Here is a 55,517-nt window from a genome sequence, read left to right on the forward strand (position 1 = left end):
TAAGATTATTGTTGACAATTCTAGGTCTTTTCTGGTTCCAGATAAACATTTGTAGAATTTGTTCTATTCTCCTACAAAATGTGTTTGAATTCTTGATGGGGATAGCATTAAATTTGTATATGGCCTTGGGTAGTATATTCACTTTAATAATGATAATTCTTCCAACCCATAAACATGGAATTATCTTTCCACTTCTTTGTGCCTTTTTTCAATTTCCTTGATTAGTGACTCATACTTTTTAGTATACAAGCCTTTCACTTCTTTGGTTAGGTTTATTCCTAGACATTTTATTGTTTGTTGTTGTTGTAGTAAAAAGAACTGATTTCTCAATTTTTCTTCTTCTAACGTAGTGTTTGCATAGAAGAATGCCACTGAATTTGAATGTTAATTTTGCAGCCTGACACCTTACTGTATTGCTTGATGATTTCCTAAAGCTTCTTGCTGGATTTCCTAGGCTTATCTATGTATACTATCATGTCATCTGCAAATAGGGAGAGTTTGATGTCTTCTCTTCCAATCTGTATGCCTTTAATTCCTTGCTCCTGCTTGAATGCTAGGGCAAAAACTTCCAACACTATGTTGAATAGTAATGGTGATAGTAGGCAGCCCTGTCTAATACCTGATATGTGTGGAAATGCTTACAGTTTTTCACCATTGACTATGATTTTGGCTGTGGGATTCTGAGGGATCAGAGCTCCAGGACACATTGGTGGGGTTATCTGTCCAGGGAAGTCTGGTGGCATCATGCTAGCATCTGCATCCTGGTGGCTGAAAAGAGAGTTAACATATAAAGACAAACATGTTGTTGACTGATTATGAACCTAAAGGCTTGAGTGGTACAGATGAAGAGTTGGGGTTGGTCTCCATTCTGTGGATATCTAATGGGCATATTTTAGTTATATTCATTTTTCTAGCTTTATTTTTTATTTATGAAAGGAGACATTAACAGAACTGTAGGATAATAGAGGTACAACTGCGCACAATTCCCACCACCCGATCTCCATAACCCATCTCCTCCCCTGATAGCTTTCCTATTCTCTATCCCTCTGGGAGTATGGACCCAGGGTCATTGTGGGTTGCAGAAGGTGGAAGGTCTGGCTTCTGTAATTGCTTCCCTGCTGACCATGGGTGCTGACTGGTCGATCCATACTCCCAGTCTGCCTCTCTCTTTCCCTAGTAGGGTTGGTCTCTGGGGAAGTGGGATTCAGGTCACATTGGTGGAGACTTCAGTCCAGGGAAGTCTGGTCGGCATCATTCTGGCATCTGGAACCTGGTAACTAAAAAGAGAGTTAACATACAAAGCCGAACAAATTGTTGAACAATCATGGACTTAAAGGCTGGAATAGTGCAGATGAGGTGTTGGGGGGGTACTCACTGCAGACTCTTGTGTACTTCTGCTTTCAGGTGTATATTTTTCCCTGGTTTATGGACACATGTGAACATGTGCTTTATCTCAGGGGATCTGGTCTATATCTAGGATTGGGGACTTTATTGGGGAGTGGACCACCTGGAATGGAATTAGAGAATACTATGAAAGGAAAGGTCTTACCTGAGTGATGAAGCTGAAGGGTTGTTGTCCCACACCTGAAGTCTCTGGACACAGTCTGAAGTGAAGCATGCTGGGGTGGCCTGATAGTGACAAAGAGTCATTGTTAAAGTATGCTAGTCTCTTGCCCTTATTGAGCTTTTGCAGTCCTTGCTTTGATAAGGATATCTTGGCAGTAAGTATAATAGGAAATAGGGAACGAACTTCCCTATTCTTTATCCCTCTGAGAGTATGGACTCAGGATCATTATGAGGTACAGAGTGTGGAAGGTCTGGCTTCTGTAATTGCTTCCCCACTGAACATTGGCATTGGCTGGTCAATCCATATTCCCAGCCTGTCTCTCTCTTTCCCTAGTGGGGCAGAGATCTGAGATAGGTGTGGCTCCAGGTAGAGTCGTCTGTCCAGGGAAGTCGGTTGGCATCATGGTATCATCTGGAACCTGGTGGCTGAAAAAGAGTTAATATAGAAAGCTGAACATATTCTTGACTAATCATGAACCTAAAGGCAAGGATATTGCAGATGAAGATTTGGGGTCTCTATTTTGGAAAAAGCAGGTCTATTTTAGGTTTATCCAAGGGGTTCATTTTTGCCTGAACCTAACAGGTAATATGCAGGTGGACACAGGTTATTGTCTGGGGAAATGGTGTAATAGTTGGAAAAGGGACTAGAAAGCTGGATCTGGGAGAAGAGTAGGGAGATCGTTATTAAATGGACGGTAAGCTTGAGGCTTTAGTCACTGAGCACCCAACAAGCCAGCCTTCCAGTAGCATTGCTTCCAGGGAGCCTTTGAGTCATCTATGTCCTGGAATGTAGACCAGGTATAAATCTCCTCTCTCCCTATTTTCCAGAAAACTCAAAATGTCAATTCAACTATAGCAAACATCAAAACTTCGAAGAGAAATCCAAACTGTGTTCTTTCCTTCCCCAGGTGAGTGCCTTGCCCCATAGGTTCCATGGACCTATCAACTCTGGCCTCCCAAACTCTCTGCCAACCACATACCACTCTGACAGCCCTGTACTGAATCTGGTGACAGAACTAGAAAAGACACATTCAAACTGAAACCAAAACCCAGAGGCATCCCCTCCTCCCCCCCCCCCCCCCCCCGGAGTACTTTTGAGACCTCAGTTTAGAAGAGGCAGGTCACAGTCAGACTCAGGCTAAAAAAGAAAAGAGTCTTCAGTCTGTGACTTCTGCATAACAAAGTCCAGGCACTCACTCATGGAAGAGAAGTAGGTTTATTTCAGTATTATCATGCTGGCTGGGGTGCTGCTCAGAACTGAGAATTCTCCTAGTATCTTATTCAGATCCAGTGAGCAGGCAAACATTTTGGTCCATTCCTAGAATTGAATTTGAATTAAAAGGAAATAATGAAACACTGGAAAAAATTGAACAACCTAAACTGAGGAAATCCGTGTTAAGAATGAAGTCAGACAAAGATGATGTGCAAGGTAAGCCAAAGATTTTAGCTGTCTTCTCTTTTCTGCTAAGCAGCAGGGCATTGTTGCTGAGCAACTCCTGTGCCGAAAATCAGTACCATTAGAGTTATAAGAAATGTGTTCTTCTAAGAAACTGGTCTTCTAGAATTTTTTTTTTAATTTTATAATTATTTATTTTCCCTTTTGTTGCCTGTTTTTTATTGTTGTTGTAGTTGTTATTGTCATTGATGTCCTTCTTGGATAGGACAGAGAAATGGAGAAAGGAGGGGAAGACAGAGAGGGGGAGAGAAAGGCAGACACCTGCAGACCTACTTCACTGCTTGTGAAGGGACTCCTCTGCAAGTGGGGAGCCAGGGGCTTGAACCAGGATACTTATACCCGTCCTTGTGTTTTGTGCAATCTGCATTTAACCGGCTGCGCTATTGCCCGACTCCCAAGAAATATGCTCTTCTAAGAAACAGCTCTTCTAGGGAGTCAGGCGGTAGCACAGCGGGTTAAGCGCAGGTGGCTAAGCACAAGGACTAGTGTAAGGATCCCGGTTCGAGCCCCCGGCTCCCCACCTGCAGGGGAATTGCTTCACAAACGGTGAAACTGGACTGCAGGTGTCTATCTTTCTCTCCCCTTCTTGGTCTTCCCCTCCTCTCTCCATTTCTCTCTGTCCTGTCCAACAACAATGGGATCAACAACAACTACAACAATAAAAACAAAAAAAGAAGAGCTCTTCTAGAATTTTCTATCACACCTTAACTAAAATCCATGAGATTCTCAACTAAGACTCTTTGCTGTCTCTCTACTACTTAAAAGACTCAAGTTCATATGGCTACAGGGGGAGTGGAGTGGCCTAGGTAGGTAACAGAAATACATCAAGTGAGCTGCATGTAACATGTTCCATATATATATTCTGAGTATGAGTTTTACAACTGTCTTATATGGCTTAATAGAAAATAGTAGGATTCTCATGTCTGTAGCTGATGTGACTTTGGTTGAAACATATGTAGAAATAACAAAGGTTTTATTTATTTTTTCTAAGTTACTAGAGATAGCTAGAAGTTGCCAGACAATGTTTTGAGGACTGTTCCTTTCATAAAGAGATACTATTTGTTATCTTAAGTTGTTATTTATGCAATCTTTTCCTTTCATTTTCTTCCTTTCTCTCTCTCTCTCTGTATCTGTCTCTGTGTCTCTCTACCAGGGATTGAACCTGTGATTTCAGAGCATCAGACACAAAAAAGTCTTTGGCATAACCACTATGCGATCTCCCTGGCCCATTATGCATTATATTAAGCACTTAGCACAGTTGGTGTAGAGTAAGAATGTGTTATATGTTCCTATTGTAATTTTCTCTCTTCATTGTATCTATGACCATTAAAGCCTCAAAGGAAACGACTGAAAGGAAACTTAACTCTATCTCTTATTCCGCAGACAACTTTCTACCTAGACCTCCAGGTCAAAAACCCATTCCAGCAACTGGAAATATTGTTCCCATAATATTGCCTATCTCAGTGGAGCCTAATAAGACTGTCTTTACAAAAACAGGGACCAAAAGGTAACATGCTGGTCTTTTGTGGAGTGTGGGGATTACACTGTACTAAGTGTAGTTTGAGTCTTATCTTGATTCAGGGATATTAGATGTTTCCATCCATGCCTTCACATGGTGTCCCTGCATTTGTGCTCCATGGTGAGGACTGCAGGGATGTCCAGGGCTCACAGTCTATCAGAGGGAAGCTAGGTGTGCATGGTTGTCAGCAGTGCCAAACACACTGGAGACCTCACTTACCTTGTTTAACTTTGCTTTAGAATGTTAATTCCACAGGCAGAAGGTGTGTGTGTGTGTGTGTGTGTGTGTGTGTGTGTGTGTGTGTGTGTGTGTGCGTGTTCACTGTACCTCCCATGCCTGAGAAAGTGCAGTCAGTAATGCTCAAAAGTCAAGTGTAAACAAGCATGCTGAGATTGAAATCCAGGGTTATCAGACACATAGGTCACTAACCTATACAATGCAGAGCTCAGAAGAGAACCACTCAGCTGTCTTCCATTGGCTATATTTGCCTCTAATTTCACTCTAGATGTGAAATTGTGTTGTTGTTTTTTAATTATTTATTTATTTATTCCTTTTTTCTGACATTGTTGTTTTATTGTTGTAGTTATTGTTGTCTTTATTGTTGGATAGGTCATAGAGAGATGGAGAGAGAAGGGGAAGACAGAGAGAGGGGAGAGAAAGATAGATACTTGCAGTTCTGCTTCACTTCTTGTGAAGCGACTACCCTGCAAGTGGGGAGCCAGGAACTCAAACTGGGATTCTTAGGCCGCTCCTTTTGTTTGCGCCATGTGCACTTAACCCGCTGTGCTACTGCCCGACTCCCTGTTGTTGTTTTCTTATAGTGTGCCACATCCACCCAGTCCATCAAAGAACACCAAAACAGAACCTAAGACCTCTGAGACTACAACTTGTAGGGATCATGAGAGAGCAGGACAGGTACCAGTCTCCTCAGACAAGCAAATGATGGGGGTGGGTGCCACTGAACACAAACAGGGCTGGGAGAACAAGGGTTCTGAGTGAACATAGACCCTGCACATCAAGTGGGATTGTGGCCACTCCTGCAACCCGAGGACTCAGCCTATCAAACCCATCATGCCAATCGCTGTTAAATGTCCTTTTATCAAACACACTCCTGAGACTGGAGAAATCCAGTCATGGGGGAGGCACAGGAAGAAGTGTGAAGATAAGAAAGCAAAAGATAGGAACAGACCCTTGGTGTCATTGTAGGAACTTTGTTACGTGTGTATGCAGCGCACTAAGGCCAACAGTGCACTGTATTCTAAAGTCGAGAACAAAGAAGAACAGGACGAGCAATTTCTACATCAATACCAGATAATGAACAACAAGGACACTGCATTCAAAGACCAGGTAGTGTTATGCATTGATTGAGAGGTGGTGCAGTAGGGGCAGCAGACAAGACAAGGCCACTGCAGATGTCCTGCGCATGTCTCCCTGGCAGTGTGCCAAATCAGGCATTTCATGTGAGAATAAAGTTTGGGTCATGGCCAGGTTTCCAGGAACAGACTAAAGTCTTGTTTGGTGCACTATGTTTAGGAGCTGAAGCTAATTTTTGATCTCTTCACAGCTTATATAAATGCCCTGGGGAGGGGTTTGGAGGATTAATGCCTTTACTCTTCTCTGCTGCATGAGTGCAGGGAAGAACATAGATAGCCACCATTTTCAGCTGCCATTCTGCTTGGCTTGCTTGACCCATCAGGCCTTGGGTTTGAAAAAGAAAGGTCTTGACTGGGAAACATTTTGTCAGGGAGCAAAACAAACATAGAAAAGCCCAATCAGTTTGGACTCATTTGAAACACAGTCTTTGTAGAGAGAAAGGTTAGTAGCCACAGAAACAGAATGACATTTTCAGTGTCTGTTGGTTTTATTTATTTATTTTCTTTTTCCTTGCAAAGTTGAGACTAAAATCAGAAAAAGAAGAATGCATGAAGAATGCTGCATATAACCTTGGTGTCGCAGATGCTATAAAATCACAGAGGAATCAGAAATGCCACTTTTCTGTAAGAATTGTTTCTGCCTCTCACTTGCATATAACCCTGTCTGGGAATGTTTGAACCCACCCTCTGGAGGGCAGATTAAAGGTATTCCAGTGGGCTTTACAAGAGTGACACTTACTTTCTGAGTGGGAGCTCATAGAATCCATAGAATCTTGGGCCCCTCCCCACACCCCCAGAACTGAGGTCTCCACAGGTGTAAGACCCTCAGGTGAGCTTTAGGTGCAGAAGTTTCGAGAAACCTCATTACAGATGGTAGTGAATATGCTTCACCACCATTTTCATGTTTTTAGTCACTTTGGCTTCTTTTTTTATCTACCTAAATCATCCTTTTTTCACACCATTATCTAGTTAACCTGAGAACTCTTGGACATGATAGATAGTCCACTGTATTGCCTTTGTTCACCATGCAGGGCTTTGGGCCTAGGGTAGAGCTTAGTAGAAGAACCTATGATTGCACACCTTTGGCCCTGGGGTTAGATTGTTCACATACACACACACACACACACACACACACACACACACACACACACACACATATTCACATCACACACATATACATACATACATACACATACCATGGGGAAGAAAAAAAAGACCTGTGACCTCTGGTCAGTTCTGCTCAGAGTCACCTTGGAGCAGGTGAGTTCAACATGTAGCTGCTTCATCAGCACTTTGAAAAATGACTTTTCTTTCTTTTAGATAGATGTAGAAAGCAACCACAGCACTGAGGCTCCTTCAGTGTGGTAGCGCAGGGCTGAAACCCAGGTCTTACCAACGACAAAGCAGTCACTGTATAAGCCAGCTATTTTCCTAGCCCATCAGTTGCTTTCTTGCTCAGCTCAAAGAAATGAACTGCTCCTCTTTCATCCTAGAATCCATACATCTTTGAGAACCGACCAGAAAGTGCTGCTATTGTCACTGAAAAGAAAAATGAGTATACTAAGAACCTTCTTAAACAAATAGATGCCAATAGTAAACTGGCCAAGAAAAAACAAGAAAGCCAGGAAGTCTTGGAGCAGCTAGAACGGCTGCAACTCAAACAAGAGTGAGTTTTGGTGGACTTGCAGGGAGACTCCGGTGGGGAAGGGTTGGGCAGCACAGCTAGTGCTTCAGCACATCTCAGGCAGCCAACCAGGATCCCCATGCAGCCCGTCATCGCCACCATGCTTAGTGTCAGGACAGCCTTAGTGGCCAGGCACAGTTGTCAGTCAGCACCATGGCCTTTGGCTTTGTGGTCAGTGGTGTTAGTAGAGGAAGAAGGGGCCAGTCTGAGGCAGGGACCCTTCCCAGTGTAGGTTTATCATCAGTCTCTTGGGGGCCCTGGAGCCAAGGTCAGGAGTGTGGGGGCCCAGACTGGAAGCAGGGTTCAGGCCATCATGGAAAGCATTCAACATACTCATACCTGCCATTCTCCTGTAGCTCAGACAGGGATGAACATTTCTCTCATTTCCCATTTCTGAGGAAAGAGAGTGTTTTGTTGCACATGGCTTGAGGCTGAACATTTGAGTCAGGGAGGAGGTTAGGAGAGAAGTGAAGGAAACTGCTGTGGGAAATACTCCCCCAAATGGAGGTAATTCCTGCCTCCATAAAGCTAGACTCTCTCTCTCTCTCTCTCTCTCTCCCTTCCTCCCTCCTTCCCTCCATTCCTTCCTTATTTGCCACTATGGTTATTTGGGGCCTGGTGCCCTGACACTTCACTATTTTTGACAGTCCTTTCTCCCATCCAAGTACTAACCAGGTCTGACCCTGCTTAGATTCTGAGATCAGATGACATCGGGTGTGTTCAGGGTGGTATGGCCATAAACCTGACAGTCCTTTCTTTGATAGACTGAGAGAGAGAGAGAGAGAGAGAGAGAGAGAGAACAGGAGAGACACCTGAAGCACTGTTTCACTGTTTGTGAAGCATCTTCTTTCCAGGTGAGGACCTTGAGCTCTCAGGTCTTTACACATGGCAGCATGTGTGCTCTCCCAGATAAGACACCACCAGGCTCCAAGGCCCGTCTCAATCAGGTGTAATGGAGGTTTCCAGAAGGAAGTGCCAGCTGTTAATTCCTTGGAACTTATTCCCACTGTAACTTGTTGGGTGTGTTTTGATGATGTTGGTCTCCATTAGAATAAACTGTGGTCTCACCTCCTCCTCTTCCAATTATCAGGATTGATGAACAAAAAGCTGAACTGAAGAAACATCAATTTGAGCAGAGAGAAATGTATAAGAAAGCACTGGAATACCAGGTAAGTGGACGGGTTGCTATTTTGAGAACTGTACACTGCTTCCTAGCACTCTGAACATAGGTGTGTGGAGGGTAGAATACTGGGCCCCCACCCACCTAGCAGGTTTCCTCATGTGAGTTTGGGTGCCCTGGCTCCTTCCTATAAACAGTGGGTCTGTCAGTGTACCCCAATGCTGCAGCCTTCACACTGGCTCTCTCTGTTCCAGCTGAAACACAGGCCTTCCAGACTGCCCATCTATGAGCCCATGGGCACCTTCACCAACTTTGGGCAGAATGAGAAGACCCTGGAGGCCGAGAAGCGGCAGAGAAATATTGAATACATGAAGCAGCAGGTGGAAGCCGCTGCAGGCCACAAAAGACAGCTTATCCTCAGCCACATAAAAAATCTGCAGCAAGAAAAAGAAATGCTCCAGAAAAACCAAGAAAAGTAAGGGGCCTGGCCCTTCCTTCCCCACCATAATCCTCTCCTCCTTTCTCTCCCTCTCCTCCCCCACCCCTTGACACCGACCTTAGTAGAAACATGTGTGGACAGGTGGAGAGTCATGAATGACCCTAGCTCGCCCCAGCCTGCTTCTCATCTCTACTCCCCTGTCAACTTCTGAGGCTGTTGCATGTCACAAGCCACCTTATGGGATGAGTATATATCCAGGGATTAATGTTTTACATTCAACAGTAAATACAATAGTTTGTACATGCATAACATTTCTCAGTTTTCCACATAACAATACAAACTGCACTAGATGCTCTGTAATCATTTTTGGACATGGACTCTCCCCCCACTGCACCACAGAGTCTTTTACTTTGGTGCAATACAGCAACTGCAGTTCTGGTTCTACTTGTGTTTTCTCTTCTGATCTTGTTTTTCAACTTCTGCCTAGGAGTGAGATCATCCCATACTCATCCTGTTTCTGACTTATTTCATTTAACCTAATTTCTTCACACTCCATCCAAGATGGGCTGAAAATGGTGAAGTCACCATTTTTATCACTGAGTAGTATTCCATAGTGTATATAGACCACAACTTGCTCAGCCACTCATCTGTTGGACACCTGGGTTGCTGGTAGCTATTACAAATTGTGCTGCTATGAACATATGTGTATACAGATCTTTTTGGATGTGTATGTTGGGTTCCTTAGGATATATCCCAGGGAGAGGAATTGCAGGATCATAGGGTAGATCCAAGAGATGTGTTTTTAGATGAGTTAAAGGAAACAAACAGCTTTTGAGTGGGGATTCATTGACAGAAACAAGGTTTTGGCTGAAAGCAAGCGGTTCTGGACCCCTTAACTAGGGTTCACTCTATCTGCTCATGTTATTGACTCTTTTTCTTTTTTTTTTTTTTTTGTTGAAAAAAATTTATTTATTTTGGGTTGAGATTGGTAGAAAAGTAGAGAGAAACCTGTTGCACTTTCCTCCTGAAGTTGGGGACCTGAGGCTTGAACGTGGGTCCTTGCACACTACAATGTGTGCCTTCAGCTAGGTGCCCCACCATCTGGACTCCACCTTTACCTCTTATTCCAAAGAGTGAGAGCAAAACCAGATTTCCCACTGAATCCAAAGGAGAGAGGACTAGGCGGGAGATGGTGGCAGTGGATGGAGTCAGACTCTTGCCTTCCCTCCAGGCATTTAGCAGAAAGATGTGCAGAAGAGGATCGAAGGAACACCATCAATCAACACCTGAGAAAAGAATGGGATAAAGATGTTGTGCTGAAGCATCAGCGAGATGAAGATGCCAAGGCCTTTGACAAGTAATTGCCTTCTGGGGTTGCAAGTTGCCTTCTCTCCCCATTTCCTCTCCTCTGATCTGTGGGTCTATAGAGCTTCATGCAAATGAGTGGGGATTGCCAAGGGAACTCCATGGAGGACAGAAGTCTGGGTTTAGTGTGGGGACAGCTGTGCTGCCTGCTAAATGTCTACCAACTGTGTTTTCCTCTGCCTCTACTCAAGGGACCTTTGTTTTCCTTTTGTGGACGGTGGGGAACAGAGTGTGGGGCATTTCTCTTTGGAAATAACAAGTTTCAAGCAGTGAGTTATTTTCCAACCCAGGCTTATGGAGTGTTAAGAGCAGAGCTGAAGAATCATGGGTAAATGGGCAGTCAGTTAGGAATGGAGTCATGGGTAATGGGTGCTATACTAAGTGAGACACCCAGCAGGAAACAGGAAACAAGACCATCCTCCCAGAGGGTGCCTGTCCCCTCTCCTCAGCCCTGTCTCTCTCTACTCACCACCCAGGAGCAGAGCCTAGGGCCATGGAGGTTGACAGCTAGCCTGGGAAAGTCTGATGATCTTTTGTCTTATTTTCATCTGCCAATGGGGAAAGTTAACATGTGCCTGACTGAGAATGTGAAAAACCTGCAGAATCAGATGGAGCCTATCCCTTCAGATATTAGCAAAGCCTCAATATGCCAAACTTTTTTTTCCTGGACCTTTGGTCAGGCTTATAGTGGAGCTGGGAATTAAACTGAAACTTAAAAGGAAGTGAAAGTCACTTGCAGACCACTATGTTATCTCCCTAGCCCCAAGTATTCTAAATGACCAATTAGCGACTTGTTATCCTAGGTGACCCATGGATAACTCCTCCTCCTCCTTCCTCTCCTCCTACTCTTCTTCCTCTCTCTACTCCTCCTTCACTCTGGCTAATGATGATACAGAGGATTGAACCTGGGACCTCAGAGCCTCAGACATGCAAGTCTTTTGCACAACTGCCATGCTAGCTTTCCCACTGGGATACAATCTGTTCTAGAGAAGATGTTTTGATTTTAGTGGAAGGTGTTTCCTCCCCCTCTCCCATGTAGGGCCGTCATTTGTGGCAGTGAGTGAGAGGAGAAGGGCAGGCTGGGGGCAAGGGGAACAGGTAGTTGGGGGGGGGTCACTGTCCTTGTCTCCTTTTCACAGCTTTGAGGAAGGCCTCTCACTATTACTTGTGCTTCCTCCCCTGCAGGGCCCCAGACAAACTATTTATTTTGGATCAGTGTAATGACTACAAACACTGCAGACAGTGTCAGCGAGACCCGTCCAACAAGGGCAAGACCCACTTCTGGCCTTATAACAAACACTTGCCAGGGTATCGCATGCTCCTGTGATGCCAGAGTCCGATCGTCGCCTCTCAGTTGTCTTGGGACTCCAGCAGGATGCCATCTGGGAGCTTGCGGAGGAGATTGTGTCTGTCCTCCCACCTTTTGTGAATCCATGTGTGCCTGATCACCCCCAGCCTCCCCCTAGTCCACCTGCACCCCAGAGCATAATGTGACAGCTGTGGGGAGGAGTTATGTAGCCTCAACCTAGGGTGTAGTGCTGTCCTCCACCCACACCACCAACATCAATCTAGCCTCAACCTCACAGCACCTGCTGCCAAGGTGGCAGGGGTGAAGGCACCCAGCCTCACCTGAGCTGTGGTGCGCTGCCCTCACACCCGCCCGCCCCCACATCCCTTTCCCTCACAGCCCTGAATTCAGGACAGCTGCTGAGAGTGCTCCCAGCCTAACTCTGGACTATGCATCTGACCTCAACCTCCAGCCTGCACCAGACCACTCTCATCCCTCCCACTAAACTTCCCTATCTCCCAGTCTAAACCTCTTGCCCAACCCTCCCCATTCCTCTATTCCAGCCCATCCCCATCCCACCCCTCCCCCCTCAAATTCCACACCTCCCACTCTACTCCTCCCTGAACCTACCCCCTCCCCATTACCCCTCCCTCTCCACTCCAAACCTCTCCCATTCCATTCCCTCTCCCCCACTTTACCCCTCCCCCAACCCACCCCTCCCCACTTCACCCCCCATTCCCCTCACTCTCCCCCAGTCTACCACTCCCCAAACCCACTCCCTTCCCAACCACCTCTCTCCTCCCACTCCAACCTTCTCCATTCCACCTCACTCCACCAACCTCCTTCCCCCCACTCCACCAGTTCCCTTCAGTCCAAGCCAACCCTTCTTGTCCACCAGTGCAGCCTCCTGTCCTCTAGGCTCACCCTTGACCCCATATCACTCAATTCCAGGGCAGCTGGGGAGGGGGACCCCAGCTTTACCCCCTAGCTATGCAGTGCTGTCTTTATTCTCATGCCCTTGGCACCCAGTCCATGCTCCCCAGAGCATCTGCCAAAGAAGCTGGGGAAGAGGCACCCAGCCTCACCTCGCCTGGGGTGTATTCCTGCTTGTGCATGTACCCTCCTTGTGTGTCACCCCCGTCCTTTTCTAAAAAAGCACAACCTCCTCTTGGAATTTATGTTAAAATAATAAAGCATTTCTATGTGCCTGCTTGCTCTTAATCTTTTTTTTTTTTTTCTCATCAAGACTTAACCACTATGGGCTGACTTTTTGAGAGACAGAAGCAGCACTGAATTTCCCTCAATTCTGTGGGTGCCAGGTTTGAACCAGGGTCATGCACATGACAAAGCAGCACACTGTTTTAGTGAGCTATTTTTCCAGTCCATAGTTCTTTGTCTAATGTGGTGCCTTGTTCGAGGTGGAATCCAGGGGCCTCATGCCTGCTCATTGTGACTGAGCTACCTTCCTTGGACAACCTGTAAGTCTGTATGTTTTAGAGAGAAGACAAGATCAAACTACTGTCCCACCATCCATGGAGCCCAATCCAAGGCTTCAGCCCTCCAGGGAATTCTTTCAGACAGAGGGAGAGCAGGAAAGACCCCAGTAGGGCAGCTTCCTCCAGTGTGGTGGGGGTTGGGCTCTAGCAGGGTTGAGTGTAGGGCCAAGCAGGGTCTGTTCAGGGAAGCTTTTCTGCCAGCCTTCCACTGGCCTTTATCCAGGGTGCTCCCATGTAATGGTAGGTCTCCAACTCAGGGCCTCCTGCATCAAGGCTTTATCACAGCTCCCTCCTGGGTCCCTGCATGTAACAACTTTCTGTAGCTAATGGTAAGGAACCCAAGGCCCTGTGCTTGTGTAATTCCATTGCTCAGAGGCCTCCTGGCTTTAAATGTTCCACTGTGTCCAGAGGGGGAGAGAGACTAAAGTTACCCTAGCACCGGTCCCCTGACCATGAAGCTCCCCACCCCTTTTACCATTCATGGTACTCTCATGTGGTACAGGGGCTCGAACCCAGGGCCTTAGTATGAAGAGCTATTTTCTGCCTCTCTCCTCCAGAAAAGTTGCTTGTGAATCTGATCATGCCTCCCTAAGCCTGGACTTTTCTGAAGGAATGAATGTTCTGGAACAACCCCCAACCCCCATGAATCTTTAGCCCGAATCCAGGAGTCATGGGACAGAGCTATGCTTTGGGGACACTACACTGAGTGTCAGCACACTGGGAGATATGGAGAGACTAAGACCTGCACGAAAGGGGCCTGTTGTGGCTGATAGATGGCAGTGTGGCTCTAGGCAGAGCAGGCAGCAGGGGTTTCCTGAGTGTCTGCTTCCTGTGTCATGCAGTATCATCACTGGCACACTGGATGTCAAGGATTGAAGTCAGGATCTCATGCTTGTGACTCGTGTATTTTAGTTACTGCTCCACCACTCTGCTCTCTCACTTCTCAGCTGCATGTCCTGAACCACTCTCCTCCCGTCCAAGTGACTCCCCACATGGCACACTTCTGTCCCCACCAGCAGCTATGGGCACTGTCAGGGCTGAGCTCCAGGTGGGGCTTTTAGATTTCTCACAAGCTTAGGTTCAGAGCTGGCAACAGAAAGTCTGGAGAAATCCTTAAGCCAGATGTGGAGGGAGGTTCTAAAAAGATGGGCACTTAGGGCCTGTGGGACAAGATGTCCCTGGGCTTCTGCTCTTGAGCAGAGAGTTTAGGGATAGACAGTGACAAGGACAGCCATCAGAGGTCATCTGTATTGTGGGTGTCCCTCCCTTGTCCCTGCCCCCAGCCCTGCAGAAATGGCATCAGACCATCTGCACACTCATGGCTTCCCTAGGCCAGGTGTAGCTGTCCAGTGAGAAGGAGTCGTAGTCAGGAGTGTAGACCAGGGAGAAAACAAACACCTCCTTGTCCAAGGGTTCTGGGCAGTAAGTGGCCAGGTTGTGCTTGTAGGCATATGTGAGGACCTGTGAGATGGTCGGGGTGGGGGATGAACGGCCGTTAGTGTGCCCCTAAGGAGGGCACCAGCTAGGGGAGCAGGGACAGTTAGGAGGACTATATACTATGAAGCTCCTCAATTCTAGGAAATGAAAAAACACAAATAATAATTGGGGCCAGGTAATCACACATCTGATTGAGCACATTTGATACAATGCCCAGTGACAAGGGCTCAGGCTCCCAGTCCCCATCTGCAGGAGGGACGCTGCACAAGTGATTGAGCAGTACTGCAGGCATCTCTCTGTCTCTATCTCCCTCTTCCCTTTCAATTTCTGATTCTATCCAACAAATATTGCAAATATTAAAAATGATTGGGGAAATAAATACTTCAGGTATATTCATAGAAGCACTATTTGTATCAACCCAAGTTTCGAAGCAACCAGATGCCCAATGACAGATGAGTCGCTAAGAAAGTGGAGCACTGGTGGAACACTGATCAGCTGTGAAAAATGACAAGGTCATCTCCTTTTCCTCATTGTGGATGGAACTTGAAAGAATCATGTGAAATAAGATCAGCCCCAAAGAGAAGGATGAATACTGGATGATCTCACTCACAGGCAGATCTTAACAGTCAAGGACAGCAAGGGAAAACAAGTAAAATTGAACTGAGTTTCATGTATTGCACAAAAACAGCAAAGGACTCTGTGGAAGGTTGTGGGAAAATGGCCGTGGGGGAGCTTGAAGGGAGGATTTCTGTTGCATGATGGAACAGAAGGACCTAAGTTAAGATTGAGAGTGTTCTGCAGGTGAGAGATTGCACCCATGTGTCAACAACTGTCCTGTAAACCACTATCCAGCCAACATAACAGTAAAAAATTGGTTTAATCAACAAAAAAGATGTAAGGTATATATGTATATGTATATTAATATAAATAACAATATAATAATGTCCTCAGCATTCCTGGAATCATCAAAGATAACTTCACTGCTCCACATTTGTTTTTTCCACCAGGGGCATTTCTGGGGTTCAGTGCCTGCATGGATCCACTCTTCCCTGTGGTTATTATTTTTTAATGAGACAGAGATAGTGAGAGATAGAAGTGAGAGACAGAATTAGAGGGAGAGACAGAATTGGAGCCACCTGCAGCACTGCTCCACTGCTTATGAAGATGCCCTTGCAGATGGGGATCGTGGCTTGAACCTAGGTAACCTGTGCTCTCTACGAGGTGAGCTACCACCTGGCCACTCTGATTTACGCTTATGGCCTGGGCTCTCAGGTTCCATTTCTGGTTCCATACAGTCTTCTGTGTATACACATGTACATTAACACATATGTGCATGCATAAGATGCACATGTACACACATGTGCAGCTATGTCTTTCCATACCTGTGTGTGCACAAACATATGTGGGAGCACTGGGTGAGAGCATGGCTGACAGGAAGCAAGGAGGGGACAGCCCAGGTAGCACAGTTCCAGCTTCCTCTGCACCATTCTCCCCTCCTCTCCGCAAGCCACAGAGAAGGCCACTTGCCTCCCTGCCAGTGTCACAGGGCAGATGTCCTCATCTTGATGGCGATTCTCAGAGACACATCTCTGATGGAGCTGAGGGGCGGGTACTGTCTCCCCTGTGACAGGTGCTGCTCTGACACCTCCTGGACATTTTGCTGGGGGGGTGGGGTGGGGTGCTCTTGGGGAGGGGAGTAGGGAATGGGAAGAGAGAAAGAAGTTGAGTTTGGCCATTTCCAGAACAAAGCCAAAGTCTGAGCCTTGGCTTGGTGGGGGGTGGGGGGAGGTTGGCACTGACTAAACTCTCAGAAACACTCAGCTTCACTCACTACAACAGGGAGACACCAGCAGTTGAGTACAGGTCCCCCAAGCCCGAGGGTACGCCTTGCATGTGCCAGAGCTCAGCAGTCTCTCTCTCCCTCTCTCTCTCTCCCCTCATCAAAATAAATATTTAGTCAAATATAGCTGTTCTTATGAATGCCCAGAGTTGTCCAGAAAGAATCCATGAAGCACATCAGAGTCTTCTAAGAGTGGAAGCAGCCTAAATGTAATGATAAGCTGAGTAAGTACCAGGATATATATTCCATGGAATACTACTCTGCGTCCAAAAAAACTTGACATTGTGATCTTTGGGGCAACATGGATGGAACTGGAAGTGATTATGCAGGCTCTAGGTCCCAGAGCCTGCCTATTTCAGCCTGCCCACCTACCTGCCCTCCAGCTGCCCACCTGCCTGACCATTCACCTGTCCACTTGGATACCCACCCACTTGCCTGCCAGCCCCACAGCTCTTGGGTCATGTCCATGCCTCCTCCAGGCTCCCAGGCCCCAGGTCATCTTCCCCTGGAGGGCTCATCTGCCCGCCTGGTAAGGGCCTTCTGACCTGGATGTTGCAGTAGCACTGCTCAGCTGTGCACTCGGCCCTGCTGGTGGGGTTGCTCAGTGCGAAAATTATGGAGCGCTCATGGAAGGAGGCCATGTCCCTGAGGGAAAGCATCTGATAGATATCTTTTATCTTACTTATTTCACTAAGCATAATCAGGTGATTGACACAAACTCTCTCTTCTCAGTCCAATCCTACAATACTACGATATTTTATTTTATTTTATTCTATTTTTTGCCATCAGGGTTCTTGTTGGGACTCTGTGTCTGCACACCTCCACCAGTGGCCCCTTTCCCCTATTTCCTCCAAAGAGAAACACAGAGATAAGGGGGACATTGCAGAATAACTCCAACTTTGGGAATCTCCCCTCCTGCTGCTGCTCCCTTTGGTGACATGGGACTTGAACTCAGGCCTTTAAGTCTGGTCACGTGTGCACTCTGCCAGGAGGGCCCCTGCTGTCCCCATAGTCCCAAGACTTTTACCCAGTAGCTGCTCAACAAAAAACGTGGCCTGAGCAAAGAGCTTTGCCAGCATGGAGTCTCAATACCTCCGAGCCTGGCCGACCCTCCTACCTATGATGGTTGTGGGCTTCACTTGCTGCACCACCTCCTCCAAGGAGCCCATCTCATCATGGTCCTGGGCAAAAGTCTCTTTTTCAGGGCTCAGATGGCTCCTCCCCTGCAAAGACAGAAAGAAAGGGTGTAGCTGTGAGGAACCTGGGGAGAGTTGCTGCATTTGAGCCACAGAGAGCACTCTGTACTTCTTTCTGAGAGAGAGAAATAGAGAGAGAGAGAGAGAGAGAGAGAGAGAGAGGGACACACACACACACACACACACACACACACACACACACACAAGGGTAGCCATCACAGCATCAGAGCTTCTCCCAGTAATGACACCCTCCCATGTGGTGCTAGGGTTTGAATGTGATTCAAGTGCATGGCAAGGCATACACCCTGCCCACTGAAATATATGGCTCTCAGATGCAGGTGTCCATGGTACTTATACTTTAGTATTATTATTATTGCCAGTAGTGTTATTGCCCAGGCTCAGTGCTTACATAACTCCACTACTCTTGGTGGTCACTATTTCCTTGTTCCTTTCTTACCTTCCTCCTCCCTCCTCCTTTTCTTTTCTTTTTTCTCCCTTTCTTTCATGGAGACAGAGAGTGACAGAAAGGGAGTAAGGAGAGACATCTTCAGCCTGTTCTATAATTTGGGAAACTTTTCCTTTGAAGGTCAGGATCAGGCACTTGAAACCTTGAACTCAGGTTCTCACAAATGGGAACCTTTGTGCTCTACCAGGTGTGCCACCTCCTAGCCCCAGTTTTTACATTTTCATCTCTGACCTTTGAACAGTCTCGTGGGTCCCTCTCCCCAGTTTTCTAAGCTAGTGGAATCTGGGACTTGAGTTCAGGCTCTAAGTGACATCTGAGTGGGGTCACTCTGTGCTGCAGGGTAATTATCTTTCTCTCTCCTTTTCCCCTTTCTATTTCTCTCTATCTCTTCCTCTCTACATAAAAAAGGCAGCCAAGACTAATGAAGCAGTGTAGGCACCGAGCCCCAGTGGTAACCCTGGTGGCAAAATCAATCAATCCATCAATCCAAATAAAGAGCAGGCCCTGCCCTCATCCTCCTCCTCTCTCTCCTGCCTGCCAGACTTGCCTCCTCACAGGTGAGCACCCCATCTCCAGCTACTGTAAGATACCCCATGTCTTGCCCCCAGGCCAACCCACCTTGACAATGAGTCCCCTGGAGTCCACCATCCAGATCTTCTTGGTGGCCTCAGCCGCAGGGATGCCTTCCTGCTCCAGGGCCATGACCAGGAGGTGAGTGATGCCCAGGGCAGCCTGGGGGTGCCATACAGGACAGGCTCAGACCCAGGGAGGCAGCAGCCAGCCCTCCTCCCTCCACACCTGGGAGACGCAAGGATCCTCAAATGAGAGAGGGTGCTAAAAGCCCATAGGTCTGGATGTTCCTCCAATGCAGTGCCCGTGCACATGGCAAAGGAGCGCAGTGTCCAGATGAGGCATCGTGCCAGGCTGCCTCTAGGATTCTCCATTTCCTGGCAGCACCTACAACCCCGACTCCTCCCCGCTTCCTTGGAAGACGAACACATGGCTAGAGAGCCGGCTTCTGGTGACCCACAGAGCCGCAAGTATCCCAGCCACTGCCATGGAGGCTGTGCCTGTGACAGAGCAGAGTGGGCTCAGCTACTTGGTGGGGGTGGGGGGTGCCCCGTGTGTCCAGCTGGCTCCTAGAGAGACCGAAGAAGACCTAATTAACAGTCTGTTATGTAAAGACAGAAGCTGCTGTGTAGCCCTCCCACTCAGAAGCAAACATAGTAATGGACCAGATCAAATAATGATAATCTTGTGGATATTAAAACCAGTGAATGGGAACCAGAAGAGAAGAGGGGCTCTTTAGGGAGAGGTAGGAAATCAGGGTCAGGGGATGCTGATTTTCTTTCTCCCAATAAACCCCGCCCCCCAAACACACACACCAGCCCTTTATATTGATTTGCTGTGTGGGGACTCAAGCACAGTCTTTGGCCTACATTTTTATCCCAGTGGATCACCAGGGCCTTACACTACTGCAGACAGGGGAGAAAAGATTCGAACATGAATTTACAGCTTGGTTTGCAGAGCATTTAGATTGTCTGGGGACCTAGTAGGAGTAGGTCTCTTGGGCTGATGAAATCATACTCAACTCAAAGAAACTTCCAAAGCCAAGTCAGCGAGTCACAAATCTGAACTCACAGATCTTATGACACAAAAGATAGATATCTTTCCCCGAATGACAATAGGCCCTCGAAATCCAGCAAAGAAGTCTCTGGTCCCCTTTTTTGGATAGGTATTTCCCCAGAGCCCTCTTTAATGTTGATCTCTTGGAGTCTAAAGATGTGTTTCTGCCAACTTGATGATTTTTTGAGCGCCTGTAAATCTTCCCTAGAAGAATTCCAGGGTTTCCTCAGCCTGGGAACCTATTTCAGCACAGCCTTCTGCCTCTTGGAGGAGGGATTGTGCTCTGACCAGCAGATGGATCAAAGACCATCAGCAGAACAGCCCCAAGGCAGGGCCTTGGTGCTGGGAGTGGAATGTTCTCTCTGGTGGCTGGAATCTGAATAACCCTGACAGTATCCACTGCCAAGGTGCTCTCTGCTCTACTGACAGGCAATTTGCTCCCCCAGGTCACCAAATATAATTTTCCTAGACTTCTGAGCAGCACCTTGACCTTTGACCATTGGTACTCTCTATATCCAGCAGTGTATGTGGCTTCCTGAGCCCCCCAACCCCTTGGCTGCCTAGCTGGCTTTGGGTGTTCTCCCTGGGGTGCCTTTGGAGGAAAAAGTTACTCCCCCCACAACACACAGTTCAGCCCAGAACCTCAAAGGCTGAACAACAAGTCTTGAGCTCTACAACAGAAGGTTTGTTTTTTTCTCCAACATTGACTTTCATGGGGGTTGGGGGTGGCTCTTGGGTGACATATTAAGGACTTAGAAAGGGGGGATCAGAAGTTGGCTCACCCTGTAGAGTGTACACATTACCATATATAAGGTCCTGGGTTCAAGTCCCCCAGCCACCCTAAGGGAGCTTCTGCAGAGGGGTGGGGGCTTCTCAAGTGGTGGAACAGTACTGTGGTATCTCTCCTTCCCTTGAAGTCTTTCATTCTCCATCTCAAGGAAAAAAATGGTCATTGGGAGTAGTGGAGTCAGGCAGACACTGAACCCCAGTGATAACCCTGGTGACAAAGAGAGAGAGAGAGAGAGAGAGAGACCATAGCACCTCCAGTGTGTGGGGGCTGGGCTCAAACCTGAGTTGTGCACAGGAAAAAGGAGTGCACTATCTGAATGAGCTGTTGTTCCTGTCTCCTTCAAAGCCTCCCACCTTAACCATGTTTCTTTCAAATATGTATATGTATTTCATATATATGTAGTTTATCTTTCTTGCTAACATTTATTTATTTATTTACATTATTTATTTTATCTGATAGAGCAGAGAGAAACTGAGAGGGGGGAGGTAGAGAGAACCTCCAGCACTGCTTCACCACCTACGAAGCTTTCCCCTTGCAGGTAGCGACAGATTGAGGACTTGAACTTGGGTCCTTGCGCATGATAATAAAGCCCTTAACCAGGTGCACCACCACCCAGGCCCCAGTACTTCATATATCTGTATGTGTGTATTTCAAATATGTATATTCAAGAGGGATTTCATTATTTATCCATTTATTTTTTAAACAAAGCACTGCTCAGTTCAAACTTATGGTTCTGCTGGGATTGTACCTGTACTTCAGAGGCTCAGGAGTGAAAACCCTTTTGCAAAACCACTGCAATGTCCTTTCAGGATGCTAATTCCCAGATTCTTGGTCACCTGACAGACCCTTCAGATCAACTAGGGAATGAGGGCTGAATAGGGAGCCAATGTGGCCTCCAGTTGAACCATTTATTGTAGAAGGTGGGCTTGTTGGAAGCTAGCCATAGTGACTGGCCAGCTGTCCCTGTGGGCCCATTGTCAGCCCCGTGTCACAGTGAGGCTGAGTTGGGTCACTTAATGGAAGCCACAAGTGGCCACTGGGAGGCATAAAGGTGATGGGACCTGATGTGCCCTCCCCCATCTACCCCTATAGATACAGGGACCAGGGAGAAACCAGGGAAGACCAGGTGGGCTTCCCTCTCCCCAGCCTAGTGCAGAGTTACTGGACTCCAGCAAGGACTCTCCTATCATCACCCCCTTTTTGGTGTCTTCTGGGACATTCCTGGTCCCAGACAGACCAGCAGTAGTCCCCAGAGTCAGAGCTACGTATTTCCTCCCAAATTCTGCAGTGAGTCTACCCAAGGATGAAGGACACAGGCCCCCACCCCTACTTCCCAACCTCAACCCCCGGACTGCTTTACTTGGCCTGTTCTGACTCAGCATGCTGGCAGCTCTGCCGGGACCAGAGAGAAAGGCAGGAACATCTGGTGCAGCATGCCCAGACACTGGACTGGCAGTGAGCATGGATGCTCCCCAGAGAGTCCTGTCCCTGTGGAGTGTCCTCTATCTGCAGTCACAGGCCCTAGGGACATCTTTCTAGTCCCCACTGTTGAGGACCCCTCTCTGGATCCTCCTTGGCACTTCCAATCCAGGTCGTGCTTATCAGTGTCTACTAGAAGCCCCTCCCAACCCCTGGGGTCTTCAAGGCCACCAGAAAGGGGACACACTACTCATAGTTCGTCATTCCCTGTAAATGCAGACATGACAGACATATGGTTGAGAGAGAGAGAGAGAGGAGGGACATCTGCCATACTGCTTCAGTACTCATGAAGCTTCCTGCTGCAGGTGAGGACTGGGGGCTTGAACTTGGGTCCTTGAGCATGATAACCTGTATGATCTACTAGCCATGCCACCATAGGACCCCTATATATTAAGTGCTTTAAACATTTACTGTATCTGCCCCAGGTCTTTGTTAGCTTCTTCTGTGGAGAGAGGCTGAAACTGTAGCTCACTACCAGCTTGTACTAGCTGGTTGCATTATTTAGAATGCCCTTTACATGTTTCATTCCTTTTTTTGGTCACCAGTGTTCTTCATAGGGCTCAATGCCTAAATTATATATATATATATATATGGTATGATAGACGTCAAGAGACAGAGATAGATTAAGAGTGAGAGAGATAGAAAGAGGAGAGACACCATGGCACTGCTCCATTGCATGAAGCTTCCCTCTTGTAGGTGCTCCCATATGGTGTCCAGAGGCTCGACCCTGCGTCCTTGTACAGTCACAGATATATGCAGTCATGTAATACTCATCTCCCTGGATGCAGCTATGGTCTCCAAGGAGCAGTGGTTTAGCAAAGCCCCAGCACTCTCTCCCAGGTCACAGGGAAGCCTGAGTCATGAGGCAGTGGAGCCACAGTGGCACGCTGGCAGCAGGTGGTCCTGTGTGAGGGAGCCAGTCCCAGATACTCAGTCCCAAGGCAGAACCTACCTTGGATGTCATCACTGAACATGCAGTACTTTTCTCAGTCTTGTTTAGCAGACGGAAAGCATTGGCACTGGCCAAGTCCTCAAACTGGATGAGGCAGTGGATTCCGTATCTGAGTGGAGAAGTCAGTGAGAGTATATGCTACTATGCAAGAGGTCCTGGGTTTGAACCTCAGCCACAACATGTGGGCAAATGTGGATGGGGAGGGACTTCACAAGTAGTGGACCAGCACTGTGGTTTCACTTCTCTCTGTGTCTCTCCTCTCTATCTCTCTGTCACTCACCCTTTATCTAGAGGAAAGAAAATAAAAAGCTTCTGTGAGCTGTGGAGCTGTGCAGGCACTGAACCCCAGCAATGAGTTGAAAGGGTGAGATACTGAAAGGGATAGAGAGCTAGTGAAGGGGAGACACCTCCACAGCACTGCTCCTCTGCACAGGAAGTGTCTCCCCTGCAGGTGCTCACACACAGTGGCCTGGGATTCAAACCAGGGTCCTCTGGCCACGTAACATGTGCACTCTACCAGACAAGCCCCCTAGTGCCTTGTTGCTCCCTATTTTTTGTTTGGGGTGGGGGCATGAAACAGAAAGAAACAGCACTGGTCCACCAGGCATAAAGTGCCCCTGGTGTTGTGATGCTCTCACGTGGTGCTGGGGCTTGAACCCAGCACTTGCAGCTACTCCCAGCTTCTTGAAGAGTCCCTGAAGAGCCACTGAGACACACAGTTCATTCAGTTCCTCATCCTGTGTCAGGGTGCTCTGCCCCAAGAGAAGCCAGAGCACTGTGGGAGGTGCTGGCTTATTTAGGCCAGAGGACAACCTCTCTGGGCATTTCTGGATGACATCCCTCTGGCTCTTCTCCAAACATCTACCACATTCCTGCCCCTTTGAGCCTCAGTCTCAAAATATAGTCAGTCTCAAAATAGTATGCTGTGTCCTCCTCAGCATACTCGTCCCTTCAGATACATTTTCAGCTCCTTTTTCTGGATCTTTCTTTTTGGCTCCAAGTGTGTGTGTGTGTGTGTAGCTGGTCGATGTGATTTGGGGCAAGACAGAGCAAGAAACTCACTGGCCTTAGCTGGGCTTCCCCTGGGCAGTTCTCCACAGAGTGAGGGCACCCTCATTCCAGGGAGGAGATGTCCCCTCATTAATCTCACAGCCAGTATCCACAGGACCTGCTCACTCACTCAACCTGGCCCCAGGTAGGGGTGAGGCATCCTGAATGCTAGAACCTTTTGTGGGAAGGACACATTTCCCCTCCACTCATAACATCCTGAAGCCTGCCTCCAGTCAGAACAGCTCGGGCCTGGAGGTTTCCCTCTTTGGACTTTAGATGCTGGGTTCCCTCCCCTATGTGCCTCAGGAACCACCCAAGCCCACACCCCACACACACTCACCACTGATGGCCCTTACTGTCTCTGAATTCAGAGGTGAGGTCAGCTCAGTTAATTGTTTCTTTGTTTAAATTTTGACACAGGGTTGGTCCTGGAGCTTGGTGCCTGCACAACAAAACCGCTGGTTCTGGCAGTCACTTGTTTTTCTTCCTTTTTGTAAGTTATAACTTTATTTTATTTATTTATTGCTGGATAGATACAAAAATTGAGAGAGGAGAGGGAGATAGAGAAGGAAAGAGACAGAGACACACATGCAGCTTTATTTCAGTTCTTGTGAAGTTTTACCCTGCAGGTGGGGACCAGGGGTTTGAACCAAGATCCTTGCACACTGCAGTGTGTGCTAAACCAGGTGCACCACTGCCTGCCTCTCTCCCCAACTGTTTTTCTTTTAGTTACTTGTTCAGAGGTAGAGACAGACAGACAGAAGAGAGACACTGGAGCATAGCTCCTAACTTTTCCCTCCCATTCACACCTGCAGGACCATCTTTTCCTTTCTCCTTTTATTTCTTCCTTCCTTCATTTCTTTCTCTCTCTCTCTCTCTCTCTCTCTCTCTCTCTCTCTCTCTGTCTTTCTTCCTTCCTTCCTTTCTCTCTTTCTCCCTCCCCTCCAACATTGCTTAGCTCTTGTTTATGGTGTGATTGGGGGTTGAACCTGTGACCTCAGAGCCTCAGGCAGGAAAGTATTTGTGTAGAATCCCTGTGCTATCCCCCCAGCCTTATGTTTCTAAGAATTTATCCTAAGAAGATAATCAGGATGGAACACAAACACTGATCCGTAGATACTCAGTGCTAGAACTGGGTTTCTATTTGCCAGGAGATGAGAAACCAGTTGTGGGAGGGAATTTCTTTATGGAACTCTGGATACACCCAGCATCTGATCAAATGACACCTTTCAGCAGGGAGGCAAAGGATACAGCTTAATGGTAATACTAAAAAAAAACCATGCTTGAGGCTCCAAGGTCACAGGTTCAATCCTTAGCACCAACAATAAGCCAGAGCTGATTGGTGCCCTGGCAAAACAAACAAACAGACAGACAGACACAAGCAAACAAACAAAGCAATGACACAGTAGGACAAAAGGTAACTTGGGAGGGAACTCAGAATACACATGACCTTGAGAACAGCTGAATTCTGGTGGCTGGGAAAAGGCATCTTAGGCCTTAAGGATGGCTTTGGTGGAAAAAAGACTGAAGAAAAGAGTCTAGAATGGGAACCACTATTCTACTTTCACCACTTCTCTTCATGTTCTCCATGACTTTAGCTTTTTGGAACCAGGACTAAGGCATGGGTAATTTCATTGCCCAGGACCACATTTTTCAGAAAGAGAGAGAGAGAGAGAGAGAGAGAGAGAGAGAGAGAGAGAGAGAGAGAAAGGAAAAGGAGGAGGTGGTGAAGAATGAGTAAAGTCATCACAGCACCTGAATTTCCCCTGGTGCCAAGCATCCCTGTGTGGTGTGGGGGCTCACACCTGGGCCAGGCCCTTGTCCTACTTGGTCTGGCTTCTTTTCCTGGTTCCTTTTAATTTGATGTTTTATTAGTGACTTAATAGTGTGCTGCAAAATCATAGGATAATAGGGGTCTAATACCATACTACCCCTACCATCAGAGTTCTGTGTTTCCATCCCTCTCCAGCAGAAATTGCTATAGTTCTGAGGTCATAGGTGTCGGTTGAGTATATTTTCCTCTCTCTCTCTCTCTCTCTCTCTCTCTCTCTCTCTGTGTGTCTATATATAGGTGTGTATGTAGTTATATTTTTGCCCATTTTTATTCATTTTAATTATTTATTCACTTCCTTTCTAAGTCACACCTACACCTATTACTTCTTCCAAATGTCCTCCCTTTTTCCCCTTTTCTCCAAGATAAGCAAAAAAGTACCTGACTTCCTCTGGTTTTTGAGATTCTCTTCCCTCTCAGTGATGGTATAGAAATAAAGATACTTGGTGACAAACATTTCAGGTCCCAGTGGAATTCAGGTCATCTTCCCCTAACATTTTCCCCCTCTGGGAGTAAGAACCAAAATTCTTTTTGGGGCAACAAAGGAGTTCTGGCTTCTGTAACTACTTCTCTGCTGGACACATATGTTGCCTGGCCTGGCATCTCTCTCTCGCTCTGTCTCTCTCTCTCCTTCTCCGATGTGGCCTGTGCAGAGGAGGTGCCCTGAGGCAGAAGCATCCCTGCCCTTGTGACTCAGGTTGGGGGCATTACCTGGTTGTTGGTGCTCACATCCAGCATCACAGGCAGGCACTGGTGTAAGTTGATGCCCCCACATGCTGTGTATAGTGCCAGCTTTCCCACAGGGATGCACATGCCATAGCAGCCCAGGTGCCCCAGGCCAAGGATGCGTTCCCCATCTGTCACCACGACACCTGCAAGACAGGGGGAATGCTTCTGCAGTGGTCCTCCTCTGGATGCCAGCCTACTTGAGCCAGCGTAGGACTCTGACCCCTTGACTCCCCTCTGAGGATTTGTGGTTTCTGCAGGCTCAGTGGAGGGAACCCATCTGTCATCATCCTTCAGAAAAACCAAGGTTACCATGCACCAGGATATGGGTTCAAACCCTCAGCCCCCACTATCCCTGGAAGCCTTTCTCTGGCCCACTCTAACTCTGTCAGGCCTATCAGGTGTGTGAGCCTGTCTTAGCTAAGATAGGATGACTCTTCCCTTGGTGCTGCGGTGGCTTTCTTTCTGGTCCAGGCTGAGAGGACCCAGTGCACCACAAAGTAACAGCACAGAAGAGAAGAACCCTACCTTAATGTCATCCTCAGGCAGAAGTTGAGCATGGTGGCAATGTGGCCCTTGTCATGAATGGTGATGAACAGCCCACTATGGGAGACACAGCCACAGTCACCAGAGGGCGCCAGAGGCCAGGCATGCTAATCACCAGGCTCTGTCCTCAGGCCTGTCTAGAGGTTATCATTTAGGAAGCCACATCTTGAGTGCAAATGGCCTCCCACTAGACTGTTTATTCTGTGGGGCCAGAAAACACCTGTCTTCTCACTGGCGCCACACCCATAGCCTACCCTACCATCACCCTCCACAGGGCACTTGTGAGCTTGTTGGATCCAGGACACTCACATACATACAAGTGCACTGGTCTGCATCTTATGTTTTTGTTTTTATTTTTGTATTTAGTGAATAAAGCCTCTGGGAATATGATCAGAGTGACTTCAAAATGAGGATGACATGGGATAAAAAGTGCCGGGGCATGACCTAGCAGTCCATAAATGAGGATGGAGGTGGGTTACTTTTGCTAGAGAGTGATACTATAGCTAGATATATCCTGCTAACCCCTCGGAGGAACTAGATCCAGCTAACTGGCATGTGGAAACCCTAATCCTAGTGACCTTACTTAGAAATTGGGTTTTTGCCGACAATTTAAGGTAAGAGGCGCTGTCATCTAGTCTGTCAGTTGTCTCCCAAAAAGAGGAAAGAGAGAGACACACAGGGAGAAATGGGTGCCCCAACCAGCAGGGCGGTGAACAGGTGCTAGGAATCCAATGAGACCTGAAATGATGGAACATGAGACACGAAGAATGACAGCAAGACAAGTTTCTGATCAAGCTGCATTTTATTGTGAATACAGGCATTATAAGGCTTTGGGGAAGGAAAGGGAATGCTGGAGGAGGGGGGAGGGTGCTGGGATAGCCTGAGGGTACTTCTTCCCGAGCTAGTGCTCTCTGGGTTGGAGAGAACTCAACTGGAGCCGATCTAGGCTGCTGCGTGGGAGAGGGATCAGGAACTCGTGCCGCACCAACTTGGCAGGAGATACACTCTGGAACTCTCGGAGCCGGAAAGCAATTTCCAAGTGTCTTTAATCAGAAGAGCAGCTGTTTTTATACTCTCCAAGTAGGGTGGAAACAGGATGTGATATAGAGAGGGTGGAGAGAAAAGTGACTGGTGAAAATCAGAGTGTGACAAGGAGGGGGCAGAGCCGGCAAGAATCCTATCACTGAACCACCAATGCCCTGGAGGGAGTGCTTTATGTAAATGTAAAAGTGATTTATGTAAATAGACCAAAGCTTTGAATGGGTTCAGTAAATCCCTATATAGGCATATGGTTAAGCAGAAGCCAGGGGGAGGTGGTATACTACCCAACAGGAGGGGGAGCAAACTACAAAGCGGAATTTTCCTTGCAACAAATGGAAGGAACCAAACTGTGTGTTGACTCACTTGTGTTGACTCACTTGATTACTAATGAATGGTTTACCTGAGGGGAAATGGCCTGCCCAGGGGGGAATTAACACTTGTCTTGAGGGGTTCCGATGTCTCAAAGCTTATCATCTATAAAGCAGAGAAATGGCTCCTGGCATATCCTCCCTTTTTATAATTTAAAATTGAGGCAGGCAATGGGGGTGAGGAGCAGAGACCCTAACAGCAGGTTTGGTGGGCGTAACCAGAGGAAGGAAGTATTGACCTGATTCCTCCCGCGGAGTGGGTGCAAAACCAACCTTCCCGCATCTTATAAGGCTCTCGGTGTCTTTTTGGGGAGGGGAGGCAGAGCCACAGTTTCTAGGGAAACAATTTTTGTTGCTGACACCAACCTCCATGCAAATCAGGTTTGCTTCACGGGGGACTCAGAGGCGGACGATAGGGTCCTCCCCCTGCAGTGCTTTGCCTTCTACCCCTTACTGGTGTCCTTGCCCTGCCATGGTTGGATGTCTCCATGCATAATTCTGAGTTTTATGCCATCTGAAAAGGGGGTCTGTCATCCTCAGGTTTAGCCAGGCCTCTGTCAGCCAAATCAAGTCTGTGATAATGTATTTGCAAAGGTTTTGATGCCAAGGAGTCAATCTGCCATTTTATAAAATCAGTAATCTTATTAAAATAAAGGACCTTAAGGTAATCATTAACAAAAGACTAATAAGGGTCTCATAAGGGGCTCTGTAGTGACTCAAGACTATTTGTGGTGGAGTCTATAACCTGTTGTAATTTGTCAGAAAATTCATGGGAGAAATATATAGAGTGTCCTAGCGTGCCACCAGCAAGTCTAAGGGAAGCAGTCAGTGGATGTGATGTCGAGGGGAAGAAACACAGCACGTCTGGTCTTCTGGTCAGCGCCAACTGATGAAATTTTTCTCTTCATAGAGGGTCAGCTGTGGAACAAGCAAAACTAGGAGGCAAGGACCAGGTAGAGAAGAATTGACATGAAAATATAGGATGGTGTTGTACCAAAACTCAGAGGAGGTGCATACACATTAGAAGTCAAGGTGAGGTTCCTTGAACATCGAGGAATATTTTGAGAAAAGTGAGCAGTCAATAAACATGCAAAGATAAAGTCAGCAGTGGTAGGTCAGCAGAAAGAGAAGACTTGGATAGGCTGGTGAGGTTAGCTGGAGTATCTACTGCCATGGCATCCTTTGTGGTAAGGACTTGCCAACAGGGACTCTGTGGATTTTGCAAGAGCAATGTCATCCACCATAATAAAAGGAAAACAAACATGGACATCCAGTGTTGAAAAAGAGAAAAAGAATGTCTCTATGACTGGAAAAGTGGGTGGCTTTGTCAATGAGATACAATAAATGGACAATTCGAATTTTTGTAAATATTAAGAAGATTTAGTATGTTACTTCATTGACACTTTAGCCAACTGAATACTGGGGGGTGCATTTCCCTTTTTTTTATTAATTAAGCTTAAGGGTTTTAGTTTTTCTTTTTTAAAATTTTTTAAATATTTATTTAATTTATTCCCTTTTGTTGCCCTTGTTGTTTTATTGTTGTAGTTATTATTGTTGTTCTCATTGTTGGATAGGACAGAGAGAAATGGAGAGAGGAGGGGAAGACAGAGAGGAGGAGAGAAAGACAGACACCTGCAGACCTGCTTCACCGCCTGTGAAGCGACTCCCCTGCAGGTGGGGAGCCGGGGTTCGAACCAGGATCCTTATGCCGGTCCTTGTGCTTTGCGCCACCTGCGCTTAACCCGCTGCGCTACAGCCTGACTCCCAGGGTTTTAGTTTTTCTTGTTTGAGCTGTAGCCCAATAAATTTAGAAAAAATATCAACTGAGAAAAAAAAGTTTTTGTTTACTAAACATGGGCAGGTGAATTACATCAATCTGTCAGAGAGCATTGGCTTTTATCAATGGAGATTAATCTTAAAAGTCTGAATAACAGGATCTTAATTAAACAATGCAGGAGCCAGTAAAGTGCTCTCACTATGGCAGGTCAAGCGTTAAAATATTTAGAGACTTGTAAAAAAAATGAGAAAAATTTTAGGATATGAGTGACTTTAGGAGTCATCACACACCCATAAATAAAAATAAAAAATGTTTAGTTTTAAATCTTACCATATGAGCAGTCAGTTCTTCATGTGCAGATGTACCTATAATTATTTACTTAGAGAGAGAACTTGTACCAAGTTAATTGATGATCTAATGGTTAGAATTGGCTTGAGTTTTTTTTCTATGATTTTAGAAGGCTTTTTATTAGAATATACCAATATGTTATAGAAAGTCAATACCTAAAGTGTTGACATGACAAAATGTTTACCTTTTTTTGGCATTATTTTAAACTGATTAGACAGTTTAAGCACACTATTATACCTTTAGTTTACTAAGATCTTTACTCATCACAAGGCTATCATGGGTAAGCATAGATATAAAACTCTTAATAGATTTTGTTCTTTAGAACTCTAATATGGCAACTTAAAAGGCTAAAATAAAACCTCATAACTTAAATGTTCAAAATATTAATTTTGTTAAATCAGGATTTGCCAAAACAAATCTTCTATCAGACCAAAAACACCATTTATTACCTTAATTTATCAAGAATAAACCTCTGGCAGTGTCTTAAAACCAGATAATTTTTAAAAGCAGAAAGGTATAAAGAGGAAAACCAGAGCAAAAGCCTCTGACATGTAAATAATTAAGATAACCATTGTGTTATCTTTTACTAACCCAAGCCAGTATTAAAAACAATTTTAAGTAAAATGTTAAACTTTATTTGCTAGGACCTTTGTTTATCACAAAGCTATCACACCCTTAAGGCAGCTATGAACAAGGGTGGGTACACGACTTAATTGATCTTTCACTTTGACTTGGATAGGTAACTTAAAAAGCTAAGATAAAACTTATAACTAAAATGTTAAAATAAATTTTTACTGTTAACATTTCTTTTAGATGATTATTTTACACTAAATAATTTTGTTGAATCACATCTGTTGAATGAAAATTTTTTATCAGGCCAGGAATATGTTTAACCCTTTTTTTTCCTGGCAAGGCCACTGCTCTACACTGACTGGGTTATTAGAAAGTCAGTTCAAGCATGGAATTAAATTAACAAACAGTGGCAGTTGATATTGGGGTGCTGGTAATATCTACAATTTTCACAAGAGTGAGAGAGACTGTAGAGGCATTTTACCATGCCTAGAGATCTCAGAAAATATTTTAACTAATGAATTGATGTTGATATTAGCTATCAGAAGGACGAAACTGTCTTATATTTTACTCTGGTAAAGGTGTGCCAACTCTATGAGTCCGGATCTTTAAAACCACATTTAGCTTAACTAAATCTTATTTAAAACTTAAAACAACTTTAGTTACTTAGGGGTTAACATACATTAATGAAAACAAGGTTAGCACAGACTTAAAACATACATTTTTGGTGAAAAGAAAATTTTCCCTTTGAAAAACCGCTTTGTTTTTTGGATTTCTAACTCACAGACTATCTAACCAGGTGGGGCTTTTGTAACTAGGGAATGATTGACTGCAGTCTTTGCCAATCTGTGGAGCAGGGGCACTGAGCCGTGATTGGCTGTGCAGGCGGAACAGGCAGGCTTAGTTTACCGCCGCCGAACAGAGAAAAATCCTTGAAATTTTTTTTCTAGGCTAAGGTACATTTTACAGTTTTAAAGAAAGTGGTCTAATCAGTATTATTGGCCAAATCAAGGACCAGAGCACAAAACGGAGGGGCGGTGGTGTAGGGAGGCAGTTTGGACAAGGAAGAGCATAGGGGTTAGGGTTAGCCAGTTTGAGCCTGGCTCCGAGTAACAGGGAAAGCCAAAACCTGTCTTGATTTAGATGGTTTAGTTTTAGTTTTAGGGATTGGGTTTTTTGGTGAGGCTAAGAATGTAAGCTCTTCTGTAACTGCAGCTATTTCTTTCATTAATTGAAGCTGCTCTCTCCGGTCAGCAAGGACCTTGCGGAGGGTGGAAATTCCTGTAAGGGCTCCTGAGCGTGCCTGCCTGATAGAAGGATTGTCAAGAAGAGGGTCAGGCTGGAGAGCAGGGGCACGGATATAGGGAGGGAAATTAAAGAGAGGAGGACACCAATCAGGATTGTAGTATCTGGCAGCCTCTTTTTCTAGCAAAGCCTCATTCTCTGAGGGAAGTGCTTCAGGAGAGGGGGGGTTTGTAAAACTGGATAGAGGCGGGGAAAGAATGCTGGGTTTCATTCTCATGTGAATTAGCAATAGGAGGGTCAATGGAGAGAACTTCAGTGAGTGCGGTGGAACCTGTAGGGAGGGGAACAGGGCTTTTACTTTCATCTGGTGCTGGGAGGCTTTTATTTTGACTGGGTACTGGGGGATCAAGATCAATAATCACAGAAGGGCATGGGGATGGGGACTTTGTCCTGGACAGCGGACTAGAAAGTTGCCGGAGGACCTTTTCACCCTCTTTAATAAGGTTTTTAATATCAGGGTGATTATTATAAATGTTTAAGATATCATTAAATTCCAGTAACAAACGGCAGAAACAGTTACACGTTCAGGAAAAAAGACTGATAGTGATCATTAATACAGTGACCAATTCTCCAATGTTTTTCATCTATAGTGCCTTCCTGGGGGAACCAGGGGCAAATATTTCCAATATAATCTAAAAACTTCTTTAATTCTTTCTTTTTAACCCTAGTTCCTCGTGTCTTGAGTGACTCCTTGAGTCCTATAATGAATAAATATTGTTTGCTAAATTCATGTCCCATGGTTTTGCTTACCTCAGCCGCTGTGACACTCTCCTCCAGATGCTACTCACGGTCCAGTATCTCTGTGGCTATCTATGCGAGTCTTTGCGTTACCCTCCTTCGGCCAAGGTGACTCATTGAATTCCGGTAGGCCTACCCTCTCCATCAGCGGAGTTTCTAGGTCCAGAAGGCTTCTTCGCCCCACGTTCTGGGTGCCAGAATGCCCCGACCAGCAGGGCGGTGAACAGGGGCTAGGAACCCAATGAGACCTGAAATCAAAGAACATGAGACACGAAGAATGACAGCAAGACAAGTTTCTGATCAAGCAGCAAAATTTTATTGTGAATACAGGCATTATAAGGCTTTGGGGAAGGAGAGGGAATGCTGGAGGAGGGGGGAGGGGGAGCAACCTTCAAAGCGGAATGTTCCTTGCAACAAATGGCAGGAACCAAACTGTGTGTTGACTCACTTGTGTTGACTCACTTGATTACTGATAAATGGTTTACCTAAGGAGAAATGGCCTGCCCAGGGGGGAATTAACACTTGTCTTGAGGGGTTCCATTGTCTCAAAGCTTATCATCTATAAAGCAGAGAAATGGCTCCTGGCAAATGGGCATGTAGTGATGATGGCAGACTGCAGGAGAATCTACAAACTAAGGATGGACTAGGCTTGCTTGTGAAGTTCACAAGCTACAGAGATAAGACAGGACCCCCCCCCCCATAGCTTTTAGAAAGCTCATGACCCTACCATTACCTTCATTCCAGGATGCAAGCCTCCAGCAGTGAGATGAGACATTTCACTGTTTGAAGCCACAAGTTTCTGATGTATTTTTCAGAAAAAAGATACTGAGGAATCAAACTCATGCATGTCCTCTGCCTCTGAGCTAGCTCTGCAGTCCATCCCCCACCACAAGCAATTTTCCTGGGAGAAATCATGGTTTACAGGACAGTTACTGACACCTGAGGACAGTTTCTTATCTCCTTGTGATAGATGGAGATCTCAAGGGCCAGTAGACATGTGAATAAACATTCAGTCACTGGTTATCAGAGAAATGCAAGTAAGAACAACAAAGAGATGTCAGCTGTGAGGATGTCAGACATCAGAAATGACAGAAACACCAAGTGCTGGCGAGGGGATGGGGAGAGGGAAAGCCTTCTATACATCTGGGAGAATGCAAATCCAAGCCCTGTGGGAAGCAGTCTGGAGATTCTTTTGATTCTTCTTATTTTTCTTTTTATCAATATTTTTAATCATTTTGTTGGGGGATAATGGTGTACACTATAGTTGTTGACACATATAAAATTAAACCAGGCTCCGTGTACATTGTAATGTGTGTGCTCTACCAGGTGTGCCACCACCCAGCCCCTGTAGACTCTTCAGAACACTAGAAACAGATATGTTGAGAGGAAGATCCAAGATGGTGACTGGAATGTAGCAGCACCAGTGGGCTGTGACATCAACTGCTAGAAAGCATTGAAATCCTGGCTTTCAGCGGGACAAGCAAGTAGGCATCCTAAAGGTAGACCAGGGAGGTGATTATAATTCAATTTGGATTAAAAATTAGATCAAAAAGAAAGGAAAATTCTTGATTATTTGTCTCAGCCCTCCTCTCCCCATAACCAGACCTCAGGGGTAGAGAGCTGCTGCTAGCAGGTTCCCCATGGAGCTCCTTTCTTTACCAAGATTCATGGCCCACCTGGGTGCCAATAAACCCTGCTTCCAAATTTCTAGGCTATTTTTATTGTTTCTCTGATTTAGGGACTTAGACCCATTCAAGTGACAATTAGCTGATCAAGCAAGCCTCTCCCAGCCTGCTTGAAAGTTTTTTCTTTCTTTTTTTCACATTCGCTTTGTATTGTGTTTTCTTTCTCAATCAGTTGTCTAGACTAAACTTACATAGGCTAACAGGGAGATGACCAAGCTGTAGACTCATTGCTTGGGCTTTTACTCTGCTCTGTTTTACAAATACTATTATATATACACGCATATCCCTTCCCCCCCCTCAGGTGACCAAAATTAACTCTTAGTATACTTTCCATTGCTAGATGACAAGAATTATCACCCACTGTGAGAGAAACTTGTCTCACTTTTCATACCTTCTCTATACACTATCGCCCTTCTCTCACGTCCAAGCCAATTAAAAAAAATATATATATATACATATATATATATATACACACATATATATATATATATATATATAAACTCTCCTTTCACTGATTTTTTTCCTGTTTTCTCCTTTTCTTTTTTCTTTTCTCTCTTTTTTCCCCCTGTCTTCCTTTCTTCCTTCCTCCTCCCTCTGCCTTCTGAATTCACTGATCCTTATTTGTGAACTATTTCAGGAAAGAAGTCTGACTCAGAGGGGACTCTGTGGGTGTCTCTGCTCTACTTCCCCTTCCCCTCTTGCTACCCTAGAATCTACAGTAGACAGTAGATTTGCATAATTGTCTATTCCTGCTATCCCTTTTTTCCTTTCTCTTTCTTTTCCATTTAAATTTGGTTGCTATATTTTCTTGAACTGGAGACATTGTGGGAGTAACTAGTATTGGTTAAACTTCTTCAGTCATTGCTTTAGTTACCATTGTAATTTCTGAGAGTGGTGATTGCATTTGTCATAAAGGTATTTAGTATAGTGTGACTTGTACATAAAACAAAGCAACTGAGGAACAGCAGAACATAAAAATAAAAACACATTAAAATGGGTAGATCAAGGGCAAATAAAACTGCTACTCCGATGAATGAAGACAAGAGCCTAGAAGAAACTACAAATAAGACAGAAGTAACCCTAGATAAGAAAAGCATGCAACAACAACAGAAGCCCCGGACCAGATGGCTTCACAAACGAATTCTACAAAACTTTCAGGAAACAGTTAATACCCATACTTCTTAAGCTATTCCATAAGATTGAAGAAACAGGAATACTGCCTTCCACCTGTTATGAGGACAAGATCACTCTGATACCAAAAGCTTATAGGGACAGAACAAAAAAGGAAAACTATAGACCAATATCTCTGATGAACATAGATGCCAAAATATTAAACAAGATCTTGGCCAACCGGATACAGCAACACATCAAAAAGATTGTGCATCATGACCAAGTGGGATTCATCCCAGGAATGCAAGGCTGGTTCAACATCCGTAAGTCAATCAATGTCATTCACCACATCAATAAAAGCAAAGCCAGAAACCACATGATTATCTCAATAGATACAGAGAGAGCCTTTGACAAAATCCAACACCCATTCATGCTCAAAACTCTACAAAAAATGGGAATAGATGGGAAATTCCTCAAGATAGTGGAGTCTATATATAGCAAACCAACAGCCAACATCATACTCAATGGACAGAAGCTGAAAGCATTCCCCCTCAGATCGGGGACTAGACAGGGCTGTCCACTGTCACCGTTACTCTTCAACATAGTATTGGAAGTTCTTGCCATAGCAATCAGGCAAGAGAAAGAAATCAAAGGAATACAGATTGGAAGGGAAGAAGTCAAGCTCTCACTATTTGATGATATGATATGATATAGATGATATGATAGTATACATAGAAAGACCTAAAGAATCCATTAGAAAATTACTGGAAGTTATTAGGCAATATATTAGGCAAGGTATCAGGCTACAAAATCAATGTACAAAAATCAGTGGCATTTTTGTATGCAAACACTAAATCTGAAGAAGAAGACATCCAGAAATCACTCCCATTTACTGTTTCAGCAAAATCAATCAAATACCTAGGAATAAAGTTGACCAAAGAAGTGAAAGACTTGTATACTGAAAACTATGAGTCGCTACTCAAGGAAATAGAAACTGATACCAAGAAATGGAAAGATATCCCATGCTCATGGATTGGAAGAATAAATATCATCAAAATGAATATTCTCCCCAGAGCTATATACAAATTGAATGCAATACTCATCAAAGTTCCACCAAGCTTCTTTAAGAGAATAGAACAAACACTACAATCATTTCTGGAAACTGAAAACACCTAGAATTGCCAAAACCATCTTGAGGAAAAGAAACAGAAATGGAGGCATCACACTCCCAGACCTTAAACTATATTATAAAGCCATAATCATCAAAACAGCATGGTACTGGAACAAAAATAGGCACACAGACCAGTGGAACAGAATTGAAAGCCCAGAAGTAAATCCCAACACCTATGGGCATCTAATCTTTGATAAGGGGGCCCAAAGGATTAAATGGAAAAAGGAGGCTCTCTTCAGTAAATGGTTCTGGGAAAACTGGGTTGAAACATGCAGAAGAATGAAATTGAACCACTTTATCTCACCAGAAAAAAAATCACCTCCAAATGGATTAAAGACCTAGATGTCAGACCAGAAACAATCAAATACTTAGAGGAAAACATGGGTAAAACACTTTCCCACCTACACCTCAAGGACATCTTTGATGATTCAAACCCAATTGCAAGGAAGACTAAAGCAGAAACAAACCAATGGGACTACATCAAATTGAAAAGCTTCTGCACATCCAAAGAAACTATCACACAAACAAAGAGACCCCTCACAGAATGGGAGAAGATCTTCACATGCCATATATCAGACAAGAAACTAATCACCAAAATATATAAAGAGCTCAGCAAACTTAGCACCAAAAAAGCAAATGACCCCATCCAGAAATGGGCAGAGGATATGAACAAAACATTCACCTCAGAGGAGATCCAAAAGGCTAACAAACATATGAAAAACTGCTCTAGGTCACTGATTGTCAGAGAAATGCAAATTAAGACAACACTAAGATACCACCTCACTCCTGTCAGAATGGCATACATCAAAAAGGACAGCAGCAACAAATGCTGGATAGGATGTGGGGACAGAGGAACCCTTTTACATTGCTGGTGGGAATGTAAGTTGGTACAACCTCTGTGGAGAGCAGTCTGGAAAACTCTCAGAAGGCTAGACATGGACCTTCCATATGACCCAGTAATTCCTCTCCTGGGCTTATACCCAAGGACTCCATAACACCCAACCAAAAAGAGGTGTGTATTCCTATGTTCATAGCAGCACAATTCATAATAGCTAAAACCTGGAAGCAACCCAGGTGCCCAACAACAGATGAGTGGCTGAGAAAGCTGTGGTATATATACACAATGGAATACTATGCAGCTATCAAGAACAATGAACCCACCTTCTCTGACCCATCTTGGACAGAGCTAGAAGGAATTATGTTAAGTGAGCTAAGTCAGAAAGATAAAGATGAGTATGGGATGATCCCACTCATCAACAGAAGTTGATTAAGAGGATCTGAAAGGGAAACTAAAAGCAGGACCTGATCAAATTGTAAGTAGGGCACCAAAGTAAAAACCCAGTGGTGAGGGGTAGACATGCAGATTCCTGGGCCAGTGGGGGGTGGTAGTGGGTGGGAGGGATGGGTCACAGTCCTTTGGTGGTGGGAATGGTTTTTATGTACACTCCTAGCAAAATGTAGACATATAAATCAGTAGTTAATAAATATGAGAGGGGGAAAATCAATTGTATGTCTCAAAGTTTCTCAAAACACAAACTGAATCCTTTTAATATATAGGCTGTGTATTTGATATGCGGACTCTCTCAAAAGCCTAGACCAAGTAGATTAGAAGCATCCAATAGCACAGCTATATGCAAGATACTGGATACTGTACAGCAAACCATAACAAAAGGACTTTTTCAAAGTTAACCCAATTAACGAATAATGTGATGATAACATTAACTATCGATTGTCTTTTTGAACCCTAAGACAGCAGGAACCTCACATCTCCACTATAGAGCCCCTACTTCCCCCAGTCCTGGAACCCTTGGATAGGGCCCAGTTTCCCGTATGTATCTCCCAATCCAAACCAAATAATATTGCATCCGCTGATCACAACCTAACCAACGCAACGATTGCCACCTCAACATGCTTCACCTCAGACTGTTCTAGAGACTTCACCTGTGGAATGACAATCCTTCAGCTTCATTACTTGGGTTCCAGATGCCACCAGGATGCTGGCCTGGCTTCCCTGGATTGAAGACCCCACCAATGTGTCCTGGAGCTCAGTTTCCCCAGAGACACACCTTACTAGGGAAAGAGACAGGCAGACTGGGAGTATGGACCGACCAGTCAACGCCCATGTTCAGCGGGGAAGCAATTACAGAAGCCAGACCTTCTACCTTCTGCAACCCTCAAAGACCCTGGGTCCATGCTCCCAGAGGGCTAGAGAATGGGAAAGCTATCATGGGAGGGGGTGGGTTATGGAGATTGGGTGGTGGGAATTGTGTGGAGTTGTACCCCTCCTACCTTATGTTTTTGTTCAGTAATCCTTTCTTAAATAAAAAATTTAAAAAAATGAATAAAACACCATAAATTCATAATTTGTTCAAAAGTTTTAAAAAAAAGAAAAGCATGCAAGCAATAATAAATTTATTAATCACAGAAATGAAAACAACTTTGGAGGAAAGGAATAACAGTATTAGGGAAACAACAGATGAGACCCTCAAGGAAAATACTAACTACCTTGAGGCAATTAGAGAACTGAAAGCTGAAATAGCTGTAATGAAGAAAGCAACCAAGGGAAGGGAAAACAGACTAGCAGAGGTAGAAAACAGAATTAACCAGACAGAGGATGAGCTAGAGAAAACTAAGAAAGAGGTGAAAAATCTCAAAAAGATATTGAGAGACACTGAAAACAGAAACAGGGACATATGGGATGGTCTCAAAAGAAGTGACATTCACATAATTGGCCTGCCAGAGGCAGACAGAGAGGAAGGGGGGCAAGCATTCTAGATGAAATAATAGAAGAAAGCTTCCCAGACCTGAACAACAGAAAGGAAATTAAGACCCAAGAGGCTCAAAGAGTCCCAAACAGAATCAACCCAGACCTGAAGACACCAAGACACATCATAGTCACAGTGAAAAGAAGTAAGTATAAAGAAAGAATCCTAAAGGCTGCAAGAGAAAAACAAAATCACATGCAGAGGAAAACCTATAAGACGATCAGCAGACTTCTCTACCCAAACTCTAAAGGCCAGAAGAGAATGGCAAGATATCTGCCCCGGCCAGCAGGGCGGTGAGCAGGGGCTAGCAACCCAATGAGACCTGAAATGATAGGGACAAGAGACACGAAGAATGAGAGCAAGTCAAGTTTCTGATCAAGCTCTAAATTTTATTGTGAACACAGGCATTATAAGGCTTTGGGGAAGGAGGGGGAAGTGCTGGAGGAGGAGGAGGGGGAGCAATCTTCAAAGGGGGAATGTTCCTTGCAACATACAATGGATGAAATCATGTTTGCTACCACAACTATGTGTTGTGTCACTGTTTCTGATAAATGGTCTACCTGAGGGGAAAATGGCCTGCCCAGGGGGAAATGAAACTTGTCTCGAGGGCTTCCATTGTTTCAAAGCTAATCATCTATCAAAGCAGAGAAATGGCTCCTGGCATCTCATCCCTTCGTTATAATTTTAAAATTGAGGCAGGCAATGTGGGTGAGGAGCAGAGACCCTGACAGCAGGTTTAACCAGAGGGGGGAAGTATTGACCCGATTCCTCCCGAGGGGTGGGTGCAGAAACCCACCTTCCCGCATCTTATAAGGCTCTCGGTGTCTTTTTGGGGAGGGGAGGCAGAGCCACAGTTTCCAGAGAAATGATTTTTTGTTGCTGACACCAACCTCCATGCAAATCAGGTTTGCTTCACGGGGGACTCAGAGGCGGACAATAGGGTCCTCCCCCTGCAGTGCTTTGCCTTGCACCCCTTACTGGTGTCCTTTCCCTGCCAAGGTTGGATGCTTCCGTGCATAATTCTGAGTTTTATGCCATCCAAAAGGGAGGTCAGTCATCCTCAGGTTCAGCCAGGCCTCTATCAGCCAAATCAAGTCTGTGATAATGGATTTGCAAAGGTTTTGATGCCAAAGAGTCAATCTGCCGTTTTATAAAATCAGTAATCTTATTAAAAATAAAGGGTCCTTAAGGTAATCATTAACAAAAGACTAATAAGGGTCTCATAAGGGGCTCTGTAGTGACTCAAGACTATTTGTGGTGGAGTCTATAACCTGTTGTAATTTGTCAAAAAATTTATGGGAGGAATATATAGAGTGTCCTAGCATGCCACCAGCAAGTCTAAGGGAAGCAGTCAGTGGATGTGATGTCCAGGGGAAGAAACAGCACGTCTGGTCTTCTGGTGGGTCAGCGCCAGCTGATGAAATTCTTCTTCATAGAGGGTCAGCTGTGGAACAAGCAAAACTAGGAGGCAAGGACCAGGTAGAGAAGAATTGACATGAAAATATAGGATGGTGTTTACCAAAACACAGAGGAGGTGCATACACATTAGAAGTCAAGGTGAGGTTCCTTGAACATTGAGGAATATTTTGAGAAAAGTGAGCAGTCAATAAGCATGCAAAGATGAAGTCAGCAGTGGCAGGTCAGCAGAAAGAGAAGACTTGGATAAGCTGGTGAGGTTAGCTGGAGTATATACTGCCATGGCGTCCTTTGTGGTAAGGACTTGCCAACAGGGACTCTGTGGATTTTGCAAGAGCAATGTCATCCACCATAATAAAAGGAAAACAAACATGGACATCCAGTGTTGAAAAAAGAGAAAAAAGAATATGTCTCTATGACTGGAAAAGTGGGTGGCTTTGTCAATGAGATATAATAAACGGACAATTTGAATTTTTGTAAATATTAAAAAGATTTAGTATGTTACTTCATTGACACTTTAGCCAACTGAATACTGGAGGGTGCATTACCCTTCCTTTTTTTTATTATTAATTAAGATTAAGGGTTTTAGTTTTTCTTGTTTGAGTTGTAGCCCACATAAATTTAGAAAAAATATCAACTGAGAGAAAAAGTTTTTTTTTGTTTACTAAACATGGGCAGGTGAATTACATTAATCTGTCAGAGAGCACTGGCTTTTATCAATGGAGATGAATCTTAAAAGTCTGAATAGCAAGATCTTAATTAAACAATGTAGGAGCCAGTAAAGTGCTCTCACTATGACAGGTCAAGCGTTATAATTTTAAGAGGCTTGTAAAAAAATGATAAAAAATTTTAGGATATGAGTGACTTTAGGAGTCATCACTCACCCATAAATAAAAATTAAAAATGTTTAGTTTTAAATCTTACCATATGAGCAGTCAGTTCTTCATGTGCAGATGTACCTATAATTATTTACTTCGGGAGAGAACTTGTACCAAGTTAATTGATGATCTAATGGTTAGAATTGACTTGAGGTTTTTTCTGTGATTTTAGAAGGCTCTTTATTAGAATATACCAATATGTTATAGAAAGTCAATACCTAATGTGTTGACATGATAAAATATTTACCATTTTTTAGCATTATTTTAAACTGATTAGACAGTTTAAGCACACTATTATACCTTTAGTTTACTAAGATCTTTACTCATCACAAGGCTATCATGAGTAAGCATAGATATAAAACTCTTAATAGATTTTGTTCTTTAGAACTCTAATATGGCAACTTAAAAGGCTAAAATAAAACCTCATAGTTTAAATATTCAAAATATTAATTTTGTTAAATCAGGATTTGCCAAAACAAATCTTCTATCAGACCAAAAACACAATGTATTACCTTAATTTATCAAGAATAAACCTCTGGCAGTGTCTTAAAACAAACCAGATAATTTTTAAAAGCAGAAAGATATAAAGAGGAAAACCAGCTCAAGAGCCTCTGGCATGTAAATAATTAACATAACCATTGCGTTATCTTTTACTAACCCAAGCCAGTTTTGCCTGTTTAGTTGAGAAAGTATTTTAAAAGCTTTTTTTTTTTTTTTTTAAATCACTTAAACGATTTTAAGTAAAATGTTAAACTTTGTTTGTTAGGATCTTTGTTTATCACAAAGCTATCACACCCTTAGGGCAGCTATGAACAAGGGTGGGTACACAACTTAATTGATCTTTCACTTTGATTTAGATAGGTAACTTAAAAAGCTAAGATAAACCTTAAAGCTGAAATGTTAAAATAAATTTTTTACTGTTAACATTTATTTCAGATGACCATTTTACACTAAATAATTTTGTTGAATCACATCTGTTGAATAAAAATTTATCAGGCCAGGAATAGCACGTTTAACCCTTTATTTCTTGGCAAGGCCACTGCTCTACACTGACTGGGTTATTAGAAAGTCAGTTCAAGGATGGAATTAAATTAACAAACAGTGGCAGTTGATATTGAGGTGCTGGTAATATCTACAATTTTCACAAGAGTGAGAGAGACTACAGAGGCATTTTACCATGCATAGATATCTCAGAAAATCTTTTTAACTAATGAATTGATGCTGATATTAGCTATCAGAAGGACGAAACTGTCCTATATTTTACTCTGGTAAAGGTGTGCCAACTCTATGAGTCCGGATCTTTAAAACCACATTTAGCTTAACTAAATCTTATTTAAAACTTAAAACAAACTTTACTTAGGGGTTAACACACATTAATGAAAACAAGGTTAGCACAGACTTAAAACATACATTCTTGGTGAAAGGAAAAATTTCCCTTTGAAAAACCGCTTTTGGTTTTTGGATTCCTAACTCACAGACTCACTACCCCCCCCCCAAGGAGGGGCCTTTGTGGCTTAGGGGAATGATTGACTGACTGAATTTGCCAATCTGTGGAGCAGGGGCTCTGTGCCGTGATTGGCTGTGCGGGCGGAACAGGCGGGCTTAGTTTACAGCCGCCGCGCAGAGAAAATTTTTTGAAATTTTTTTTCTGGGCTAAGGTACATTTTACAGTTTTAAAGAAAGTGGTCTAATCAGTATTATTGGCCAAGTCAAGGACCAGAGCACAAAACGGAGGGGCGGTGGAGTAGGGAGGCAGTCTGGACAAGGAAGAGCATAGGGGTTAGGGCTAGCCAGTTTGAGCCTGGCTCCGAGTAACAGGGAAAGCCAAAACCAGGTTTGATTTGGATGGTTTAGTTTTAGTTTTAGGGATTGGGTTTAGGTTTTTTGGTGAGGCTAAAAATGTAAGCTCTTCTGTAACTGCAGCTATTTCTTTCATTAATTGAAGCTGCTCTCTCCGGTCAGCAAGGACCTTGCGGAGGGTGGAAATTCCTGGAAGGGCTCCTGAGCGTGCCCACCTGACAGAGGGATTGTCAAGGAGAGGGTCAGGCTGGAGAGTGGGAGCATGGATATAGGGAGGGGGATTAAAGGGAGGAGGATACCAATCGGGATTGTAGTATCTGGCAGCCTCTTTTTCTAGCAAAGCCTCATTCTCTGCAGGAAGTGCTTCAGGAGAGGGAGGGTTTTGTGGGAGGTTTTGTAAAACTGGATAGAGGCGGGGGAAAGAATGTTGGGTTTCATTCTCATGTGAATTAGCAATAGGAGGGTCAATGAAGGGAACTTTAGTCAGTGAGGTGGAACCTGTAGGGATGGGAACAGGGCTTTTACTTTCATCGGGTGCTGGGAGGCTTTTAATTTGACTGGGTACCGGGGGATCAAGATCAATAATCACAGAAGGGCATGGAGATGGGGTCTTTGTCCTGGACGGCGGACGAGAAAGTTGCCGGAGGACCTTTTCACCCTCTGTAATAAGGTTTTTAATATCAGGGTGATTATTATAGATTTTTAAGATATCATTAATCAAATTCCAGTAACAAAAGGCAGAAACAGGTACACGTTCAGGACCAAAAGACTAATAGTGATCAAGTGATCATTAAGACAATCAACAATTCTCCAACGTTTCTCATTTATAGTGCCTTCCTGGGGGAACCAGGGGCAAATATTTTTAATATAATCTAAAAACTTCTTTAATTCTTTCTCTTTTTTTTTTTAAACCCTATTTCTTCGTGTCTTGAGTGACTCCTTGAGTCCTTTAATGAATAGTTTGCTGAATTCATGTCCCATGGTTTGCTTACCTCAGCCGCTGTGACACTCTTCCCCAGATGCGACTCACGGGCGGGTATTTCCGTGGCGATCTCTGCGAGTCTTTGCGTTACCCCCCTCGGGCCGCGGTGACTCTGTGAATTCGGGTAGGCCTACCCCCTTGATCAGCGGAGTTTCTAGGTCCAGAAGGCTTCTTTGCCCCACGCTCGGGCGCCAGAATGCCCCGGCCAGCAGGGCGGTGAGCAGGGGCTAGTAACCCAATGAGACCTGAAATGATAGGGACAAGAGACGCGAAGAACGAGAGCAAGTCAAGTTTCTGATCAAGCTCTAAATTTTATTGAGAACACAGGCATTATAAGGCTTTGGGGAAGGAGGGGGAAGTGCTGGAGGAGGAGGAGGGGGAGCAATCTTCAAAGGGGGAATGTTCCTTGCAACATACAATGGATGGAATCATGTTTGCTACCACAACTATGTATTGTGTCACTGTTTCTGATAAATGGTCTACCTGAGGGGAAAATGGCCTGCCCAGGGGGAAATGAAACTTGTCTCGAGGGCTTCCATTGTTTCAAAGCTAATCATCTATCAAAGCAGAGAAATGGCTCCTGGCAGATATCTATTGAGCCCTGAATGAAAACGGGTTTCAACCAAGGATAATATGTCCCGCTAGATTTTCATTGATACCAAAAGGAGTCATCCAAACTTTCTCAGACAAACAACAGTTAAAGGAAGCAATGGCCACCAAAATGACCCTAAAAGAGGTTCTAAAAGACCTCTTCTAAACAAGAACATCACTATAATACCTGCAACTTATCATATAAAAACTTGTTGAACAATGGCACCACAACACATTAAATCCATAATATCAGTAAATGTCAATGGCTTAAACTCACCCATCAATAGGCACAGAGTGAAAGGTTGGATCAGAAAACATAATCCAACCATATGCTGCTTGCAAGAATCCCACTTTACCCAACAAGAAAAACACAGACTTAGGAAAGGATGGAAAACTCCTACAGGCTAATGGACTACAAAAAAAAAAGAAAGAAAAAAAGGCAGGGACAGCCATTCTCATCTCAGACACAATAGATTTTAAATTAAATAAAGTAATAAAAGATAGGCAAGGTGATTACATAATGATTAAAGGATCAATCAGCCAAGACGATATAACAATTATTATATAACAATTATTAACATCTATGCACCCAATGAGGGACCATCTAAATACATCAAACACCTTCTCAAAGAACTTCAAAAATATATCAATAGTAATACAATAGTAGTGGAAGACTTTAACACCCCACTCTCACACTTAGATCAACAAAACACAGAATCAACAAACAACAGAATTAAATGAAGAGATAGACAGACTAGACCTCTTGGACATTTTCAGAGCTCTTCTCCCCAAAAAGTTGGAATACACATTCTTTTCAAATCCACACAACACATACCCAAGGATAGACCACATGTTAGAAAGACATGCATCAAAAAAATTCAAGATCATTGAAATCATCTCAAGTATCTTCTCAGACCACAGTGGAGTAAAACTAACTTTTAACAACAAACAGAAAATTATTAAAAGTCACAGAATCTGGAAATTAAACAACATACTGCTTAAGAACCACTGGGTCAGAGAGACACTCAAGCAGGAAATACAAATGTTCCTGGAAACAAATGAAAATGAAGGCACAACCTATCAAAATATTTGGCACACAGCTAAAGCAGTAATGAAGGGGAAACTCATAGCCATACAATCACATATTAAACAACAAGAGAAAACTCAAATAAACAACCTTACTGCACACATTAAGGACTTAAAGGAAGAGGAACAAAGGAACCCTAAAGCAACCAGACAGACACAAATCACTAAAATTAGAGCAGAAATAAACAACATAGAAAATAAGAGAATAAGAAAATAAGATAAGATACAGAAGATCAATGAAGCCAAATGTTAGTTCTTTGAAAGATTAAACAAGATTGACAAACCCCTAGCCAGACTCACTAAACAAAAAAGGGAGAAGACTCAAATTCATAGAATTGTAAATGATAGAGGAGATATCACAACTGACACCACAGAAATCCAGAAAATCATGCAAGACTTCTATGAAGTACTATACACCACCAAGATGGAAAATCTGGAAGAAATAGAAGAATTCCTAGAAGCATATGCCCTTCCAAAACTGAACCAAGAAGAACTACAAAACTTAAATGCACCAATCACAGACAAAGAAATCGAAACTGTTATTAAGAATCTCCCCAACATAAAAGTCCTGGACCAGATGGATTCACAAATGAATTCTACAAAACCTTCAGGAAACAGTTAATACCCATACTCCTAAAACTTTTCCATAAGATCAAAGAAACAGGGACACTCCCTTCCACCTTCTATGAAGTCAACACCACTCTGATACCCAAAGCAGATAGAGACACAACAAAAAAGGAAAACTACAGAACAATATCTCTGATGAACATAGATGCCAAAATATTCAACAAGATCTTGGCCAACCGGATACAACAGCACATCAAAAAGATTGTTCATCACGACCAAGTGGGATTCATCCCAGGAATGCAAGGCTTGTTCAACATCCATAAGTCAATCAGTGTCATTCACCACATCAATAAAAGCAAAGCCAAAAAAAACATGATTATCTCAATAGATGAAGAGAAAGCCTTTGACAAAATCCAACACCCATTCATGCTGAAAACTCTACAAAAAATGGGAATAGATGGGAAATTCCTAAAGATAATGAAACCCATATATAGCAAACCAACAGACAACATCATACTCAATGGATAGAAGTTGAAAGCATTTCCCCTCATAGCAGGGACTAGACAGGGATGCCCACTATCACCATTACTCTTCAACATAGTATTAGAAGTTCTTGCCATAGCAATCAGGCAAGAGAAAGAAATCAAAGGAATACAGATTGAATACAGCCAGAATGAAGGAGGAGTAGAGACAGGAAGAAGAGTAGGAGGAGAGGAAGGAGGAGAAGGAGTTATCCATGGGTTACTCATGATAACAATCTGTTAATTGGTCATTTAGAATATTTGGGGGCTGGGGATATAGCACAGTGGTTCTTCAAACGACTTTCATTCCCTTTTATGTTCCAGTTTGATTCCCAAATCCACTATAAGCCTGATCTGAGCTCTGGGGGAAAAAAGTTTGGAATATTGAGGCTTTGATAGCATCTCCATCTGTTTTGGCACGTTTTTCACATTTTCAGTCAGGCACGTGTTAACTTTCCCTGTTGACAAATGAAAATAAGACAGGCTAGCTGTCAACCTCCATGGCCCGTGGCTAGAGGCTCTGCTCCTGGGTGGTGAGTAGAGACAGAAGATTGAGGAGAGCTGACAGAAGCCCTCTGGTAGGATGTTCTGGGCCAGTTCCCTGCTAGGAGTCTCACTTTGTATAGCACCCATTACCCATGACTATTCAGCTCCATTTTTTAAAATTGATTTTTATTTAAGAAATGATAAATTAACAAAACCATAGGGTTAATCTCCATTCTTAACCAAGCACCCATTTACCCATGATTCTTCAGCTCTGCTCTAAATTGAAAATTCCATAAGCCTGGGATGGAAAGTCACTCTCCTTGCTTCCAACTTGTTATTTCCTAAGAGAAATGCCCTGTCATCTGATTCCACCCAGGTTTGCCCACCCTCCATAAAAGGAAAACCAATTTCCTCTGAGTAGAGACAGACCAAAACACTGTTGGTAGATTTTTTTTTTCCTCCAGTGTTATTGCTGGGCTCGGTGCCTGCACCATGAATCCACTGCTCCTGGAGGCCATTTTTTACCCCTTTTTGTCGCCCTTGTTGTTGTAGCCTCGCTGTGGTCATTATTATTGCCATTGTTAATGTTGTTCATTGTTGGAAAGGACAGGGAGAAATGGAGAGAGGAAGGGAAGATAGAGAGGGGGATAGAAAGATAGACACCTCCAGACCTGCCTCACCGCCTGTGAAGCAACTCCCCTGCAGGTGGAGAGCCGGGGGCTCCTGGTCCCTGCATTTTGCACCCCATGTGCTTAACCCACTGCGCCACCGCCCAACCCCCACTGTTGGTAGATTTTTAACAGGCAACACAGCTATCCCCACACTAAACCCAGAGTTCTATCCTCCATAGAGTTCACTTGGCAGCCCCCACTCACCTGCATGAAGCCCTGTCAAGCCCCAGATCAGAGTGGCAGAAACGAGGAGAGGAGGCAACTTACAACCCCAGAGGGCAATTACTTGTCAAAAGCCATGGCATCTTCATCTCACTGCTGCTTCAGCACAAAGTCTTTATCCCATTCTTTCTGTAGGCTGAAATTGATTTTATTCCTTCTATCCTGTTCTGCACATCTTTCTGCTAAATGCCTGGAGGGAAGGCAAGAGTCTGACTCCATCCACTGCCACCACCGCACCCCCAAGTCCTCTCTTCTTTGGATTCAGTGGGAAATCTAGTTTTGCTCTCGCTCTTTTAAATAAGAGGTAAAGGCAGAGGCCAGGTGGTGGTGCACCTAGTTAAAGGCACACATTACAGTGTGCAAGGACCCAGGTTCAAACCTCATGTCCCCAGCTTCAAGAGGGAAGTGCAGCAGATTTCTCTCTGCCTCTCTCCCTATCTCTATACAAGATCGATATTTTTTTCAAAAAATAAAAGGAAAAAAAAGAAAAAGTGTCAATGACATGAGAAGGAACAGCGAACTCTAGCTCTCTGATAACTGAGGGGTCCGGGACTGCTTGCTTTCAGCCAAATCCCTCTTCTGGTCAATCAATTACCACTCAAAACTGTTCATTTCCTTTAACTGATTTAAAATCTCATCTCATAGGGTGACATGTGACATGTGACAGCTTCACAGTGTGACTGGGGAGAGTGAGATGAGAACCAGGGTGGGGTGAGCTAGGGCCAGTCATGAACTCTCCATGTGTCCACCCATGTTTCTACTACAGTGTCAAGGGGGTGGGGGAGGAGGGGGAGGGGAAGGAGGAGAGGGTTATGGTGGGGAATGAAGGCCCACACCCCTTACTATTATTAGATTTTCTGCAGCATTTGTTTGTCTTGTTGCTGACTTTCAATGTGGCTCGAGATAATTTTTTTTCTTTTATCTCCTACAGTGGCTTCTGTCTGTTCTTTCATACATTCTATGCTTCACTGCTGCTTTCTCTTTCTTCCCAACGATGGTGTAGGTGCCCATGGGCTTATAGATGGACAGTCTTTAAGGTCTATGTCTCAGCTGGAACATAGAGCCATTGTGAAGGCTGCAGCTTTGGGCTACAGTGACAGACAGAAGTTGTATTTCTTTTTTTTTTCTTCCCTATGGGGTGTGTGTGTATGTGTGAGCAATCAAACACCAGATCCACAGGTGTGCAATCACAGAGTCTTTCACTACTAAGCTCTACCCCTGGCCCAAAGCCCTGCATGGTGAACAATACAGTGGACTATCTATCATGTCCAGAGAGTTGTCAGGTTAACTAGATAATGGTTTGAAAAGAGGATGATTTAGGCAGATACAAAAAGAAGGCATAGTGACTAAAAACATAAAAATGGTGGTGAAGCATGTTCACTACCATCTGAAATGAGGCTTCTAGAACCTTCTGCACCTACAGTCCACCTGAGATTCTTCCTCATGTGGAGACCTCAGTTCTGGGGGTATGGGGAGGGGCCCAAGATTCTATGGAATAAGCTCCCACCCAGAGAGGAAGTGTCACTCTTGAAAGGCCACTGGCATCCCTTCAATCTGCCCTCCAGAGAGTGGGTTCAAACATTCCAAGACAGGATTATATTCAATAGAGAGGCAGAAACAACTCTTACATAAAAGTGGCATTCTTGTTCTTGTTTGCTCTGATAACTTCTGCAAGGCTGAGGTTATAGGCTGCATTCATTTTTTTAAATATTTATTTATTTTTATCAATGAGAAAGAGAGAGATAGAGAGAGAGAGAGACAGAAAGGACAAAACATCACTCTGGTACATGTGCTGCCAGGGATTGAACTCAGGACCTCATGCTTGTGAAACAGAGCTTTGTCCACTATGCCACCTCTGGACCACTAGGCCACACACTTCATAAAATGTTCCTTTTTGGCATTTAGTCTCAACTTTGCAAGGAAAAAGAAAATAAATTTTGAAAGGCTGGAAATGTAATTCTGTTCACGCAGAATACTAATTTTCTAATCTTTCTTTCTACAAAGGCTACATTTCATAGGAGTCCAAATTATCAGCTTTTCTGTGTTTTTTGTTTGTTTGTTTTGTTTTTTGGCAAAGGAGAGGTTTTTCAGTCAAGGCCTTTAATTTTCAAATCCAAGGTCTGGCCCAAGTAAGCCAAGCAGAATGGCACCTGAAAATGTGTGGCCATCTATGTTCTTTCCTGCACTCATGCATCAGTGTAGAGTAAACCCTCCATTCATCCTCCAAGCCCTTCGCCAATGCATTTATATAAGCTGTGAGGAGATCAGAAAGTAGCATCAGCTCCTAAACGTAGTGCACCAAACATGCCTTTAGTCTGTTCCTGGAAACTTGGCCATGACCCAAACTTCATTCTCACATGAAATGCCTGATTTGGCACACTGCCAGGCAGATATGCGCAGGACATCTGCAGTGACCTTGTCTTGTCTGCTGCCCCCACTGCACCACATCTAAATCAAAGCATTGCACTACCTGGTTCTTGAACACTGCTTCCTTCTCCTTAAGCATCCGATATCTCCAGAATCTGCTCATCCTCTAATTCCATTTTTGTTTGCCCACACTGTAATATACCGCACTATTGACCTTGTTGCACTACATGCAGAGATAGTATATTTCCTACAATGACACCATGTGTCTGTTCCTACCTTTTGCTTTTTTACCTTCACACTTCTTCTTGTGCTCCCCCAAGAATGGATTTCTCATGAAGTGTGTTTCATTAAAGGAGGTATCAACAGCAATCAGCAAGATGGGTGTGATAGTCTGAGCTCCTTGGTTTGTGGCAGTGGCCACAATTTTGCTTGATTTGCAGTGTCTACATCAACTCAGAATCCTTGTTCTCACAGCCGTCCTCTGGGGATGTGACAGAGAGATGGTAGAATCACAGGTCTTTGCTAAGCTTTATGAGTGTCCAGAATATCTGCTTGATTAGGCCGGATTCATTAACATAGTAGAAGCACTCTCCTTGTAAGAAAACACAGATTCCCCCCTTTCTCTGCCACCAGAAGGTCTACTTCAGGACAATTTTGAAGAGCCACCTTGGCATGTGAGGAGATTTGGTGCAGGAGAGAAGCCAGGGAAGCTGTGGTGGAGTCCATGGCTAGCTGGAGCTTGTCTTTGAAGTCTTGGGCTTTTACGAGACTGTTATCCAAGGACCCTCTGACCACAAATGTAAGGTTAGAGATATGTAAGGTTGTTTTAGGGTAAGCATCAGAGACCACCTGAGGCCAGTTCAGTGAAATTTGAGTCTTTTTAAAAAAAATATTTATTTATGTATTCCCTTTTGTTGCTCTTTTTTATTATTGTTGCAGCTATTATTATTGCTGTTATTGATATCATCATTGCTGGGTAGGACAGAGAAAAGTGGAGAGAGGAGGGGAAGACAGAGAGGGGGAGAGAAAGACAGACACCTGCAGACCTGCTTCACCGCCTGTGAAGTGACTTCCCTGCAGGTGGAGAGCCGGGGTTTGAACCGGATCCTTCAGCCAGTCCTTGTACTTTGTTCCCTGTGTGCTTAACCCACAGTGCTACTGCCCAACGCCCAGAAATTTGAGAGTCTTTATTATATCAACAACTAAAATTACTGCTCAGAGTGCTGTCTGGAGTTTACTGTAGCACAACCATTTATAGAGGCCAGTGCAGGAAGCAAGCTAGGTTACAGAAGCCCAAGATGTGGGGGTTGGGCGGTCTGTTGCTGCAGTCAGGACAACTTGTTACGGAAACAATCAACAATCAACAATTAATAATTAATAATTTCAGAACACTAGTATCTACTTTTTGTTGGCAAGTAAAGTGGTTGAATAGGTTCAGGTTAAGTCAAGATGGAGTCAGTTACATTAAGGAAGTGGGGATCGTGCCGCATTCCCCACTGGTTTTAGGAGATAATACCTAAAATCTTGAAGATCGTCTTTGCCTGGTTTGCCTTTTGGTCTGATATTTTCAGTAATATTATCCAATGATATAATTCTGGTTTTTAACTTGAATTCAATTCTAGTAGTGGGTCAAAATGTTTATCTTGGGAGCTGGACGGTAGTGCAGCGGGTTAAGCGCAGGTGCACTAAGCGCAAGGACTGGCATGAGGATCCCTGTTTGAGCCCCCAGCTCCCCACCTGCAGAGGAGTCGCTTCACAGGTGGTGAAGCAGATCTACAGGTGTCTGTCTTTCTCTCCTCCTCTCTGTCTTCCCCTCCTCTCTCCATTTCTCTCTGTCCTATCCAACAACGACGACATCAACTACAACAACAATAACTACAACAACAATAAAAAGACAACAAGGGCAATAAAAAGGGAAGATGAATAAATAAAATTACAAAAATTTTTTTTTTTAAAAGTTTTCTGTTCACTGGACCTGAATAGGGCACTAGGAGAATTCTCACTTCTGAGAGCACCCCAGCCAGCCTGATAAATCTGAAATTAACCTGCTTGTCTTCCTGGAGTGAGTGTCTGTACTTGGTTATGTAGAAGTCACAGACTACTGTCCAATGTTTCATTGTTGGTTTTTAACTTGAATTCAATTCTAGGAATGGGTCAAAATGTTGTTCACTGGATCTGAATAGGACATTAGGAGAATACTCATTTCTGAGCAGCACCCCAGCCAGCCTGATAATTCTGACATAAGCCCGTCTCCCAGGAGGGAGTGTCTGGTGTTGGTTATGCAGAAGTCACAGCCTTAGACCCATTCTCTTTTTAGCCTGAGTCTGACTGTGACCTGCCTCTTCTAAACTGAGGTCTGAAAAGGTAATCTTATGCAGGGTGGATGGGGTTGACTTTGGGTTTTGGTATTAGTTTGAATGTCCTTTTTCTAGTTCTGGCACCAGATCCAGTACAGTGGTGTCAGAGTGGTATGCACTTGGCAGAGAACTTTGGAGGTCAGTGTTGGTAGCCTCGTGGAACCTGTGGGGCATTACATTCACCTAGGAAAGGAAGGAACACTGTTTGGATATTTCTTTGAAGCTTCTGTGTTTGCTATACTTACATCCACAGTTTGAGGTTTCTGGAAACTAAGGAGAGAGGAGTGTTACAGCCGGTCTATAGATGACTCACAGGCTTTCTGAAAGCAATGCTACTGGAAGGCTTTCTTGTTGGGTGCTCAGTGACTAAAGCCTTGAGCTTACCATCCAATAAAGAATGTTCTCCCTACTCTTTTCCCTGACCCAGAATTCTAGTCCTTTTTCCAACTATGACACAAAATCCCTAGATAGCCTGGGTCCACCTGCATATTAGATGTCTGGCTCAGGCAAAAATTCCTTCTATCTCCCTCCAAGATGGGTCAGAGAATGTGGGTCCATTATTTTACAGAAATGATTCCCAAAGTGCAAGACTTGAGCCAGTATTTGGTGCATTAGAGGACTTTATTACACCGGTGTATAAGAGACTCCAGGTCCCTCTGAGAAGTTCTCCCCACAGTTTTGTAAAGCACACAGTTTTAGTGAGGCCCCCTTCAGCAGAGGGGTGGAGGGAGCAGGTTTGTTTCACAATTACAAAGTAGGCAGAAACAGACAAAGGCAATCTTTCCAGTAACTGCTATAGATCTTCCTTATCCGTGGTTTGGTTAAAAAGGGGGAGAAAATAGTGCCTATCATGGATCAGTCTTGAGACAGCTCAATTTATTCCCTAGTCATCAGGTACCTTTAGCACTGCTGTCTGGGGCCCATTAGCTTAGCAATGTGGAGGGGAGGAGGGGTAGCAACTACAGCCACTGTTTTAATTGCCAAGAGAGCAAGCACAAAGAAAATGCAGTCTGAGGCTATGTCTCCATATTAGAGAGGAAAGGCACTTCTTTACCAGATACATAGATTAAAATATTCACATGGGTAAATCAGGAGAGTATGCACTCTATGTTCATCTCTTTCCCATAATAGTTATTTTTAATAGCTACATTATATATATATACATATATATATATATATGTAAATATCACAACTTTCTCAACCACTCATCTGTTGTTGGGCACCTGGGTTGTTTCCAGGGTTTAGCTATTACAAATTGTGCTGCTGAACATAGGTGTACACATATCTTTTTGGTTGGGTGTTATGGAGTCCTTAGGGTATATCCCTATGAGAGGAATTACTGGGTCATAAGGAAGGTCCATGTCTAGCCTTGTAAGAGTTCTCCAGACTGCTCTCCACAGAGGGTGGGCCAGTTTACATTCCCAACAGCACTATAGGAGGTCTCCTTTGT

At 44.3% G+C, this 55,517-nt stretch overlaps 1 protein-coding gene and 1 pseudogene across 3 annotated transcripts; one reads left to right on the forward strand and one right to left on the reverse strand.

Moving 5' to 3' along the window:
• The first annotated feature begins 5,690 nt into the window (after nucleotides 1–5,690).
• Nucleotides 5,691–10,550, forward strand: LOC132534062 (coiled-coil domain-containing protein 81-like). Of its 3 annotated transcripts, XM_060177485.1 has the most exons (5): nucleotides 5,691–5,888; nucleotides 6,434–6,538; nucleotides 8,689–8,767; nucleotides 8,973–9,193; nucleotides 10,389–10,549. In XM_060177485.1, exons 3-5 carry the CDS (start codon nucleotides 8,741–8,743, stop codon nucleotides 10,516–10,518), a joined length of 378 nt encoding a protein of 125 aa, XP_060033468.1. In that variant the 5' UTR covers nucleotides 5,691–5,888; nucleotides 6,434–6,538; nucleotides 8,689–8,740; the 3' UTR covers nucleotides 10,519–10,549. The 3 variants fall into 3 exon arrangements, with proteins under 3 accessions (XP_060033468.1, XP_060033470.1, XP_060033467.1); XM_060177487.1 differs by lacking the exon at nucleotides 5,691–5,888 and having other exon boundaries at nucleotides 6,241–6,538; nucleotides 10,397–10,550; XM_060177484.1 differs by lacking the exon at nucleotides 5,691–5,888 and having other exon boundaries at nucleotides 6,241–6,538.
• A 4,055-nt stretch (nucleotides 10,551–14,605) lies between these two features.
• On the reverse strand, nucleotides 14,606–40,929 carry LOC132533778 (NADP-dependent malic enzyme, mitochondrial-like; annotated as a pseudogene).
• Between the last annotated feature and the right edge of the window lie 14,588 nt (nucleotides 40,930–55,517).

The sequence above is a fragment of the Erinaceus europaeus genome, chromosome 17 (genome assembly GCF_950295315.1).
Source record: "Erinaceus europaeus chromosome 17, mEriEur2.1, whole genome shotgun sequence".
Lineage (NCBI taxonomy): Eukaryota > Metazoa > Chordata > Mammalia > Eulipotyphla > Erinaceidae > Erinaceus > Erinaceus europaeus.

Excerpts from the sequence above, each read along its gene's own strand:
- LOC132534062 (XM_060177485.1), top strand. The coding sequence starts at position 8,741 with ATGTATAAGAAAGCACTGGAATACCAG. Across the intron at positions 8,768-8,972 it reads AGAAAGCACTGGAATACCAG|CTGAAACACAGGCCTTCCAG; the intron begins GTAAGTGGACGG and ends TCTCTGTTCCAG. Across the intron at positions 9,194-10,388 it reads CTCCAGAAAAACCAAGAAAA|GCATTTAGCAGAAAGATGTG; the intron begins GTAAGGGGCCTG and ends CCTTCCCTCCAG.